General features: G+C 44.9%; 3 protein-coding genes and 1 non-coding gene across 4 annotated transcripts; 2 read left to right on the top strand and 2 right to left on the bottom strand.

Moving 5' to 3' along the window:
- Positions 1-3,858: 3,858 nt before the first annotated feature.
- Positions 3,859-48,745, bottom strand: LOC139580854 (neurotrypsin-like). The gene is made up of 14 exons (XM_071409920.1): positions 48,414-48,745; positions 24,215-24,257; positions 15,283-15,525; positions 12,338-12,476; positions 11,928-12,106; positions 11,677-11,824; positions 11,368-11,546; positions 11,149-11,290; positions 10,697-10,920; positions 10,440-10,581; positions 8,365-8,652; positions 8,155-8,277; positions 7,664-7,935; positions 3,859-7,482 (listed from the first exon to the last, which is right to left on the bottom strand). The coding sequence occupies exons 1-14, from the start codon at positions 48,549-48,551 to the stop codon at positions 6,845-6,847; spliced, it is 2,898 nt and encodes a 965-aa protein (XP_071266021.1). The 5' UTR covers positions 48,552-48,745; the 3' UTR covers positions 3,859-6,844.
- On the bottom strand, positions 17,020-17,071 carry LOC139581977 (U7 small nuclear RNA). Its single transcript, XR_011676304.1, has one exon. It is a non-coding gene; the product is annotated as a U7 small nuclear RNA (small nuclear RNA).
- On the top strand, positions 17,778-20,005 carry LOC139580855 (E3 ubiquitin-protein ligase TRIM21-like). The gene is made up of 2 exons (XM_071409922.1): positions 17,778-17,933; positions 18,129-20,005. Exon 2 carries the CDS (start codon positions 18,131-18,133, stop codon positions 19,769-19,771), a length of 1,641 nt encoding a protein of 546 aa, XP_071266023.1. The 5' UTR covers positions 17,778-17,933; positions 18,129-18,130; the 3' UTR covers positions 19,772-20,005.
- LOC139580856 (E3 ubiquitin-protein ligase TRIM21-like) lies at positions 20,206-23,279 on the top strand. Its single transcript, XM_071409923.1, has 2 exons — positions 20,206-20,562; positions 21,194-23,279. Exon 2 carries the CDS (start codon positions 21,196-21,198, stop codon positions 22,855-22,857), a length of 1,662 nt encoding a protein of 553 aa, XP_071266024.1. The 5' UTR covers positions 20,206-20,562; positions 21,194-21,195; the 3' UTR covers positions 22,858-23,279.
- Positions 48,746-60,963: the final 12,218 nt, after the last annotated feature.

The raw sequence follows: 60,963 nt of genomic DNA, 5'->3' as shown, positions 1-60,963 counted from the left end.
AGTTATAGTGGCCCAAGAAATTGGCCGATGGATCTATACAGCTAACAGTCCAATATGCTCTAGACAGCTAGTAGCTAGCGGGCCACGGCTAGCGGGTAATCAGGGGTGGTCGCGATGTAGAGGCCAGTTGAGTACCCCCTCGAGCAGATTATGTCGTAGTCCATTCGTGAAGGATCGGCTGGGTTCCGTGCCCCATACCGGCAGTAGAAGGGGTCCGGGTATTGTAGCCCAGGGGTGGCTGAAGGGCCTCTTTAGCTAACCGGGAGAAAGAGCCTAGCATGGGCTAGCTTCAGGCTAATTGATGCTTGCTCCGGGACTGACGTTAGCCAATACTCGGATAGCAGCTAGCTAGCTGCGAAGATCCAGGTGAAAATGTCTAGAGCTTGCGTTAGGAATTCGGGGATATGGAGAGAAAATAGGTCTGGTATGCTCTGGTTTGAGTCGTGTTGTACAGACTGGCGAGAGCTTTCTGAGCTAAAAGTTAGCTGCTGACTACTAGCTAGTAGCTAGTGAGCTGGCTAGCTTCTGTTGGGGGATTTCGGATTCGAGGTGAATAATACTTTAGAAAAAAACAGATCCGCACCACATTGGGTGAGGCAGGTTTCAGAGAGTGTTTTGAAGTTGAGTTTTAGAAAGAATTTTTAAAAGATATGCGAAGAAAAAGATATATACACGGGACACGACAAGACGAGGACAAAAGACGTCTGACTGCTACGCCATCTTGGATAATTTTTTGTCTGTCATGCTTCTTACACATCCTGTCTTCCAGGTTCTCCACAGGGTCAATTAGCTTGTGTCTCTTCATGCTTGCGATTCTCTTATGAGGCTGCACGTGCATTTCACAGAAAGAGGTCAGACACTCCAGGTAGGACTTTAGGGCTTTGCACCTTGTTGCAAACGTCACAGGACACTTCTCCAGGCTTGGCAAGGCTTTGGTCCGGGCTATAGGGAGCTTTCAATTACACTTATACTGACTTCCTGAACTGAGCAGCAATCTCAGCAAAGCAAGTATTTCCACTGAGATCAGGACCCGGTTTCCCAAAAGCATATTAAGTCTATGTTCATCTTAGAACCAAAGGATGGTTTTAACGACAAACTTAGTTTTAAGATGCTTTTGGGAAACAGGGCCCATGGTCTCTTGTTTGAAGGCCACTTACACAGTGGAGACTGGCACAAGTCAGTATCCACTAAAACAGGCCTTGCAGAAGTTGTGTCCACATGTGGTGACTGGTGACAAGTGGTGACTGGCTCAGCGAACACATCCAGACAAATAGAGCACTGGAACTGATATTCAGACAGGAGACTGCTGGAGGACGTCATTTCTGCTGTGCAGGTTATGACCGTTGCAATAAATGTTACATAGTCCACCTTTTTAACATCCAATATATCAGGATCCCTTGGTTGCTGAGAAACAGTCACTGGTGTAGGCTCTACTACCATCGCGTCTTCAGCTCTACTCGCTCCTTCCACTCTTCTCACCGCCTCCAGATAGGCGACACGCTGGACAGCCCTTACTTGTGCCACCTCTGTCTTTTTTACCCTAACAGTGCAATCTGGAAATGTGTGTGCATGTTCGCAGCCACAATTGCAATATCTAACCTCCACTGGCATTCGATTCTCTTCCTGTCTGTATACACTTGACATGTCCAAATCTTTTGCATATATGGCACTGAAGGGGTTTGTGCACGGAGGCTCTTACAGGCTATCTCATTTAGCCCAACATGAGAAGGGAGAGACTCTGCATACAGTTGAAGTGGGAAGTTTACATACACAGGTTGGAGTCATTAAAACTCATTTTTCAACCACTCCACAAATTTCTTGTTAACAAACTATAGTTTTGGCAAGTCGGTTTGGACATCTACTTTGTGCATGACACAAGTCATTTTTCTAACAATTCGTTACAGATGTATTATTTCACTTATAATTTACTGTATCATAATTCCAGTGGGTTAGAAGTTTACATACACTAAGTTGACTGTGCCTTTAAACAGCTTGGAAAATTCCAGAAAATTATGTCATGGCTTTAGAAGCTTCTGATAGGCTAATTGACATAATTTGAGTTAATTGTACCTGTGGATGTATTTCAAGGCATACCTTCAAAGAAAAAAAGTTGTAGACCTCCACAACTCCAAACGCCTGAAGGTACCACGTTCATCTGTACAAACAATAGTACGCAAGTATAAACACCATGGGACCACGCAGCCGTCATACCGCACAGGAAGGAGAAGCGTTCTGTCTCCTAGAGATGAACATACTTTGGTGTGAAAAGTGCAAATCAATCACAGAACAACAGCAAAGGACCTTGTGAAGATGCTGGAGGAAACAGGTACAAAAGTATCTATATCCACAGTAAAACGAGTCCTATATCCTATATCAACAAGGAAGAAGCCACTGCTCCAAATCCACAATAAAAAAGCCAGACTACGGTTTGTAACTGCACATGAAGACACAGATTGTACTTTTTGGAGAAATGTCCTCTGGTCTGATGAAACAAAAATATAACTGTTTGGCCATAATGACTATCGTTATGTTTGTAGGAAAAAGGGGGCCGCTTGCAAGCCGAAGAACACCATCCCAAACATGAAGCACAGGGGTGGCAGCATCATGTTGTGGGGGTGCTTTGCTGCATGAGGGACTGGGGCACTTCACAAAATAGATGGCATCATGAGGTAGGAAAATTATGTGGATATATTGAAGCAACATCTCAAGAGATCAGTCAGGAAGTTAAAGCTTGGTCGCAAATGAGTCTTCCAAATGGACAATGACCCCAAGCATACTTCCAAAGTTGTGGCAAAATGGCTTAAGACAACAAATTCAAGGTATTGGAGTGTCTATCACAAAGCCCTGACCTCAATCCTATAGAAATGTTGTGGGCAGAACTGAAAAAGTGTGTGCGAGCAAGGAGGCCTACAAACCTGACTCAGTTACACCAGCTCTGTCAGGAGGAATGGGCCACAATTCACCCAACTTATTGTGGGAAGCTTGTGGAATGCTACCCGAAACGTTTGACCCAAGTTAAACATTTTAATGGCAATGCTACCAAATACTAATTGAGTGTATGCAATCTTCTGATCCACTGGGAATGTGATAAAATAAATACTGAAATAAATCATTCTCTCTACTATTATTCTGACATTTCACATTCTTAAAATAAAGTGGTGATCCTAACTGACCTAAGACAGGGAATTTTTACTCTGATTAAATGTCAGGAATTGTGAAAAAACTGAGTTTAAATGTATTTGGCTAAGGTGTATGTAAACTTCCGATTTCAACTGTACATGGATAACATTAATTTATTCACTCTATCTACCATACGGGTCAGTCAGCTTAGGTGTTACATCTTCACATTTTATAGGCCGGCCCAGAGAGAACCCCCTTTATACGCGCTCTGCTTTGAAGAGCCATACACAAAACATTCCACTCATATATCTTCTTGACGCCCAATGTATGATTCTTCTGCTCCGCAGACACACATAAAATCAAAATAAGCCCACTTCTTGTGACCCTCACTGACGCCACGTCACCCAATGCATCAATGACATTTAACTAGACTTCATAAGGATCTCCCAGTTTACATTGGTCCAAAACCATCACTCTAAAAAACGACTAAAAACGAGTCTAGGGGTTTCCTATTTTCCACCACAACTTTACTTCTCGTTTCCTTTCTTTTTCGCCACTGTAACCCACTCATTCACACTTTTAGCTAATTGGTGTCACTCAACTCCTGCTCTTAAAGGGACAGTTTCCCCCCCAGGTGTTACTATGAGGTAAGGAACAGTACAGCCACATACAGCTCAACACAGGACCTAGCCATCAAGCAGCTGTTTTATTAAAGAAAAGTCCACATCGAGACCAACACAGGACCTGCTCTCTTTTAATAGTCCACCATGTTTCAGTACAGAGACAGACCCGTCAGAGGAACACACAGATGCTGTAAGACAGTTTTACATTTCTACTGGGTCAGACTCTTCACAGCGTTAAACAGAGACATAAATCCTCTGGCCGGGATTCAATCAAACCCACAAAAGCATTGTTTACGCAGTGTCTGCGTTTACAAACTACTGCTGCCTATGTGCGCACACACACTGTGTACAGTATGCAATGCGGGTTTGGTGGAATATGTCCAGCTATGGAAATATTTACATTGACTTAATATGATTCTCTGGACAGTGTTTTATTCAAACATCAGGGAGGAGTTTCATGAAACGATTCTATAGTATACACCACATCATGTTACTGGATAGGTAGGCGTCTGTAGAGGATTCACAAAAGAGGATAGGAGCATTTCCTGTTTGAGAGAAACAATTAGTTATAGAATACAATATGCTACACAACACCAGAGCACAGCACACGATTGAGGAGGTCCATCCAGTAAAAAAACAAAAACAGAAAACAATCATGGTCATATACTGTCTGGGGTTGGGAGCTATTGTCCCTAACCACTGCTTCTGGGTCATATCTTTTTGTATCCTCCCTAATGGCTAAGCTTTGGAGTTGGCTAATCTGATCCTAGATCTGTGGTTAGGGACAACCTCTCCCTCAAGCGTACGATAAATTATGGCTCTGAATATACGACAATATAGCCGTCTACTGGTTAGATCACACACATTCGCTCAGAGAACAGAGACAGGAACATTCAACTACAGGAAGTCTAACTGTTTGGCCATCGGAATAAGACAATAATTAATGCAACACACAAACAATCAGAACTATTTACAGGCAATGTTAACAACTAGAACAGTTCAGGGAGATCAGTAGAAAATAATGAATATGATCCATCTATCCCTTGGCTCTATGGCTTTGACAGGAGAGAGAAGAACATAGTACATTTAGGAACAGAACAGAGTAGAGTACAGTAGCATAGAATTGTATTGTCCTTTTTTTGTGATGTTGCAGTGCGGTTGAGAGGCACAGCGTATGCCACAGTGCAGAATCCCTGGAGCAATGTGATCTAACAGTAAAGTGTCTTGCTCAAGGGCACAGCGGCAGATGCAATCTGGGAACAGGAACCATTAAGCTCAGGTTACTGGCCCACACTTCAAGGCTAACTGCTGTCCCCCAAAGAGTCCGGCTTTAAGCCCCCAAGAATGTCCAGTTTATTTGAAAGGAGAGAGAAGAGTTGTCCAGTTCACATTCGAAAGAAGAGAAAGTCCAGTCCATTTCCAAGGTAAATGAAATAGCATCTTCAGAAATACAACCGTGGTATTAGATAGTCCAGAACAGCATTTTTTTTTACCACTGGTTAAGGAATAACCGATCAGTCTGGATGGACTTTACATTTAAGTAGGGCATCACAAGACCAATCATAAAAAAGCCAACCCCACTGTCAGAGAAAAGACATGTTGTCTAGCTACACATGATCAATACAGCATCCCACCTCCCCTCCACACACACACATATGGCACCCATACCCGCACACACACACCCCACACCTAGCGTAACACACACACACCACAGCTAGCGTAACACACACACTCTACAGCTAGCGTAACACACACACCCCACAGCTAGCGTAACACACACACCCCACAGCTAGCGTAACACACACACCCCACAGCTAGCGTAACACACCCCCCACAGCTAGCGTAACACACACCCCACAGCTAGCGTAACACACACACCCCACAGCTAGCGTAACACACACACCCCACAGCTAGCGTAACACACACCCCACAGCTAGCGTAACACACACACCCCACAGCTAGTGTAACACACACACCCCACAGCTAGCGTAACACACACACCCACAGCTAGCGTAACACACACACCCCACAACTAACTTAACACACACACACCCCACAGCTAGCGTAACACACACCCCACAGCTAGCGTAACACACACACCCCACAGCTAGTGTAACACACACACCCCACAGCTAGCGTAACACACACACCACAGCTAGTGTAACACACACACCACACAACAAACATAACACACACACCACAGCTAGCGTAACACACACACCCCACAACTAACTTAACACACACACCCCCACAGCTAGCGTAACACACACACCACAGCTAGCGTAACACACACACCCCACAACAAACATAACACACACACCACAGCTAGCTTAACACACACACAGCTAGTGTAACACACACACCCCACAGCTAATGTAACACACACCCCACAACTAACTTAACACACACACACCACAGCTAGCGTAACACACACTCTCACACACACACACACACACACACACACACACACACACACACACACACACACACACACACACACACACACACACACACACACACACACACACACACACACACACACACACACACACACCACAACTAACATAACACACACACACCACAGCTAACGTAACACACACACCCCCACAGCTAGCGTAACACACACCACAGCTAGCGTACCACACACACCCCACAGCTAGCGTAACACACACACCCCACAGCTAGCATAACACACACACCCCACAGCTAGCATAACACCCACCACAGCTAGCATAACACACACACCACAGCTAGCGTAACACACCCCACAGCTAGCGTAACACACACACACACACACACACACACACACACACACACACACACACACACACACACACACACACACACACACACACACACACACACCACAGCTATGATAATTATCAGACAGAGTTGACATGAATATTAGAGGTTTACATCGTCTGGGTCAGGAGGGAGAGGGAGAGGAGGATCTCTCCTCTTCTCTTGTTGTCTTTTTCCTCTTTCTCCTCCTCCTTCTTTTCCAACATGTCCTCCTCCTCTTCCTCCATTATCATCCATTCTTCCTCCTCTTCCTCGGAAAGTCACATGGCACAGCCGGTGAGCCAATGGCGTGTCCTCGATCAGACCAGGGCGTTTGTGTGGGTGACAGCTTCGCGGGTCTGGGAGTGTTTATCGTGAGTGTGTGTATGTGCATGCTGATTGTGTGTGTGTTTGAGCTCATTGTGAGTGTTGCTTTGCAGATCGTGAGTGTGACTGTGTTTATGCTCATTGTGATCGTGTGTATGGATATTGTTGTGCTGTGTGTGTATGAATTGATCATCAGTGTGTGTGCTCTGCTCTTGGGAATGTGTGTGTTGCAGCTCGTCATAAACGTATGTGAGTATGCTCCGCTCCTCCGTGTGTGTGAGCTCCTCGTGCTCCTGACTGTGTGTGTTCTGCTCCCGCTGTTGCGTGTGTGTGTGTGTGACCTCCTCGATCCAGCGCCGGAACCGGCCGACCCGTGTGTAGAGTGCCGGGGTTGAGGGGTCGCTGCAACCGTAACCCCCGGAGACAATCCCGGTCAACACCCATCGTCCCCCGTCTCCCTGGCACACCAGCCCGCCACCCCAGTTGCCTTGGCAACCGTTGTTCTTGTGGAGACGGCGTGTGTCAGGGGGGCTGCCGGCACATAGCGTGCCGTGGGAAGAGTAACCATCCCCATAACGCTTCTTACACTGCCATGATGACAGGAGGGGTACCCAGGACTGTAGCACAGCATCTGTGAAGGGACAAGGGGAGTGGTTGGAGGAAGAGTAAGAGATTGTGAGCGAATGGAGAGACTGGATGTACAGTAGGAAGGAAGGAGAGAGAAAAAAGTTGGCAATGCTAAACCACAAATCAATGTCCTCAGAGGTTGTAGTTGAGAGATCAGAGTTGAGGGAGTGGAAGGTGAGGCATACCTGGGCCGTCCCAGCCTGCGGTAACCGCAGCGATGCAGGAGGAGGGGGTCTTGCCACCCGCAGTGTCCGGGGTGGGGAGGCAGGCAGCATTGGTGTGGGGGTCAAAAGTCAAACAGTGACCCTTGGGGCTGGGCACCCTCAGCATGGCCAGGTCATGACCCCCAGGGCCCTGATCTGACCTGAACTTCCTGTGGACCACCACTTTCTCCAGGGTCAGAGTTCGGTCAGAACCCCCGACACGCACAACGTACTGGGACGGGTCAATACCAAACCTAGAGGATGAAGGGATGGGGATGGAGCGAGAGAGAGAGCGAGAGAGCGAGAGAGAGAGAGACGAAGGAGAGATAGGGGAGTGAGTTTTTTAAAAAGGTGTACAGATAATTGGATGGGGAGAAATGTAGGCAGAGAAAGAAGACGTGAGCAACAAAAACTAGTGAGCAAACAAATGTCAGGAAAAGAGCGGAGAAAAGACAAAGGAGAAGTGCTCTCACCTGGTGAAGCAGTGAGCGGAGGCGAGGGCCCAGCAGGGAGAGATCAGAGTACCGCTGCAAATAGGGTGGCCATCTTTCCCCTCAGAACCCAACCACACTGACACCTGCCACGGCCATGACGTGCTAGAGGAGAGGGGTAGATGTGTGTATGTGTTCTCATGTATGATATACTGTACTGCACATCTGAACCGTAGGTAAAGCTTCTCTTACCCGAGTATATTCTCTCCTCCTCCTCCCACTCCACTCTTCCTCTCGTTCCCTTCCTCCACAACCTTCCTCACTCCACAGGCGCGCTCACTTGGCCTGACTTGGCCCTCTGTTGCCTGGGGGGCGGGGTCACAGCTCACCGCTGCATCCTCTCTCTGTCTGCAGCCCTCAGGGCTCCGGCCCAGAGATGGACACTCCCCCAGGAAGTCCTCCTTCCCCCTACACCTCACCTGGTCTAGGTGGACGGGACCCTTTCCCCGACCGAACCCACCCACCACTACCGCATGACCACTGAGGGAGATGGGGAGGAGAAAGGGTGGGAATGTGAGGATGAAAGACAGAGATAATTGATAAGAAACATTGAAAATGCTGGATAGACTGAATATACACAATTACTTCAACACACATACAGTTGAAGTCAGAAGTTTACATACACTTAGGTTGGAGTCATTCAAACTTGTTTTTCAACCACTCCACAAATGTCTTGTTAACAAACTATAGTTTCGGCAAGTCGGTTTGGACATCTACTTGTGCATGACACAAGTAATTTTTCCAACAATTGTTTACAGACAGATTATTTCACTTATAATTCACTGTATCACAATTCCAGTGGGTTAGAAGTTTACATACACTAAGTTGACTGTGCCTTTCAACAGCATGGAAAATTCCAGAAAATTATGTCATGGCTTTAGAAGCTTCTGATAGGCTAATTGACATCATTTGAGTCAATTGTACCTGTAGATGTATTTCAAGGACTACCTTCAAACTCAGTGCCTCCTTGCTTGACATCATGGAAAAATCAAAAGAAATCAGCCAAGACCTCAGAAAATAAATTGTAGACCTCCAAAAGTCTGGTTCATCCTTGGGAGCAATTTCCAAACGCCTGAAGGTACCACGTTCATCTGTACAAACAATAGTACGCAAGTATAAACACCATGGGACCACGCAGCCGTCATACCGCTCAGGAAGGAGACACGTTCTGTCTCCTAGAAAGGAACGTACTTTGGTGGAAAAGTGCAAATCAATCCCAGAACATCAGCAAAGGACCTTGTAAAGATGCTGGAGGAAACAGGTAAAAAAGTATCTATATCTACAGTAAAACGAGTCCTATACCGACATAACCTGAAAGGCCGCTCAGCAAGGAAGAAGCCACTGCTCCAAAACCACCATAAACTACGGTTTGCAACTGCACATGGGGACAAAGATCATACTTTTTGAAGAAATGTCCTCTGGTCTGATGAAACAAAAATAGAACTGTTTGGCCATAATGACCATCATTATGTTTGGAGGAAAAAGGGGGAGGCTTGCAGCCGAAGAACACCATCCTAACCGTGAAGCACGAGGGTGGCAGCATCATGTTGTGGTGGTGCTTTGCTGCAGGAGGGACTGGGGCACTTCACAAAATAGATGGCATCACGAGGCAGGAAAATTCTGTGGATATATCGATACAGCATCTCAAGACATCAGTCAGGAAGTTAAAGCTTGGTCGCAAATGGGTCTTCCAAATGGACAATGACCCCAAGCATACTTCCAAAGTTGTGGCAAAAGGGCTTAAGGACAACAAAGTCAAGGTATTGGAGTGTCTATCACAAAGCCCTGACCTCAATCCTATAGAAAATGTGTGGGTAGAACTGAAAAAAGCGTGTGCGAGCAAGGAGGCCTACTAACCTGATTCAGTTACACCAGCTCTGTCAGGAGGAATGGGCCAGAATTCACCCAACTTATTGTGGGAAGCTTGTGGAAGGCTACCCGAAACATTTGACTCAAGTTAAACAATTTAAAGGCAATGCTACCAAATACAAAATTGAGTGTACGTAAACTTCTGACCCACTGGGAATGCAATGAAAGAAATAAAAGCTGAAATAAATCACTCTCTCTACTATTATTCTGACATTTCACGTTCTTAAAATAAAGTGGTGATCCTAACTGACCTAAGACAGGGAATTTCTACTAGGATTAAATGTCAGGAATAGTGAAAAACTGAATTTAAATGTATTTGGCTGAAGTGTATGTAAACTTCCCACTCCAACTGTAGGTCTGGTCTGTGCACACCAAAGCACACAGACACACACACTCACCTGTGGCCCAGCTGTCTGCAGACCACAGCAGCGTTCAGGTTACTCCAGCCTGAGTCACAGATACTTCCCCAGTCTCCATGGAGATACACCTCCACACGACCTTCCTTATGGCTACCACCCCCTACCAGACGCACCAGGGGACCTGCAACACACAGACATGATAAAAATCACATATTTCTTTGAAAGCATACTTGTTCAAAGTAATAGCCCCCGAAAAAAAGGGCTGGATGGAAGTTTGTACATATTGTCAGGCTCACCTGTGGCAGGTGCAACAGCCGGGACCTCATTGGTCTCTTCTTCTTTCGCTCCGGCTCTGCAACGGATGCCCACGTCCTCTCCATGGGAACAGTCGCTACGGCCCCATATGCCATGGCGACAGTCCAGCAGGGACGACTCCGTTCCCTCACAACGAACATCGTCCAATAGGATGAGCCCAGAACCCTCGCCAAACGTTCTGTCAGCCATCACGTCAGCATGTCCCCTAGAGGTGGACCACGAAATTACTTCAACTTAAAGGTGCAACTTGGTAGTTGTTGATTACCATAAAGCTCCGACATTTATGATGATGTCATATCACTGAGTCTACCTTTAAAACATGAACAGAGACTTCCTAGTTACAGGAATCAACAACAATGAAATTCAACACTGGCACTATTGTCTCTTCCAAGTGTGGTCATGTCTGCAAAGGAAAGTACACACACCCACACACCTGTATCCGAGCTGTCGACAGACCACCTGTGCGTGTTGTTGAGTCCAGTGGTCGTCGCACACCGTACCCCAGTCCCCAGAGTGAAACACCTCCACACGGCCCTCCCATGGACTGTCTCCTCCTACCAACCGGACCACACCGTCTGGAACATACACACACAGTCATTTGTGTGCATGTTATATCTGTTTTCAGAATGTGTGTGTGTGTGTGTTTGTGTACCTGTGTAGGGGCTGCAGGACACCCCAGCATCTTCCATATGGTCACAGTTGTGTTGTTCCCAGTCTCCATGAAGACACTGGTCCAAGAAGAGTTCATTTCCTGTACATCTTACAGCGTCCAATTGAATGGGACCTGAGCCCTGTCCAAAGTGGGCCCATGACCAGGCCTTCGCCACACCCCTAAACACATGGGTACATCAATGTGTCAAAACCACAATAATGACTCTTCCTCGAGCTGAGTATAAATGCTACTACAGATTCCCTCTGTCTCCTCATTCTCTCTTGTATGCGCGTAAACACACACACTCACCCGAAGCCCAGCTGTCGACAGACCACCTCTGCATCTCTGTCGTCCCATTGGTCATCGCAGACAGAGCCCCACCTACCGCCATGGAACACCTCAACACGCCCCTCAAAGTCTTCCTCTCCTCCAACCAATCGTAGAGGAGGACCACTGCCTAGGGGAGGACACAATGACCCAATATGGATGCTAAATAGGGTCAAGACGTAACAATATGCACTTTCTTTCCTTCTCTCTAGCTCCTGATGCTTTCTACTGACCTTTTGGTGGAGCACACACCACCCCTGCCTCGTTTCCATGGCTACAATCCCCGGTAACAAATGTCCTGCTCCGGCATTGGCTGATGGAGCTCTCATCACCACGGCAACCCAGCCGCTCATAGTGGAAGAGACCGGAGCCCGAGCCGAACCGGGAGTGCTGCAACGCTGTGCCGATCTCACTAAGGACACACACACACACACACACACACACACACACACACACACACACACACACACACACACACACACACACACACACACACACACACACACACACACACACACACACACACACACACACACACACACAATCTTACAGATGAAATGGAAATGCTGCAATACTACAATGCCGATCTTGATGAGGAGGCGCGCTCAAACATATACACTCCTACCACACACATCCCTCTTACCCCAGTCCCAGCTGTCTGCAGATCACACTGGCATCTCTGTCTGTCCAATGAGAGTCACACACTGCCCCCCACTGGCCATTCAGGTACACCTCCACACGTCCACTTCCTGACGATGTCCCGCCCATCAGCCGAGCTGCACCTAGGAGCGGAAGAGATGGACAGGTACATCAGCCAATCAACAATCTGGAAGAAAGACACATGACAGGTATCTCATCAAATCCAAATATTATGTACAAATGATTTGCTATTTGTCATATATGGTGCATTCGGAAAGTTTAAAAACCCCTTCAACTTTTTCACATTTTGTTACATTACAGCCTTATTCTAAATTTGATTAAATCGTTTTTTCCCCTCATCAATTTACACACAATAACCCATAATGACAAAGCAAAAATATGTTTTTATAAACATTTACTAATTTATTAAATATAATAAACTGAAATATCACATGTACATAATTCAGACCCTTTACTCAGTACTTTGTTGAAGCACCTTTGGCATCAATTACAACCGTGAGTCTTCTTGAGGGCGTTTCTCCCATTCTTCTCTGCAGATCCTCTCAAGCTCTGTCAGGTTGGATGGGGAGCATCGCTGCACAACTATTTTCAGGTCTCTCCAGAGATCGGGTTTGAACTCAGGCTGGGCCACTAAAAGACATTCAGACACTTGTCCCGAAGCCACTCCAGCGTTGTCTTGGCTGTTTGCTTAGGGTCGTTGTCCTGTTGGAAGATGAACCTTCGCCCCAGTCTGAAGTCCTGAGCGCTCTGGAGCAGAATTTCATCAAGGATCTCTCTGTACTTTGCTCCATTCATCTTTCCCTCGATCCTGAATAGTCTCCCAGTCCCTGCCGCTGAAAAACATGATGCTGCCACCACCATGCTTCACCGTAGGGATGGTATAGGCCAGGTGATGAGCGGTGCCTGGTTTACTCCAGACATGACGCTTGGCATTCAGGCCAAAGAGTTCAATCTTGGTTTCATCAGACCAGAGAATCTTGTTTATCATGGTGTGAGAGTCCTTTAGGTGACCTTTGGTTTCATCAGACCAGAGAATCTTGTTTCTCATAGTGTGGTAGTCCTTTAGGTGACTTTTGGCAAACTCCAAGCGGGCTGTCATGTGCCTTTTACTGAGGAGTGGCTTCCATCTGGCCACTCTACCATAAAGGCCTGATAGGTGGCGTGCTGCAGAGATGGTTGTCCTTCTGGATGGTTCTCCCATCTCCACAGAGGAACTCTGGAGCTCTGTTAGAGTGACCATCGGGTTCAAATCAAATCAAATTGTATTGGTCCCATACACGCGATTAGCAGATGTTATTCTGGGTGTAGCGAAATGCTTGTGCTTCTAGCTCCAACAGTGCAGTAATATCTAACAAGTAATATCTAACAAATTACACAACATATACCCAATACACACACATCTAAGTAGGAATTAATTAAGACTTTATACTTATGGACGAGCGATCTCAGAGTGGACTAAGATACAGTAGAATAGTATAGAACACAGTATATACATATGAGATGAGTAATGCAAGATATGTAAACATTATTAAGTGACTGAGATACCGTTGAATAGTATAGAAAACAGTATATACACATGAGATGAGTAATGCCAGATATGTAAACATTATTAAGTGACTAAGATATCGTAGAATAGTATAGAATACAGTATATACATATGAGATAAGTAATGCAAGATATGTAAACATTAAGTGACTAAGATACCGTAAAATAGTATAGAATACAGTGTATACATTTGAGATGAGTAATGCCAGATATGTAAACATCTCCCTGACCAATACCCTCTCCCCCGATTGCTCAGTTTGACCGGGCGGTCAGCTCTAAGAAGAGTCTTGGTGGTTCCAAACTTCTTCCATTTAAGAATGATGGAGGCCACTGTGTTTTTGGGGACCTTCATTGCTGCAGAAATGTTTTGGTACTCTACCCCAGATCTGTGCCTTAACATAATCCTGTTTTGTTTTGTCATTATGTGGTATTGTGTGTAAATTGATGAGGAAAAATTTCATTTATTCAATTTTAGAACAAGGCTGTAACGTAACAAAATGTGAAACAAGTGAAGGGGTCTGAATACTTTCCGAATGCACAATATATTTACACTTAGTGTACAAAACATTAAAAACACCTGCTCTTTCCATGACATAGACTGCCCAGGTGAATCCAGGTGAAAGCTATCATCCCTTATTGATGTCACATTAAATCCACTTCAATCCATGTAGATGAAGGGGAGGAGACAGGTTAAACAATTTAGGTTAGACAATTGAGACATGGATTGTGTATGTGTGCCATTCAGAGGGTGAATGGGTAAGACAAAAGGTTTAAATCCCTTTGAACAGGGTAAGGTAGTAGGTGCCAGGCACACTGGTTTGAGTGTGTCAAGAACTGCAACGCTGCTGGGTTTTTCATGCTCAACAGTTTCCCGTGTGTATTAAGAATGGACCACCACCCAAAGGACACCTTGCAGAGTGTGTTCTGACGAATTGAGGCTGTTCTGAGGGCAAAAAGGGGGGGTGCAACTCAATATTAGGAAGGTGTTCTTAATGTTTTGTATATATATACACAGTACCAGGAATACGTTTGGACACACCTACTCAATCCAGGGTTTTTCTTTATTTTTATTATTTTCTACATTGTAGAACAATAATGAAGATATATAAACTATGCAAAGCTGTCATCAAGGCAAAGGGTGGATACTTTGAAGAATCTCCAAATATAAAATATATTTTGATTTGTTTAACACTTTTTTGGTTACATGATTCCATATGTGTAATTTCATAGTTTTGACAATGTAGAGAATAGTAAAATAGTTTAAAAAAAAAGAAAAACCCTGGAATGAGTAGGTGTGTCCAAACTTTTGACTGGTACTGTATATACACACAAACTACTGCATTTATTTAATATGCCTATTTCACATATGTGCTGTCGACCTACCCTGGTGGCAGTCGCAGTAGGACCAGCCGATGGCCCCAGAAGTCTGTCTGAAGAAGCACCAGGGGTTGGACTCTCTGTCAGGGTTACGACAGTAGCTGTGCTCCCCAAGGCCTCGGCCAGGGTACTGCAGCACGTAGTCTGGAAACTCTGTCCACCGCAGGCAGGGGGCGCCAGAGTCCGTCTGAGACACAGAGCCGTTATAGTAACCCAGCTCTGTAAAACCCTCCGAACAGGAGAGAGGGGCTGAAGAGAGAGAGAGAGAGAGAGAGAGAGAGAGAGAGAGAGAGAGAGAGAGCGAGAAAGAGAGAGAATGGAAGAGAGAGAGAGGATAATGTTAGTAACCCAGCTTTGAAAAACCCTTGGAACAGGAGCAAGGAGCTTGGAGGAGAGATAGAGAAAGACAGTTATGGATGGTGAGAAAAGGGACAATGTTACAGTAGAGCTGTAAACCCTTCATAGCAGGGCAGTGGACCCGGAGAGAGAGGGAGAGAGAGGGAGAGAGGAGGAGATGGAGAGTCCTTATTCAAAATGGGAAACCGCCTTGCTTCTCCGATATTCATGTACAGACAGTTACACGACGTATTAATATGCACTTTCCGATGACACAGCAGGGGACCTCTGTAATACAGTTACTCAACTGATCCATGTTAAAATCCCTCCCACTCCCATTCGTACTCCAAATGAAGGAGGACACACAGCAGAGGGTCCCTAAGGAGGGTACCCTCTGTAGTCTGAGGGTCCCTAAGGAGGGTACCCTCTGTAGTCTGAGGGTCCCTAAGAGGGGGAATTAGTGGAAGAGGCATAAACAACAAAGGCTAAATAGAACTGCTGCTGACACAAAAATGATGCTGCCCCAACCCCCCAACAATATCCCAGGCAGTAATTAGTAGAGAGAGAGAGAGAGAGAGAGAGAGAGAGAGAGAGAGAGAGAGAGAGAGAGAGAGAGAGAGAGAGAGAGAGAGAGAGAGTATCAGACGTTCCATTGAGTAGCAGGATCAGACTCTATAGTAACTGAACAACACACACTCTGCCAGACACAAACACACATACATGCACGCACCCACACACGCGCGCACACTTACACACTCCCTGTGATTAATAGCTAGGACAGAGAGAGGAGCTGCAATAGCCAGGACCAGTGTTATCTCTCACACACAGCTTGGCCATCCTTGAACATCATCTAATCATGCCATGCACGCGCACACACACACACACACACACACACACACACACACACACACACACACACACACACACACACACACACACACACACACACACACACACACACACACACACACACACACACACACACACACACACACACACACACACACACACACACACACACACACACACACACACACACACACACTCTCTTTCCAGAGGCTGTAGCCCTTACCCATCATACCTCATTCCAATCTGGAAGAGGAAGAGAGAAAAAAGGAGAGGGACCCACATGAAAAAATATTGTAGTGTATACTACAGTCGGAATACTATAGTATTCACTGTAGTGTTTTCTCTACAGTTTACTATTGCATAAATACTGTAGTAAAAAAGAGAAGTATATACTATAGTAATTACTGTATTGTTTTTGCGGCCTGTAGTATGGTATACTGTAGTATTTACTGTAGTGTTTTTGCAAACTGTAGTATACTGTAATATTTACTATAGTGTTTTTGAGGACATTACTGTAGTAATTACTAAAGTGATTTATTATCTTTGACATGGAAGTTTGAGGGTTTCTCCTTGAAAAAACCTACTGGAGAAAAACTATAAGAGCACATTTTCCATAACCTGTAGGTAGAACTAAACAGAGAGTTCACACTTCTGTTCTTTTCCATAACCTGTAGGTAGAACTAAACAGAGAGTTCACACTTCTGTTCTTTCCCATAACCTGTAGGTAGAACTAAACAGAGAGTTCACACTTCTGTTATTTTCCATAACCTGTAGGTAGAACTAAACAGAGAGTTCACACTTCTGTTCTTTTTTATAACCTGTAGGTAGAACTAAACAGAGAGTTCACACTTCTGTTCTTTTCTATAACCTTAAGGTTATGTAGGTCTTTCACTTATGGGTGGCACACATTGGGATTATTGGGGAGGGGAATGGGCAGGGTATATGCAAATTAGGTAGCGATTTTGACACATTCCTCGGCGTTCCGGTATGAAATAGTGATGGGGAAATGAAGCTTCCTGAAGCATTGAGGCTTTCCAGATAATTGTGTCGTAAATAGGTTCATTACCCAAGGCTTCAATCAAGAATTTATAGCAGCTAAATTATTATATTAGATGACGTCCCATACACGGTAGAGCATGGTTTCCCAAACACGGTCCTCGGGGCCACAAGGGGAGCACATTTTGGTTTTTGCCCTAGAACTACACAGCTGATTCGAATAATCAACTAATTACATTACAAAATGATGTGAGGAAAAACATCAGAAGAGACTTTAGACAGGCTGGTAAAATATCAACTCTGTCCCTTTAAGGGCAAATATTTGCAAAGAGCGGAGCAGGGTGGAGTTAAATGATGTCACTTTGCTGAAGTGAAAGTTAAATATGGAGCTGGTATCTGCACACAGAAACAAACTTTCTCCTGCAACTCACAAAAATAACACTGCAGCGAAATAAAAGGGAACAACAAACACTCTGGTGAGTAGCGAGAGAGATGGAGAAGATGCTTAATAGGGAGATAGCAAAACCTTATGAGTGAGAGTGGGAACTCAACTGAAGACACCAAGGTCACTATGAGAGTGAGAAAAAAGGCACAAGTACAAAGTTTACTGTCTAAATGCTGACACATTCTAGCACCTCTTTTGATGTGTTTGTTCTGTTGTTGTGTTCCAGAAATGGCGTCCCCTAGAAGTTTCCTGTCTGAAGATCAGTTCCAGTGCTCTATTTGTCTGGATGTGTTCACTGAGCCAGTTTCCACTCCATGTGGACACAACTTCTGCAAGGTCTGTATCAGCAGATACTGGGATGCCACTGACCTGTGCCAGTGTCCAATGTGTAAGCATAAGTTCTTCACGAGACCTGAGCTTCTCGTCAATACCTTCATTTCTGAGATGGCTGCTCAGTTCAGGAGGTCAGTTCAAGTGGAAGCTCCCGGCAGCCCAAACCAAAGTCTTACAGAGTCTGGAGAAGTGGCCTGTGACGTCTGCACTGGGACGAAGCTCAAGGCCCTGAAGTCCTGCCTGGAGTGTCTGACCTCTTTCTGTGAAATTCACCTGCAGCCTCATCAGAGAGTTACAGGCATGAAGAGACACAAGCTGATCGACCCTGTGGAGAACCTGGAAGACAGGTTGTGTAAGAAGCACGACAGACTCCTGGAGCTGTTCTGTAGGACTGACCAGACATGCGTGTGTCAGTTCTGTACTGAGACAGACCACAAGACTCACCACATCGTCCCTCTAGAGGAAGAGTGTGGCGAGAGGAAGGTTCAGCTTGGGAAGACGGATGCACAAGTGCAGCAGATGATCCAGGAGCGACTGCAGAAGGTTCAGAAGATCAAACACTTAGTACAGTTTAGGAAGAGAGACACAGAGAGAGAGATAGCGGACAGCATGCAGAGCTTCTCTAATCTGTTGTGCTCCATTGAGAGAAGACAGGCTGAGGTCATTGAATTGGTTGAGGAGAAGCAGAAAGCAGCAGAGATGCGGGCTGACAGGCTCATTAAAGAGCTGGAGCAGGAAGTCACTGAGCTAAAGAGGAGACGCACTGAGCTGAAGCAGCTCTCACACACTGAGGATCACCTCCACCTCCTCCAAAGCTCCCTATCCCTGAGCCCCCCCACCAACACCAAGGACTGGTCTGAGATCAGTGTTCACAGTGCGCTGTGTCCAGGGATCATGAGGAGAACTTTGTCTCAGCTGGAGGAGACAGTTATCAAAGAGATGGAGAAGTCGTGTGATGCTGAGCTGATGAGGATGCAGAGGTGTGCAGTGGATGTGACTCTAGACCCTGATACAGCACATCGCTGTCTCATCCTGTCTGAGGACGGGAAACAAGTGAGATTTGAAGAAGGACCACAGCTTCTCACTGACAACCCAAAGAGGTTTGATTGTTTATACTCTGTCCTGGGAAAGGAGGGTTTCTCCTCAGGGGGATTCTACTATGAGGTGCAGGTAAAGGGGAAGATTGAGTGGATTTTTGGAGTGGCCAAAGAGTCCATCATGAGAAAAGAACCTGCAACTAAGAGCCCTGAGGGTGGACTGTGGACTGTGTATATGAGAGGTAAAAATAAGTATCAGGCCTGCAACTATACTCGTGTCCCCATTTCCCTGAGAGAGAAGCTCCAGAAGGTGGGGGTGTTTGTGGATTATGAGGAGGGTCAGATCTCCTTCTACAATGTGGAGGCCAGGTCTCATATCTACTCTTTCACTGGCAACACCTTCACTGAGAAACTCTATCCGTATTTCAACCCTTGTAATAATTCTGAGGGTCCAAACTCAGCCCCATTGGTCATCTGTCCTGTCAATCACACAGACTGAATAAAATGTCGTAATTTAGCACATTTTATGTGCAATTAGTTTGTAGATTTAATTTTATCATGCAATGATGAGTAAATAATCTGATGTATTATAGTGTTGGTTATATATGTGCTGTGTAAGATAATGGGGGTGTACTGTGTTGGAATATTGGGTGTACTGAATCGTTTTTTTTATTTTTATTGTCTTACTGCCAGACAACCTTAAAAGACTCAATAAATCCACTAAATGCCAAAACGGACCTATCATCTCTGGGGAATATCACAGCCGATAGTAGAGGCCTGTATAAAACTGACCGATCATCTCTGGGGAATATCACAGCCGATAGTAGAGGCCTGTATAAAACTGACCTATCATCTCTGGGGAATATCACAGCCGATAGTAGAGGCCTGTATAAAACAAACTACTGGGCTATACTTCCTCCTACTGTACACACCATCTCTTCCTTCTGCTCATCTCATTACACTTCCCCTCTCCTTCTTTCTCTTCATCCCCCCATTCCATTGTACTCCACGAGTTAATGAGCATTTTCTGAACCCATTTTTGTTTTTCAGTATACTTTCAAGCAAATAACTATGGACGATTAAAGCTAATGACACGCCTTCCCTACTATAGGGAAGTAGGAGCAGGGAGGAGTTACGAGATGACACTTTGCTGAAGTCAGAGTTAAATTGAGAGCAGGAAACTGCACACGGTAATGAACACGTTCCTGCTCTTCGCGAAGATTGCAACACAGCTGCAGCCTGCACAGAGTCCACCTTTCATAGAGAAATAGAAGGCACAAGCAAACTCAAGTAAGTACTGATCGAGTTGGAGGGAGGGTTTACCTGAACAGGTATGGCTTATTTCTACCAGAATCGCTGTGCTTCCTGTTTTTCTCAGCTGTATTCACCTGCTACGCCCTTGGCTAAAAGCCATGATCTCTGTCGAAAATATTAAAGGAATTTTATGAAGATTATTTGTTATATCCGTTTATTACATTTTTCTAGAATTATATTTCATTGACCACAGAAGTCACTTTTTTTGTACATGTCTCAGGAAAAGACACGCAAAAACAGATAGTCACAACAGTAACATTACACATCAATCAGCAACAGAGTATGACAACCATTTCGTTCACAACCACAAAACACAGTCTACAAACAGGAGAACAGAACAGTTCTGACAAACATCCACTACAGTATATAGTTTATAAATCACTACTGGGTCACTTCTTTAAACCGGAATATCTGATGGAAATGTGTAAATCTGACTGATTCATTTATCTGTATTATATTATATACTGTTGGTTAGTGTAAAGTATATTCTTTCTGAATCCATCATATTTTTATAACCTCTTCCTTGTCTGGATAAAAGGAGACTGAATTGTGGTTGTACTCCTTCCAGAACATAATTATATGGTTGCTCTTGCTCTTTGTGTTGCAGAAATGGCGTCCTCCAGCAGTTTCCTGTCTGAAGATCAGTTCCAGTGCTCTATTTGTCTGGATGTGTTCACTGAGCCAGTCTCCATTCCATGTGGACACAACTTCTGCAAGGCCTGTATCAGCAGATATTGGAACACCACTGCCCGGTGCCGGTGTCCACTGTGTAAGCATATTTTCTACAAAAGACCAGAGTTAAAGACCAACACAACACTGAGAAATGTTGCAGATCATTTCAAAAGAATGAGTGACAGAGACAGAGATTTGTCCCCTGCCGAGCCTGGAGAAGTGGCCTGTGATCTCTGCACTGGGAGAAAGCTCAAAGCCCTGAAGTCCTGCCTGGAGTGTCTGACCTCTTACTGTGAGATTCACTTGCAGCCTCATCAGAGAGTTGCAGGCCTGAAAAGACACAAGCTGATCGACCCTGTGGAGAACCTGGAAGCCATGATGTGTAAGAAGCACGACAGACTCCTGGAGCTGTTCTGTAGGACTGACCAAACGTGTGTGTGTCAGTTCTGCACTGAGACAGACCACAAGACTCACCACACCGTCCCTCTAGAGGAAGAGTTTGGAAAGAAGAAGGCACAACTGCGGAACTCCATAGCACAAATGCGGCAGATGATCTATGACCGCCGGCAGAAGGTTAGGCAGATCAAAGACTCAGTAGAGCTCAGCAAGAGAGTTGCAGAGAGAGAGAGAGCAGACAGTGTGGAGGTCTTCAATGCTCTGGTGCGTTCCATTGAAAGAAGCCAGGCTGAGCTCATTGTGGAGATTGAGGAGAAGCAGAAAGCCGAAGACAGGCGGGCTAATGGGCTGATTAACGAGCTGGAGCTCGAAATTACCGAGCTTAAGAGAAGACGCACTGAGCTGGAGCAGCTCTCACACACCGAGGACCACCTCCACCTCCTCCAGAGCTCCCTATCCCTGTGCACCCCCACATTCACCAAGGACTGGTCTGAGGTCAGTGTTCACTACTACCTACATGTGAAGAATGTGAGGAGAGTCGTGTCTCAACTAGAGGAGACACTTCATAATGAGATGGAGAAGTTGCCTGACATCAAGCTGAAGAGGATGCAGCAGTATGCAGTGGATGTGACTCTGGACCCTGACACAGCATTTCCATACCTCAACGTGTCTGAGGACAGAAAACAAGTGACACTGGGAGACGTACTAAAGACACTTCCTAACAACCCAGAGAGGTTTGATTATAATCCCTCTATCCTGGGAAAGAATGAATTCTCCTCTGGGAGATTCTACTATGAGGTGCAGGTAGAGGGGAAGACTTGGTGGAGGTTAGGGGTGGCCAGAGAGTCTGCCAACAGGAAGGGCTGGCTTCCACTGACCCCTGAGAATGGATTCTGGACTCTGGGTCTGAAGAGTGGGTACCACCAGTACCACCGGCATTGGTATTGTGCAAACATGTACGATAACCTCTTCTTCCTGCCCTTCTTCTCCGGCGAGCCCCCGACACCCCAAAAAGTGGGGGTGTTTGTGGATTATGAGGAGGGTCTAGTCTCCTTTTATGATGTAAAGGCCAGATCTCACATCCACTCTTTCACTAGCTGCAACTTCACCGAGAAGCTCTATACATACTTCAACTCGGGTGGTAATGCTGGTGGTAAAAACACTGCCCCATTGGTCATCTCTACTGTCAATCACACAGAATAAATAGTGATCCAATAAGGTCACAGAGCTTATAGTGCCATATGTATTCATAACAGTATAACCTAATGAATGACAGTATAACCTAATGATGATTTGGTCATTTGTCAGACGGTGTTATTCAATTAGGCACCTGAAAGAAAACATACATACATGAATGGAATTGTAAAATGTGTTGATGGGAGTAATGTCTTTGATATAATATGATGTTGTTGCATGTAATGGTGTGTTAAATTGTAGTGGCGTGAGGTGTGTCTAAGTGTTTGTTACATACTGAAAGTACAGAGGAGTTGTAATTGACTTTCACCTTATCTTTTACATCAGATGTTTATGCTGTGTTTTAACTTGATCATTTTGGTTATTTGATCATTTTTCCTTTTTTCTATCAAGTGTGATGAGACCATGTGTGAAATACATTTTAGAACAAACATGCGTATGATTTGGGAATATGTGCTGTTTCGACAGAAATCGTGTTTTTTAGTTGCCTTCTTGTTTGATGGACCCTGACAGATCTCAAAAGATTTGACCTAAACCCAAATTAACTCAAAACATTCTGGTCACACACTGATTGCTAGGGCAACCAACACTCTGTGTTGCTACGACAACCAGTCTCCTCCATCGCTATGGGAACCATCACCACGGGAACACTCATTCTCTCAGCTCCCATAATCCATTTCCCCGCCACAATGAGTATTTGACACGGTTCACACGTACAGAGCTGAGCCATGCGGGGGTGGGTATGTGTCTGTGCTCACACACATGCCGGCAGTGCATACAAACACGAGACACACTCATACCTACAACATCAGCTACACAATAATAAAACACACTGATGTACTGTACGCTAACAAAGCCAAGGAGGGCCTTACAGATTATCATATTAATCTCAGACGAAACCTCAGACACATTTCACCCAGAACCTTCCCCTCCCCAGTCTGCTGTCTGATTGGTCAGACGTTGTGGCAGGGTTTCTTTTCCTTGATGTGGCAGCATTCAAAGGCCTCAATTAATCAGCAGCACTGTAGAGATTTGGGTGCGTGTGTGTGTGTGCTTCTGTGGATTTTGAGCACTTGGATTGAGGCCAGAAATGATGAATCGGCTGGTCTTTGCTAGTGAGAGAGAGAGAGAGCCCCACCCAGATCACAACCACCAGCCACACAGCGAGAGAGAGAGAGAGAGAGAGAGAGAGGGAATAGAGATGGGGGGATATAGGAGGAGGGGAAAATAGGTTATAAGAACATGAGGAGTGAGAGTAGGAATGGAGAGAATATGAGTGGGGGAAGAAGGGATGGTACATTTTATAGAACACAAAGAATTGGATCAGGGAACTGGAAGAAGAGGAGAGAGGTGACTGTTAGCCTACCTGTGTTTTGCACCTCGTTTAAATAACTGTCATCAGCTACCACCTGAGAGAAGAGGAACACATCAGACATAGTTTCAGATAACACAACCTACTGTCAATGTTTCACATCATCTCTGTTACAGAACAAATCAATTCTATATAGACCCCCATGACCTTGCCTAAGACCCCAAGCCTGTTACAGGCTTTAGCTCAGTGGGCTTGTCTTGTGGCGTGCCGACGATGCAGGTGAAATCCCTACCAGTCACATAGACAAACATTACAGACACACAAGCATACAGAACACAGAGACCTGGGTACTGAACAGTGGAGGCTGGTGTGAGGAGCTTTAGGAGTACCGCCTCATTGTAATTGCTGTAATGGAATAAATGGATGTTCCATGTTTGATGTTTTTTTTAATACCGTTCCATTAATTCCATTCCAGCTGATACAATGAGCCCATCCTCCTATAGCTCCTTCCACCAGCCTCCTCTGGTACTGAAGAACCGAGTTTTAGACAGTTTCAGATGATATCTGACAGAATGCTGTGTAGTGCAGTCTCTTAGAGTCACAGAAACCAGGTCAGAGTCGGGAGGAGAGAAGGAAATGGAGGAAATTCTCTGACTGTTTCTGCTGATACTATATATATATATATATATATATATATGGTTTATATAGCCATATTATATTTTTAAAATTCCATAGGTTTTATAATTGTGTTTATTAACAAGTTGCTCTGGAATGGCTGGGGGTCCCTAGTGATGTCATGTTTGATGCCGGAGCTCTGAGGCATGTGTCAAAATCAATAAGCAGTGTACTTCAAAGCAGTGTCCCGATGCTTGTATCACTTTATCAGAAGCACGTGATCAATGATGTCCGAAGTTTCGTTTTGTCAAACAACCACCTGATTGGTTTGGTATTGGTTTGGTAGAAGACAAAAAGGCTACGCTGCACACGTGCGCTACGGGGTGTGTGTTATGAGAACTTTGTTTTCAATGTTCTTAAACTGAACTTGAATTAATCTACTCAGTCTGCAACCCAGAGTTCTGGTTTAAATGAAGCAGACGGAGACCAAGCTTTCAAGAGTCAGATTCTTAATTCACGAGAGCTCTGAATATCATACAATGCCTTTTATACCTCACACATTTGGTTATGACATACACTTTATAAATGCCCCTCCTCTCATCTAACACTGTCACAATGTTCAACTTCGATAGCTCCTTCTGTCTACCTGGGTTCCTCTATCTACATGTCTGCAACTGACAAGTCGAGGTCAAAACAGGAAACCTCTGTGGTTTCCCAGTGCCTGACTTACTTCTCTTCTTGGAGCACAGTCTAGTCTATAATGTCAGAGTAATAGACCAAATTGTTTTCTGCAAATCCACACAGACATGTTCCATCCTATAATTGTCTATATTTCTCTAACCTACTTTGAAACACACACACACACACACATGTTAAATGACCGCTTCTATTATTTGGCATTAACTCAATAAATGAATGCTATGTATAAGTCTTCTCCAAATGGTCATTGCTTATCATATCCTGCAACATGTTACATAATCTACTGCAAGCCTAACGGTTTCTCCCCTCCCTGGGTGGGGAGACCTCCTTCCTGTTATCAGTTTCACAGGTGTCACAATACATTGAGTGGTTGTTTTAACTTTTAGCCCTTAACTTATATAATTTCTATATCAGTGTGGGACATCATCCATAACACCAGCAGGTGCCACTAGTGTACACTGTGTCGCTCAAAGCCTCGCGTAATTAACCTATTTTCGACAAAATTGGCTGGAAAACCTCAATGCTTCAGGAAGCTTAAATTCCCCATCACTAGGGGTCCCCAAGGAGACAATTAAGAAATACTGACTTAATCAACTGTTCTCAATTGTCACGAGGCCATACATGAGTCTGTCACAAGGCACCATCACCAGCCATTGTCATATATAACATGTAATAGCTTAACACAGCAGATTAGATCAACTGGGATGGTACTCACTCACAGTCGCACAAAAAGGGCAGACTACAAACCATGCCCCCAAAAATTCTAATTAGCCACCGCCCCTACCATTTAATAAAATCAAACCCAATTTTATTGCTTGCGATACACTTACTTAGCAGCTGTTATTACGGGTGTAGCTAAATGCTTGTGTTCCTAGCTCCAACAGTGCAGTAGTATCTAACAATTCACAACAATTCATAGAATCTAAAAGTAAAAGAATGGAATTAAGAAATATATAAATATTAGGATGAGCGATGTCGGAGTGGCATTGACTGGAATACAGTAGAATACATTATATACATATGAAATTAGTAAAACAGTATGTAAACATTTTTCAAGTGACCAGTGATTCCATGTCTATGTACATAGGGCAGCAGCGTTTATTAAGGTGCAGGGTTGAGTGACCGGGTGGTAGCCGGCTAGTGACAGTGACTAAGTTCATGGCAGGGTACTGGGTGGAGGCCAGCTAGTGATTGCTATTTAACAGTCTGATGGCCTTGAGATAGAAGCTGTTTTTCAGTCTCTCAGCCCCAGCTTTGATGCACCTTGATGCACCTGACCTTGCCTTCTGGATGATAGTAGGGGGAACATGCCGTGGCACGGGTGGTTGATGCCCTTGATGATCTTTTTGGCCTTCCTGTGACATTGGGTGCTGTAGGTGTCCTGGAGGGCAGGCAGTGTGCCCCCGGTGATGTGTTGGGCAGACCGCACCACTCTCTGGAGAACCCTGCGGTTGCGGGCAGTGCAGTTGCCATACCAGGCGGTGATACATCCCAACAGGATGCTCTCAATGGTGCATCTGTAAGAGTTTGTGAGGGTCTTAGGGGCCTTTTTGCGCCTTCTTTACAACACTATCTGTGTGGGTGGACAATTTCAGATTGTCCGTGATGTGTATGCCAAGGAACTTTAAGCTTTTCACCTTCTCCACTGTGGTCCCGTTAATGTGGATGGGGGCGTGCTCCCTCTGCTGTCTCCTGAAGTCCACGATCAGCTCTTTCATTTTGCTGACGTTGAAATTATTTTCCTGGCACCACTCCGCCAGGGACCTCACCTCCTCCCTGTAGGCTATCTCGTCATTGTTGGTAATCAGGCCTACTACTGTTGTGTTGTCTGCAAACTTGATGATTGAGTTGGAAAAGTGCGTGGCCATGCAGTCATGGGTGAACAGGGAGTACAGGATGGGTCCGAGCACGCACCCTTGTGGGGCCCCTGTGTTGAGGATCAGCGTAGTAGAGGTGTTGTTTCCTACCTTCAGCACCTTGGGGCGGCCCGTCAGGAAGTCCAGAACCCAGTTGCACAGGGCGGGGTTCAGACCCAGGGCCCCAAACTTAATGATGAGATTGGAGGGTACTATGGTGTTGAAGGCTGAGCGAAGTCAATGAACAGCATTCGTACATAGGTATTCCTCTCGTCCAGATGGCATAGGGCAGTGTGCAGTGCGATCACGATTGCATCTTCTGTGGCTCTATTGGGGCGGTATGCAAATTGTAATGGGTCTAGGGTGTCAGGTAAAGTGGAGGTGATATGATCCTTAACTAGCCTCTCAAAGCACTTCATGATGACAGAAGTTACCTTTGCTTTCTTTGGTACAGGAACAATGGTGGACATTGTGAAGCAAGTAGGGATAGCAGACTGGGATAGGGAGAGATTGAATATGTCAGTAAACACTCCAGCTAGCTGGTCTGCGCATGCTCTGAGGACGCGGCTAGGGATGCCGTCTGGGCCAGTATCCTTGCGAGGGTTAATTAACAAGCTTAAATGTCTTACTCACATCGGCCACAGAGAACGAGAGCCAAAGTCCTCGGGAGCGGGCCACTGTGTTATCCTCAAAGTGGGCGAAGAAGGTGTTTAGCTTGTCCGGGTGCAAGGCGGCGGTGTCCGCGACGTGGCTAGTTTTCCCTTTGTAATCCTGAGATTGTCTGGAGTCCCTGGCACATACGTCTCGTGTCTGGGCCGTTGAATTGTGACTCCACTTTGTCTCTGTACTGATGTTCCTGTTCCTGTTTGATTGACTTACGGAGGGCATAACTGAAGTGTTTGTATTCAGGCATATTCCCAGACACCTTGCCATGGTTAAATGTGGTGGTTTGCGCTTTCAGTTTTGCGCGAATGCTGCCATCAATCCACAGTTTTGGGTTTGGGTAGGTTTTAATAGTCACAGTGGGAACAACATCCCCTTTACACTTCCTGATGAACTCAGTCACTGTGTCAGTGTATATATCAATGTTATTCTCAGAGGCAACCCGGAACATATCCCATTCCGTGTAATCAAAAAAAAAGCATGGATTCCGATTGGTCAGTCCAGCGTTAAATAGACCTTAGCACGGGTACTTCCTGTTTGAGTTTCTGCCTATAGGAAGGGAGGAGCAGAATGGAGTCCTGATCTGATTTGCCAAAGGGTGGGCGGGGGAGGGCCTTGTAGTAATCCCGGAAGGGAGAGTAACAATGTTCAAGAGTTTTTGAAGCGCGAGTACTACAGGCAATGTGTTGATAGAACTTTGGTAGCATATTCCTCACATTTGCTTCATTAAAGTCCCCAGCTAAAAGAAATGCGGCCTCAGGATATGTTGCTTCCAGTTTGTAGAAAGTCCAGTGTAGTTATCTATCACTATAAGAGGAAAGAACCCTTTTTTGAACAGCAAAGAACCATTGAAGGGCTCAAAGGGTTCTTATGATCAGTATGGTTCCACATAGAACCATCACCCTTCCCTTGAGGAACCCACATGTTGTAGTGTGTAGGCTTGGTTAAAGATGGAGATTATTTCATCATAGTCCAAAGAGTCACTGTGTTCCCTTTCAAAGTACAACAGTGCAAGATTGTTGAGATGTGCAGTCAGCATGCAAGATCTGATGGATGTTTTGATCTGGTTTGTAGTGGAGAAGAGTCTCTCAACACTACATGAAGTAATAAGAAGGGCAATGATGGCCCTCAGTAGTCTATTGATGTTAGGGAAAATGTCAGGCCTGCAGCTGTCCAAAACCTCAATAAGGGATGGGAATTCCTTTCCGGTGCAGTTTCTGAATGAACACGGTTAATTCAGCATCCATAACAGAGTTATGATAGTGATCACATGGGGCCTGAAGTGATTATTTCAGTGCAAAAGTCCTAGACCCTGGCAGACAGGCCGCTGCTGCCAGATATGGGAAGCATTTCTGTTACATGCATTTTAAATGTATATTTAAATTACTTCTGAGTATTTTGTAATTTGTATAACGCTGGGATGAACTACACTGTTTTGTAATAAGAAACTTTCGAGAACTGTAATTTGTATTTTCAAAATGGAAAAATAATTATTTTTTGGTAAAAAACAACAACAACAAAAACACTGAAATACCTTATTTATATACAGTTGAAGTCGGAAGTTTACATACAGTACACCTTAGCCAAATACATTTCAACTCAGTTTTACACAATTCCTGACATTTAATCTTAGTATAAATTCCCTGTCTTAGGTCAGTTAGGATCACCACTATTTGAAGAATGTAAATTCTTCAAAAAAATAATAGTAGGGAGAATGATTTATTTCAGCATTTCTTTCTTTCATCACATTCCCAGTGGGTCAGAAGTTTACATTCACTCAATTAGTATTTGGTAGCATTGCCTTTAAATTGTTTGACTTGGGTCAAACATTTCGGGTAGCCTTCCACAAACTTCCCACAATAAATTGGTTGAATTTTGGCCCATTCCTCCTAACAGAGCTGGTGTAACTGAATAAGGTTTGTAGGCCTCCTAGCTCGCACACACTTTTTCAGTTCTGCCCCCATATTTTCTATAGGATTGAGGTCAGGGCTTTGTGATGGCCTCTCCAAAATGGAAGACCCATTTGCCACCAAGCTTTAACTTCCTGACTGATCTCTTGAGATGTTGTTTCAATATATCCACATGATTTTCCTATCTCATGCTGCCATCTATTTTGTGAAGTGCCCCAGTCCCTCCTGCAGCAAAGCACCCCCACAACATGATGCTGCCACCCCCGTGCTTCACGGTTGGGATGGTGTTCTTCTGCTTACAAGCCTCCCCCTTTTTCCTCCATACATAACGATGGTCATTATGCCCAAACAGTTCTATTTTTGTTTCATCAGAACAGAGGACATTTCTCCAAAAAGTACGATCTTTGTCCCCATGTGCAACTGCAAACCGTAGTCTGGCTTTTTTTATGGCGGTTTTGGAGCAGTGGCTTCTTCCTTGCTGAGCGGCCTTTCAGGTTATGTCGATATAGGACTTGTTTTACTGTGGATATAGATACTTTTGTACCTGTTTCCTCCAGCATCTTCACAAGGTCCTATGCTGTTTTTCTGGGATTGATTAGCACTTTTCGCACCAAAGTACATTCATCTCTAGGAGACAGAACATGTCTCCTTCCTGAGCGGTATGATGACTGCGTGGTCCCATGGTGTTTATACTTGCGTACTATTGTTTGTACAGATGAACGTGGTACCTTCAGGTGTTTGGAAATTGCTCCCAAGGATGAACCAGACTTGTGGAGGTCTACAATTTTTTTCTGAGGTCTTGGCTGATTTCTTTTGATTTTCCCATGTCAAGCAAAGAGGCAATGAGTTTGAAGGAAGGCCTTGAAATACATCGAGGTACACCTCCAATTGACTCAAATGATGTCAATTCGCCTATCAGAAGCTTCTAAAGCCATGACATAATTTTCTGGAATTTTCCAAGCTGTTTAAAGGCACAGTCAACTTAGTGTATGTAAACTTCTGACCCACTGGAATTGTGATACAGTGAATTATAAGTGAAATAATATGTCTGTAAAGAATTGTTGGAAAAATTACTTGTGTCATGCACAAGTAGATGTCCAAACCGACTTGCCAAAACTATATTTTGTTAACAAGACATTTGTGGAGCGGTTGAAAAACGAGTTTTAATGACTCCAACCTAAGTGCATGTAAACTTCCGACTTCAACTGTAAGTATTCAGACCCTTTGCTATGAGACTTGAAATTGAGCTCTGGTACATCCTGTTTTCATTGATAATCCTTGAGCTGTTTCTACAACTTGATTGGAGTCCACCTGTGGTAAATTTAATTGATTGGACATGATTTAGAAAAGCACACATCTGTCTATTTAGGGTCCCACAGTTGACAGTGCATGTCAGAGCAAAAACCGAGCCATGAGGTTGAAGGAATTGTCCGTAGAGCTCTGAGACAGGATTGTGTCGAGGCACAGATTTGGGGAAGGATACCAAAAAAGGTCTGTAGCCTTGAACGTCCCCAAGAATACATTCGCCTCCATCATTTTTAAAGGAAGAAGTTTGGAACCACCAAGACTCTTCCTAGAGCTGGCCGTCTGGCCAAACTGAGCAATCGTGGGAGAAGGACCTTGGTCAGGGAGGTGACCAAGAACCTGATGGTCACTCTGACAGAGCTCCAGAGTTCCTCTGTGGAGATGGGAGAACCTTCCAGAAGGACAACCCATCTTTGCAGCACTCCACCAATCAGACCTTTATGTAAGCCACTCCTCAGTAAAAGGCACATGACAGACTACTTGGAGTTTGCCAAAAGGAACCTAAAGGACTCACAGACCATGAGAAACAAGATTCTCTGGTCTGATGAAACCAAGATTGAACTCTTTGGCCTGAATGCAAAGCGTCACGTCTGGAGAAAACTTGGCACCATCCCTACGGTGAAGCATGGTGGTAGCAGCATGGAGGTGGCAGGATCATGCTGTGGGGAGGTTTTTCAGCTGCAGGGACTTGGAGATTAGTCAGGATTGAGGGTAAGATGAACGGAGCAAAGTACAGAGAGATCCTTGATGAAATTCTGCTCCAGAAGGCTCAGGACCTCAGACTGGGGCGAATGTTCATCTTCCAACAGGACAATGACCCTAAGCAAACAGCCAAGACAATGCAGGAGTGGCTTTGGGACAAGTCTCTGAATTTCCTTGAGTAGCCCAGCCAAAGCCCGGACTTAAACCCGATCGAACATCTCTGGAGAGACCTGAAAATAGCGGTGCAGCAACGCTCCCCATCTAACCTGACAGAGAGAGGATCTGAGAGGATCTGCAGAGAAGAATGGGAGAAACTCCACAAATACAGGTGTGCCAAGCTTGTAGCATCATACCCAAGAAGCCTCGATGCTGTAATCGCTGCCAAAAGTACTTCAACAAAGTACTGAGTAAAGGGTCTGAATACTTGTGTAAATGTGATATTTCAGTTGGTTTTTTTTCATTACATTTGCAAAAATGTCTAAAAACCTGTTTTTGTTTTGTCATTATGGGGTATTGTGTGTAGATTGATGAGGGGGAAAAACACTTTTATAATTTTTTGAATATGGCTGTAAGGTAACAAAATGTGAAAAAGTCAAGGGGTCTGAATACTTTGAGCGCACCTAAATGTATATGTAAAAATGATACTCAGTATTATCCTAGTTAGCTCTGTCCCGAAATAAGGCCAATAATAATACCCAGTGTGCTTTGCAGTTCATTTTGGTATGTTAATTTGCACATATAGATTTGATCATTGTCACGATCGTGTGGAGAGACGGACCAAGGCGCAGCGTGATATTGATACATCTTCTCTTTATTAATGAAGAGGAATGAACACGACACACTTTAACAAACTAACAAAAAACAACAAACGACCGTGAAGCTAAATAACGTAAGTGCACAGACAAGCAACAAACGTTCTACATAGACAATTACCCACAAACACCTAAAGCCTATGGCTACCTTAAATATGGCTCCCAATCAGAGACAACAATAACCAGCTGTCTCTGATTGAGAACCAAATCAGGCAACCATAGACTTTCCTAAACAACTACACTCAACCATAGACAATTCTAAACACCTACACTGAACACAACCCCATCTACTCTATGAAACCCCCTCAACCATACAAACCACACTAGACAATACAAAAACACATACTAACCCATGTCACACCCTGACCTAACTAAAATACTAATGAAAACAAAGATAACTAAGGCCAGGGTGTGACATAACCCCCCCCTTAAGGTGCGAACTCCGGACGCACCAGCATAAAGTCTATGGGAGGGTCTGGGTGGGCGTCTGTCCATGGTGGCGGCTCTGGTACTGGTCGTGGTCCCCACCCCACCATAGTCACTACCCGCTTTCGTAGCCTCCTCCAAATGACCACCCTCCAACTTAACCCCACTGGATTCAGGGGCAGCACCGGACTAAGTGGCAGCACCGGACTAAGAGGCAGCACCGGACTAAGGGGCAGCACCAGGATAAGGGGCAGCACCGGGATAAGGGGCAGCACCGGGATAAGGGGCAGCACCAGGATAAGGGGCAGCACCGGGATAAGAGGCAGCACCGGGATAAGAGGCAGCACCGGGATAAGGGGCAGCACCGGACTAAGGGGCAGCACCGGACTAAGGGGCAGCACCGGACTAAGGGGCAGCCCCGGACTAAGGGGCAGCACCGGACTAAATGGCGGATCCTGGCTGGACAGCTCTGGCGGATCCTGGCTGGACGGCTCTGGCGGATCCTGGCTGGACGGCTCTGGCGGATCCTGGCTGGCTGACGGATCTGGCTGCTCATGGCTGGCTGACGGATCTGGCTGCTCATGGCTGGCTGACGGATCTGGCTGCTCATGGCTGGCTGACGGATCTGGCTGCTCATGGCTGGCTGACGGATCTGGCTGCTCATGGCTGGCTGACGGATCTGGCTGCTCATGGCTGGCTGACGGATCTGGCTGCTCATGGCTCTCTGGCGGCTCTGGCAGATCCTGTCTGGTTGGCGGCTCTGGCGGATCCTGTCTGGTTGGCGGCTCTGGCGGATCCTGTCTGGTTGGCGGCTCTGGCGGATCCTGTCTGGTTGGCGGCTCTGGCGGATCCTGTCTGGTTGGCGGCTCTGGCGGATCCTGTCTGGTTGGCGGCTCTGGCAGATCCTGTCTGGTTGGCGGCTCTGGCGGATCCTGTCTGGTTGGCGGCTCTGGCGGATCCTGTCTGGTTGGCGGCTCTGGCGGATCCTGTCTGGTTGGCGGCTCTGGCGGATCCTGTCTGGTTGGCGGCTCTAGCGGCTCCTGACTGACGAACGGCTCTGACGGCTCGGGACAGACGGGCGGCTCTAATGGCTCGGGACAGACGGATGGCTCAGATGGCGCTGGGGAGACGGATGGCTCAGATGGCGCTGGGGAGACGGATGGCTCAGATGGCGCTGGGGAGACGGATGGCTCAGATGGCGCTGGGGAGACGGATGGCTCAGATGGCGCTGGGGAGACGGATGGCTCAGATGGCGCTGGGGAGACGGATGGCTCAGATGGCGCTGGGGAGACGGATGGCTCTGGCCGTATGAGGCGCACTGTAGGCCTGGTGCGTGGTGCCGGAACTGGTGGTACCGGGCTGGGGACACGCATATCAAGGCTAGTGCGGGGAGAAGGAACAGGGCATACTGGACCCTGGAGACGCACATTAGGCCTAGTGCGTGGTGCCGGAACTGGTGGTACCGGGCTGGGAACAAGCACTTCAAGGCTAGTGCGGGGAGCAGCAACAGGATGCACAGGACTCTGGAGACGCACAGGAGGCTTGGTGCGTGGCGTAGGCACTGGTGGTAATGGGCTGGAGACACGCACCATTGGACGAGTGCGTGGAGGAGGAACAGGGCTCTGGAGACACACTGGAAGCCTGGTGCGTGGTGTAGGCACTGGTGGAACTGGACTGGGGCGGGGAGGTGGCGCCGGAAATACCGGACCGTGCAGGCGTACTGGCTCCCTTGAGCATTGAGCCTGCCCAACCTTACCTGGTTGAATGCTCCCCGTCGCCCGACCAGTGCGGGGAGGTGGAATAACCCGCACCGGGCTATGTAGGCGAACCGGGGACACCATGCGTAAGGCTGGTGCCATGTAAGCCGGCCCGAGGAGACGCACTGGTGGCCAGATAGGTAGAGCCGGCTTCATGGCACTTGGCTCAATGCTCAATCTAGCCCTACCAGTGCGGGGAGGTGGAATAACCCGCACTGGGCTATGCACACGTACAGGAGACACCGTACGCTCTACTGCGTAACACGGTGTCTGCCCGTACTCCCGCTCTCCACGGTTAGCCTGGGAAGTGGGCGCAGGTCTCCTACCTGCCCTCGGCCCACCACCTCCTATCCCCCCCCAAGAAATGTTTGGGTAGTACTCACGGGCTTCCAGCCTTGCCTCCGTGCTGCCTCCTCATATCGCCGCCTCTCTGCTTTCGCTGCCTCCAGCTCAGCTTTGGGACGGTGATATTCTCCAGGTTGAGCCCAAGGTCCCTTTCCATCCAATATCTCCTCCCATGTCCAAGAATCCTTGATGCCTTGCTCCTGTTGCCCCTTGTCACGCTGCTTGATCCTGTGGTGGGTAATTCTGTCACGTTCGTGTGGAGAGACGGACCAAGGCGCAGCGTGATATTGATACATCTTCTCTTTATTAATGAAGATGAATGAACACGACACACTTTAACAAACTAACAAAAAACAACAAACGACCGTGAAGCTAAATAACGTAAGTGCACAGACAAGCAACAAACGTTCTACATAGACAATTACCCACAAACACCTAAAGCCTATGGCTACCTTAAATATGGCTCCCAATCAGAGACAACAATAACCAGCTGTCTCTGATTGAGAACCAAATCAGGCAACCATAGACTTTCCTAAACAACTACACTCAACCATAGACAATTCTAAACACCTACACTGAACACAACCCCATCTACTCTATGAAACCCCCTCAACCATACAAACCACACTAGACAATACAAAAACACATACTAACCCATGTCACACCCTGACCTAACTAAAATACTAATGAAAACAAAGATAACTAAGGCCAGGGTGTGACAATCATTTAGCAGACACACTTATCCAGCGTAACTTCAGTTCATTCAATAAGGTAGATAAACAACATGTCACAGTCATAGCAAGTAGAATATGTTGGGAAAGGGGTCAAAACGACAGTTGTTTGGGAAAGTTTAAAAAACACATGGTAGTGCATTTAGTAAAACTGCTGTAACGTACGTTCCATACTGAATAAACCTTCTCCGCATTTGACATGCGGTTTCTGGAATTTTCTGGAACTGTTTCTGTGAATGTTTTGGAAGGCTACTTGCAAATGTATTTCTGCATTTTAAAATACATTTCAAAATATAAGTATTTTGTAGTTTATTTTGATACATTGATCTTTATGGTATTTGCTCCTCTCATTATTCCATATGTATCCTCTTGGAACCAGGTGTGCAGCTCAGTCAACTGTCTGTCCAGAATGTCAACCCACATGGTGTCTAGTTCCAGTGGTTCAATCACTTGTAAAAATCCTCTCAGAAATGGCGTTTGCGTTTGAATCTTGTGTCTAAAAACCCAATTGCCATTTTTGTTACCACCCCCCTGTGGACATCTGATACAAACTGTGACAAGTTCAGGTTTCGATTCATCCTTGTTCTCGTCTACCATAATAGCATATTAGGTGCTTGGCCATTCACAGAGCTCTGCTTTGATTTTGCACATTAGTAGGGAGGCTGCTTACTCAAGCAGCCTGTCTTGAATGTCTGGACTCAGGAGTCTAGCGTTTTTGGGCAGTTGCTCTAGACGATTTTGCATTTTTGGATCATATTTGGAAATTAATTAAATAAATAAAAACATTGCCCTTATTAAGAGCCTCTTCACTTTCCCTATATCCACGTAGTGCTGTATCCTGTTTAGCACATAGCATTATAATGTCCAGAACCAGATGGTTCCTCTCTACAAATAAATATCCCATGGCCTCGCAGTTAAATTGATTTAAAACATTACCCTGGCTTTGATTGCGATGGCTTGTGCTGTAGCCTTGAAGTTTATCCAGTGCAAATGTAGGATTTGCTAGCCTGGTGCTTAACACGTGCCTCGCGAAGGCACTGCCAATCCTTATATAAGTCCTGTAACAAATTAGCCTTCAATAGTGGCCTCTGGGAAATGTCTACACATTTTACAGAAAACAGCGTCCCTTGTCGTATGCTATTCCAGCCAAGAAAACTGCTGGACCCCAGGAAGAGTAGCTGCTGCCTTAGCTAATGTGGATCCATAATAAATACAAAATACAAATACCACTTCCATGAGATTGTAACGACCGTCGTCGGGAGAAGGAGAAGAGGACCAAGGTGCAGCGTGGTAAGTGTTCATATTACCTTTAATAAAATACGAAACACTTGATGAAACAACAAAAACGACAAACGAACAGTCCTGTAAGGTGAACACACAAAACAGAAAACAGCCACCCACAAACACAGGTGGGAACAGGCTACTTAAGTATGATTCTCAATCAGAGACAACGATAGACAGCTGCCTATGATTGGGAACCATACCAGGCCAAACACATAGAAATACAACACAAGGACAACATAGAACACCAGACATAGAATGCCCAAACTGCAGTACCCCACCCCAAACTGCAGTACCCCACCCCAAATGTGCGGACTTCGGCCGCAAAACCTGAACCTATAGGGAAGGGTCTGGGTGGGCATTTCACCGCGGTGGCGGCTCTGGTGCGGGACGTGGACCCCGCTCCACCTTAGTCTTGGCCCACTTAGGTGGCGCCTCTGGAGCGGGGACCCTTACCGCCGACCCCGGACCGGGGACCCTCGCAGCGGGCCCCGAACAGGAGGGAGACTCTGGCTGCTCCGGACAGGAGGGAGACTCTGACTGCTCCGGACAGGAGGGAGACTCTGGCTGCTCCAGACAGGAGGGAGACTCTGGTTGCTCCTGACTGAAGCCCGTCCCTGGAGGCTCCGGACTAGAGGGCGTCGCTGGAGGCTCCGGACTAGAGGGCGTCGCTGGAGGCTCCGGACTAGAGGGCGCCGCTGGAGGCTCCGGACTATAGGGCGACGCTGGAGGCTCCGGACTAGAGGGCGACGCTGGAGGCGCCGGACTAGAGGGCGACGCTGGAGGCTCCGGACTAGATGGCGTCGCTGGAGGCTCCGGACTAGAGGGCGTCGCTGGAGCCTCCGGACTAGAGGGCGTCGCTGGAGGCTCCGGACTAGAGGGCGTCGCTGGAGGCTCAGGACTGACATCCTTCGTTGGGGGCCTCGTGCCATAACTCCTCACTGGAGGTTTCGTGCCATGGATCCTCACTGGAGGCTTCGTGCCATGGATCCTCACTGGAGGCTTCGTACCATGGATCATCACTGGAGGCTTCGTGCGATGGATCCTCACTGGAGGCTTCGTGCCATGGATCATCACAGGAGGCTTCGTGCCATGGATCATCACTGGAGGCTTCGTGCCATGGATCATCACAGGAGGCGTCGTGCCATGTATCATCACAGGAGGCTTCGTGTCATGGATCATCACTGGAGGCTTCGTGCCATGGATCATCACTGGAGGCTTCGTGCCATGGATCATCACTGGAGGCTTCGTGCCATGGATCATCACTGGAGGCTTCGTGCCATGGATCATCACTGGAGGCTTCGTGCCATGGATCGTCACTGGAGGCTTCGTGCCATGGATCGTCACTGGAGGCTTCGTGCCATGGATCATCGCTGGAGGCTTCGTGCCATGGATCATTGCTGGAGGCTTCTTGCCATGGATCACCACTGGAGGCTTCGTGCCCTGGATCCTCACTGGAATGGAGAGACACACAAGAGGCCTGGCTCTGGGAGAAGGCACAGGACTCCCCAGGCTGGGGTGACATGCAGGAGGGTTAGGGCTTAGCACAGGCACAGAACTCACCAGGCTGGGGAGACATGCAGGAGGCCTTGTCCTTGGCCGAGGCACCGGATGCACTGGACCGTGGATACGCACTGGCGGTCTCGAGCGCAGAGCTAGCACAACTTGTCCTGGCTGGATCCCCCCTGTAGCCCGGGGAGTTGGAACAGGCTGTACTGGGCTGTGCAGGGGACACCGTGCGTAGGGCTGGTGCAGTATACCCCGGGCCGAGGAGACGCACTGGAGACCAGATGCGCTGAGCCGGCATCATCCCTCCTGGCTCGATGCCCACTCTAGCCCGGCCGATTCGAGGAGCTGCGATGTAGCGCACCGGGCTATGCGTGCGCACTGGGGACACCGTGCGCTTCACCGCATAACACGGTGCCTGTCCAGTCACTCTCTCGCCACGGTAAGCACGGGGAGTTGGCTCAGGTCTCCTACCTGAGTCTGCCAATCTCCCCGTGTGCCTCCCCCCCAAAAAAATTCTGGGGCTGCCTCTCGTGCCCGTTACCTCGCGCCAATTCCTCGTAGTGTCGCCGCTCCGCTCTAGCTGCCTCCAGCTCCTCTTTCGGACGGCGATACTCCCCCAGCTGTGCCCAGGGTCCCCTGCCGTCCAGAATTTCCTCCCATGTCCAGGAGTCCATTTTCCCACGCTGCTTGGTCCTATCCACATCCCGTCGATGTGGATAGGGGGGTGCTCCCTCTGCTGTTTCCTGAAGTCCATGATCATCTCCTTTGTTTTTTTGACGTTGAGTGAGAGGTTGTTTTGCTGACACCACACTCCGAGTGCCCGCACATCCTCCCCTATAGGCTGTCTCGTCGTTGTTGGTAATCAAGCCTACTATTGTTGTGTCGTCTGCAAACTTGATGATTGAGTTGGAGGCATGCATGGCCACGCAGTCATGGTGAACAGGGAGTACAGAAGGGGGCTGAGCACACACCCTTGTGGGGCCCCAGTGTTGAGGATCAGCGAATTGGAGATGTTGTTTCCTACCTTCACAACCTGGGGCGGCCCGTCAGGAAGTCCAGGACCCAGTTGCACAGGGTGGGGTTGAGACCCAGGGCCTCTAGCTTAATGATGAGCTTGGAGGGTACTATGCTGTTGAATGGTGAGCTATAGTCAATGAACAGCATTCTTACATAGGTATTCCTCTTGTCCAGATGAGATAGGGCAGTGTGCAGTGTAATGGCGATTGCATCGTCTGTGGATCTATTGGGGCAGTAAGCAAATTGAAATGGGTCTAGGGTGACAGGTAAGGTGGAAGCGATATAATCCTTCACTAGCCTCTCAAAGCACTTCATGATGACAGTAGTGAGTGCTACGGGGCTATAGTCATTTAGTTCAGTTACCTTTGCCTTCTTGGGTACAGGAACAATGGTGGTCATCTTGAAGCATGTGGGGACAGCAGACTGGGATAGAGATTTGTTGAATATGTCTGTAAACACACCAGCCAGCTGGTCTGCGCATGCTCTGAGGACGCGGCTACGGATGCCGTCTGGGCCGGCAGCCTTGCAAGGGTTAACATGCTTAAATGTCTTCCTCACGTCGGCCATGGAGAAGGAGAGCCCACAGTCCTTGGTAGTGGACCGCGTCGGTGGCACTGTATTATCCTCAAAGCAGGCAAAGAAGGTGTTTAGTTTTTCTGGAAGCAAGACATCGGTGTCCGTGACGTGGCTGGTTCTCTTTTTGTAGTCCATGATTGTGTGCAGACTTTTCCACATACGTCTCGTGTCTGAGCCGTTGAATTGTGACTCCACTTTGTCTCAATACTGACATTTCGCTTGTTTGATTGCCCTGTGGAGGGAATAACTACACTGTTTGTATTCGGCCATAATCACAGTCACCTTTCCATGGTTAAATCAAATCAAATCAAATCAAATTTTATTAGTCACATACACATGGTTAGCAGATGTTAATGCGAGTGTAGCGAAATGCTTGTGCTTCTAGTTCCGACAATGCAGTAATAACCAACAAGTAATCTAACCTAACAATTCCACAACTACTACCTTACACACACACACAAGTGTAAAGGGATAAAGAATATGTACATAAAGATATATGAATGAGTGGTGGTACAGAACGGCATGGCAGATGCAGTAGATGGTATAGAGTACGGTATATACATATGAGATGAGTACTGTAGGGTATGTAAACATAAAGTGGCATAGTTTAAAGTGGCTAGTGGTACATGTATTACATAAAGATGGCAAGATGCAGTAGATGATATAGAGTACAGTATATACATATGAGATGGGTAATGTAGGGTATGTAAACATTATATTAAGTGGCATTGTTTAAAGTGGCTAGTGGTACATTTTTACATAATTTCCATCAATTCCCCTTTTTAAAGTGGCTGGAGTTGAGTCGGTATGTTGGCAGCGGCCGCTAAATGTTAGTGGTGGCTGTTTAACAGTCTGATGGCCTTGAGATAGAAGCTGTTTTTCAGTCTCTCGGTCCCTGCTTTGATGCACCTGTACTGACCTCGCCTTCTGGATGATAGCGGGGTGAACAGGCAGTGGCTTGGGTGGTTGTTGTCCTTGATGATCTTTATGGCCTTCCTGTGACATCGGGTGGTGTAGGTGTCCTGGAGGGCAGGTAGTTTGCCCCCGGTGATGCGTTCTGCAGACCTCACTACCCTCTGGAGAGCCTTACGGTTGTGGGCGGAGCAGTTGCCGTACCAGGCGGTGATACAGCCCGACAGGATGCTCTCGATTGTGCATCTGTAGAAGTTTGTGAGTGCTTTTGGTGACAAGCCGAATTTCTTCAGCCTCCTGAGGTTGAAGAGGCGCTGCTGCGCCTTCTTCACAACGCTGTCTGTGTGGGTGGACCAATTCAGTTTGTCCGTGATGTGTACACCGAGGAACTTAAAACTTTCCACCTTCTCCACTACTGACCCGTCGATGTGGATAGGGGGGTGCTCCCTCTGCTGTTTCCTGAAGTCCACAATCATCTCCTTTGTTTTGTTGACGTTGAGTGTGAGGTTATTTTCCTGACACCACACTCCGAGGGCCCTCACCTCCTCCCTGTAGGCCGTCTCGTCATTGTTGGTAATCAAGCCTACCACTGTAGTGTCATCCGCAAACTTGATGATTGAGTTGGAGGCGTGCATGGCCACGCAGTCGTGGGTGAACAGGGAGTACAGGAGAGGGCTCAGAACGCACCCTTGTGGGGCCCCAGTGTTGAGGATCAGCGGGGTGGAGATGTTGTTACCTACCCTCACCACCTGGGGGCGGCCCGTCAGGAAGTCCAGGACCCAGTTGCACAGGGCGGGGTCGAGACCCAGGGTCTCGAGCTTGATGACGAGTTTGGAGGGTACTATGGTGTTAAATGCTGAGCTGTAATCGATGAACAGCATTCTCACATGGGTATTCCTCTTGTCCAGATGGGTTAGGGCAGTGTGCAGTGTGGTTGCGATTGCGTCGTCTGTGGACCTATTGGGTCGGTAAGCAAATTGGAGTGGGTCTAGGGTGTCCGGTAGGGTGGAGGTGATATGGTCCTTGACTAGTCTCTCAAAGCACTTCATGATGACGGAAGTGAGTGCTACGGGGCGGTAGTCGTTTAGCTCAGTTACCTTAGCTTTCTTGGGAACAGGAACAATGGTGGCCCTCTTGAAGCATGTGGGAACAGCAGACTGGGATAAGGATTGATTGAATATGTCCGTAAACACACCAGCCAGCTGGTCTGCGCATGCTCTGAGGACGCGGCTGGGAATGCCGTCTGGGCCTGCAGCCTTGCGAGGGTTAACACGTTTAAATGTTTTACTCACCTCGGCTGCAGTGAAGGAGAGCCCGCAGGTTTTGGTAGGGGGCCGTGTCAGTGGCACTGTATTGTCCTCAAAGCGGGCAAAAAAGTTGTTTAGCCTGTCTGGGAGCAAGACATCCTGGTCCGCGACGGGGCTGGTTTTCTTTTTGTAATCCGTGATTGACTGTAGACCCTGCCACATACCTCTTGTGTCTGAGCTGTTGAATTGCGACTCGATTTTGTCTCTGTACTGGGACTTAGCCTGTTTGATTGCCTTGCGGAGAGAATAGCTACACTGTTTGTATTCGGTCATGCTTCCGGTCACCTTGCCCTGGTTAAAAGCAGTGGTTCGCGCTTTCAGTTTCACGCGAATGCTGCCGTCAATCCACGGTTTCTGGTTTGGGAATGTTTTAATCGTTGCTGTGGGTACGACATCGTCAATGCACTTCCTAATGAACTCGCTCACCGAATCAGCATATTCGTCAATATTGTTGTTGGACGCGATGCGGAACATATTCCAATCCGCGTGATCGAAGCAGTCTTGAAGCGTGGATTCAGATTGGTCGGACCAGCGTTGAACAGACCTGAGCGCGGGAGCCTGTTGTTTGAGTTTCTGTTTGTAGGCTGGAATCAACAAAATGGAGTCGTGGTCAGCTTTTCCGAAAGGGGGGCGGGGGAGGGCCTTATATGCGTCGCGGAAATTAGTATAACAATGGTCTAGGGTTTTTCCAGCCCTGGTAGCACAATCGATATGCTGATAGAATTTAGGGAGTTTTGTTTTTAGATTAGCCTTGTTAAAATCCCCAGCTACGATGAATGCAGCCTCAGGGTGTGTGGTTTCCAGTTTACAAAGAGTCAGATAAAGTTCGTTCAGGGCCATCGATGTGTCTGCTTGGGGGGGAATATATACGGCTGTGATTATGATTGAAGAGAATTCCCTTGGTAGATAATGCGGTCGACATTTGATTGTGAGGAGTTCTAGATCAGGTGAACAGAATGACTTGAGTTCCTGTGTGTTGTTATGATGATCACACCACTTCTCGTTAATCATAAGGCATACCCCCCCGCCCCTCTTCTTACCGGAAAGATGTTTGTTTCTGTCGGCGCGATGCATGAAGAAACCAGCTGGCTGCACCGACTCCGTTAGTGTCCCTTGAGTTAGCCATGTTTCCGTGAAGCAGAGCACGTTGCAATCCCTGATGTCTCTCTGGAATGCTACCCGTGCTCGGATTTCATCAACCTTGTTGTCAAGAGACTGGACATTGGCGAGTAGTATGCTAGGGAGTGGAGCGCGATGTGCCCGTCTCCGAAGCCTGACCACGAGACCGCCTCGTTTGCCCCTTTTTCGGCGTCGCACAGGGTCGCCGGCTGGGATCAGATCCATTGTATTGGGTGGAAGGCAAAACACTGGATCCGTTTCGGGAAAGTCATATTCCTGGTAGGAACGATGATGAGTTGACGTTAATCGTATATTCAGTAGTTCCTCCCGACTGTATGTAATGAAACCTAAGATTACCTGGGGTACCGATGTAAGAAATAACACGTAAAAAAACAAAATACTGCATATTTTCCAAGGAACGCGAAGCGAGGCGGCCATCTCTTTTCGGCGCCGGAAGCTAAATGCGGTGGTGCGCGCTTTCAGCTTTGCGCGAATGCTGCCATCTATCCACGGTTTCTGGTTTGTGTAGATTTTAATAGTCACAGTGGGAACAACATCTCCTATGCACTTCCTTATAAACTCACTCACTGAATCACCGTATACGTCGATATTATTCTCTGAGGCTAACCGGAACATGTCCCAGTCCACGTGATCAAAACAATCTTAAAGTGTGGATTCCGATTGGTCAGACCAGCATTGAAATGTTCTTAACACGGATACATCCTGTTTGAGTTTCTGCCTATAAGACGGGAGGAGCAAAATGGAGTCGTGATCAGATTTGCCAAAAGGGGGGTGGGGGAGGGCCTTGTATGCAGTTAGAGTAGCAGTGATACAGAGTTTTTCCAGCATGAGTACTACAGTACTACAGCTGATGGAATTTAGGTAGCCTTGTTCTCAAATTTGCTTTGTTAAAATCCCCAGCTACAATAAACGCAGGATCAGGATATATGGTTTGAATATGAAGAATTATCATTCATGATGGACAGTGATGATGCCATGGCCTATTTTGAAATTAGGTATGCCTAACTTGGTGTTTGAGGGTATTAAAAATATAGTTCTATGTGGGCATAGGCAGACGTTTCAATTGGAGGATGCATTTTATGCATATTCTATAATGAATTTCAATAGGCTACATCTGTCGGTACAAACAAACATAATTTAAATGTGTATTGCACTCCAGCACCTTAGAAATTAGCACTACACCAATTAGACTCATGTAGGCTACATTGTCCCGTAAATGTCCCGCAAAATCATCCTGTTGTCCCGCATTTGGGTATTTTAAATGTGGTTACCCTAGGGCTACCATATGGTTGCTATATAACCAATTAGATCCCAGGAACCTTCTACCTCATTTTTCAACATTTTTAATTAGTCAGGAGATAATATTTTTTATAGATTTTAAGCCAGCCTGATTGGGCTGGCCAGTATTCAATCTGGCAGGGCCTGGGCAAGGCTTTGCCTCTGACACACACAGATTTACATTAAGCTTTTAGTCATTTCGCACAGAGTTTCCCCAAAGTCAGTCCTGGGTCCTTTGGCATTGCTCTGGTTAATCATATTACACAGTGAACAGGAGTCTCTGATGAAAATCTAACATGCTGATATCTCCACTCATATCAATGTCACGGTTATCATACTGATATAGAAGCATTCAGATGTTACCGCACCACAGCTCGATCTGTTCCAATATCCACACTAGCACACCACTTTGAATGAATCCGTATATTGAGCATGCATTCTAAACGGTAAAATTGTGTTGGTATTGGAACATACTGGTAGCCTTCAATCTGCATAGCACAGGTGACTGCACAGCCACACAGAGACGGGGTCACAGAACCGGTACAGACACACACACAGAGATATGCACCACAAGACTGTCAGCCAAGCCCACTGAGCTCAAGTAATAGCTCTGGGAATTAACCAGTCTTCAGGTCTCAGGGCAAGGTTTCTCTTCACATGGGTGTGTTCACATGATTCACGATTCACCAAACCAGCTCTGTTGCATTACCACGACACGCAACACTCACGTATCTACATGGTTTCATAAATAATACATTACAAACCTTCTGATTTATTCAGAGAAAAAAATTAAAAGTTAAAATAGATGAATTCACTGATTAATTGATGGACCATTTAATTGATATATGCCTCATAGGGTTTGAGGAACCAAAGGGGTTTATAATTCCTCAGCATTGATGATTAGAGAGAATTGCAATCTACAATATTGACAAATAATCAGTGTCTTGTAACATATGGTTTACACAGCTGATCTGGCCTCTGATGTGATCTACTTCTAATGTCCCTGGTCTGGATGAAACATGGCTTCACCCATGGCCTATACACACCACACAGGTTTTGACTATGGTATACAGCTACGGACTAAAGTTACTTTTCGTAGCAGGTTAGCAGAATTAACATCGCAGGTTAGGAGAATTAGTCTACCTGGGGTGGCAGGTATTCTAGTGGTTAGAGCGTTAGCCTAGTAACTGAAAGGTTGCTAGATTAAATCCCCGAGCTTACATGGTAAAAAATCTGTTGTTCTGCAGTCAACCAAGGCAGTTGGTCATAGGCCATCATTGTAAATAAGAATTTGTTCCTAACTGACTTGCCTAGTTAAATAAAGGGTTTGCTAAGCAGATCCCTTTTTGGTGCTTTATGTGTAACCTTTTTTTGAAGGTCTATAAAGGACCAAGCTCATTTGGTTCTAAGTGGAATATTTGTTTACCATTATTTATCCAGGTAAGTCAATTAAGAACAAATTCGTATACAATGACAGCTTGTGGACTATAGGATTTATGGTGCTATAAAGAACCCTTTCCTAAGATTATATAAATAACCATTTATAAAAGGTTATATATAGCACCCCAAAAAAAGTTTTGCTATGGTTACAACCCTTTTTGGGGATAAAGAGAACCCTTTCTGATGGTTCATTATATAATCTCTATGGATAATTATTCTATAAAGATTTTTTGTTAATCTCAAAGTTTATTTTTCAATCCTTTTGAAGAACCATAAATTCTTTTAATCTTGGTTAGCCATATTATACTATAAAAATTCCTAAAGGGTTATTATTGTTTTAATTGACAAATTGAGATAGATGTGCTAATTGTACAACAGCGGTGGGTCCCTGAGGAGAGACTTGAGAACCACTGATTCAGTCAACTGTTCTCAGTTGACACAAGGCAATACATGAAACTGTCACTGGCCATAGTCTTATTAAACGTAAATTCGCGTAACTCAACACATGATATCAACTGTAAAGACACGCACTCTCGGTTGCACAAAAAGAGCTGCGCGCAAACCACGCCCCAAAATATTCTAATGCACCCCATACATTTTAATTATCGCTAAAAGAGCAAAGAACACTTTACTTAACGGCAAAGAACCATTGAAGGGCTCAAATAGTCAGAACCATCACCCGCCCTTCCCAAATAACCCTTGTAGTATACATTCTAACAACAATCCACCTCACATCACCCCCCCCATTTCCATCCAATCTCCTTATTTAAAAGATGCACGTTGAGAGAGCCATTCCACAGTAATATAATACCCACTCTGAATGATCTGCATGAAAGGATAACCTCGCATATGGCCCAACAGTTAAGCCTATCCTATAGGCAATAGGGCTACATTGCGTCTCATTAAGGCTTTATGACTATAATATAAACAGGCCACAACCCAACATCATGCATATTGTAGATGCAAATGATGTAGATGCGCTGTTGGAAGGCTGAGGGAGGTTGATTGAATTGCTGCGACAAAGGGCAATAGCGCGTGGTGTTACCGTTCATCACCCGGGCGAAAAAGCAGGGGCTGGTTCCTGTGGTAGCCCGTTAGGAGGGAACCGTGTGTGTGTGTGTGTGTGTGTGTGTGTGTGTGTGTGTGTGTGCGTGCGCCAATAAGGAATGCGTGTACCTACATTCAAACTGCTTTGTCCAGCACAATTAGTCTCTACCCCTTAACGTAGCCGAGCTATAGGCTAAAATAAAGTATTGTTGAAATAAAAAAATCATTAAAAAACGCTAATAAACGTATACGATGTTCCATTATAGTGAGGTCTGTGATTCCAACCATGATAACATGTAGGCTACACATTGAAAAATCAGGGTTCCTCAAGGGTTCTTTGGGAACGGTGCTGGTTATATATGGAACCATACTGACCCAAACAACCCTTTAAGCCCTTCAATGGTTATTTGCAGTACAAAAAGGGTTATTTACCCTTTTGGTGATAATTAACATGTAGGGGTGGTGACTCATTAGAATATTTTGGACCGATTGAGAATGGTTGACTAAGTCAGAAGTTGTCAATTAGACACCCAGCTGTTCCAGAGCTTTATAGAACCTTCAAAAAAGGTTCCATATAGAACCAAAAGGGTTTTGTTATGGTTATAAGCAAAGGACCTTTACTTGGCCCTATATAAAACCATTTGTTTTTAGTGTGTAGCACCTAGCCTTATGTCGGTGGAGAAAAAATGGGGCGCACCTTGAAAAGAAAAAGGAGCATTGTTGCTTTATTTAACGTAAGCTATTTCTCCAGGTTCATTTCATTTAGATTAAATCAGTGTTGTAAGTTCGACCCGGCCCAAGATAACCGCAAGAGTAAACATAGACTGCATGCTGGCCATGAAATGGTGAGAAAATAGGGAGCACCTTGAAAATGAACGCAATTATAGCCACTAAACACATACAGCAAGTGATCATAGTAGCTTACCTTTGAAAGCACTTGGAGCCAGAGGCAGCTGAGACCGATCAGAAGCATCATTTTCCGGGTGGTTAGATCCATCCTGGCCGCTGTGTCAGTGTCATAGGCTGATAAAGAAACGATACACCTCTCCCATCTCTGTCCCATAAGACCGCTATTCTCTGCCGCGCACGGACTCGACAGAGGATGCCAAGAGAGCTCTGTCTCTGGCTCGTTCGCTCTCTCTCCCTCTTGCTAGCGCGTTCTCTATCTCTCTCGATGTGATGGAAGAACACACACATCTCTTCTACTGAACAGAAACAAACACATACACACCACCCCTGTGCCTTGAGGGAAGGAAAACCGCTTTAGGTTGGGATCTACACTATATATACAAAAGTATGTGGACACCTATTCAAATGAGTGGATTCAGCATTCAGCCACAACCGTTGCTGACAAGTGTATAAAATCGAGCCCACAGCCATGCAATATCCATAGACATACATTGGCAGTAGAAGAGCTCAGTCGCTTTCAACGTGGCACTCTCATAGGATGCCACCTTTTCAACAAGTCAGTTCAAATTTCTGCCCTGCTAGAGCTGCCCTGGTCAACTGTAAGTGTTGTTATTGTGAAGTGGAAACATCTAGGAGCAACAACGGCTCAGCTGTGAAGTGGTAGGCCACATAAGCTCACAGAACGGGATCGCCAAGTGCTGAAGCTCATAGCGAGTAAACATTGTCTGTCCTCGGTTGCAACACTCACTACCGAGTTCCAAACTGGCTCTGGAAGCAACTTCAGCAGAAGAACTGTTTGAATGAGGAGCTTCATGAAATGGGTTTCCACGGCCAAGCAGCCACACACAAGCCTAAGATCACCATGCGCAATGCCAAGCCGTTGGCTGGAGTGGTGTAAAGCTCACCGCCATTGGTTTCTGGAGCAGTGGAAACGCGTTCTCTGGAGTGTTGAAGCACGCTTCACCATCTGGCAGCCCGACGGACAAATATGGTTTTGGAGGATACTAGGAGAATGCTACTTGCCCCAATGCATAGTGTCAACTGTAGAATTTTGTGGAGGAGGAATAATGATCTGGGGCTGTTTTTCCAACCATGTCTCTGTAATTCCAAGAATTTAAAAACTGTAAATAATGCTAGATAATTCAAGGATAAGATTATTTAAAAATGGAGGCATTTATATGCAAAAGAGATGAGGCAGTCTGTCAAAATATATTTTTCTGGTTGATGTCAGCAATTACATTTTTCTCAAGATAATACTTACAGTTAGACAAAAGACTGCTTTATTCCAGAAAAACGATTTATGTCAGGATCACTTCCAGATCGAAAAGTATTTCTATGGGAGTCATTTTCTCTTATCAAATCAATCTTAAATTGGTCAATGGAATGTGTAGCATTTGGTGTAATTTATATTCCAGCTAGGCGTTTGTCACGTTCTGACCATAGTTCTTGTGTGTTGTGCTTGTTTTAGTGTTGGTCAGGACGTGAGCTGGGTGGGCATTCTATGTTGTGTGTCTAGTTTGTCTGTTTCTGTGTTCGGCCTAATATGGTTCTCAATCAGAGGCAGCTGTCAATCGTTGTCCCTGATTGAGAATCATATATAGGTGGCTTGTTTTGTGTTGGAGATTTGTGGGTGGTTGTTTCCTGTCTCTGTGTTTTCTCTGCACCAGATAGTGCTGTATCGGTAAGCCACATTTGTTATTTTGTATTTGTTTAGTGTTCAGTATTTTCGTAATTAAAAATCATGTTGAACACGAGCTACGCTGCGTCTTGGTCCGATCCCTGCTACACCTTCTCTTCTCATGAAGAGAGGGAAGGCTGCCGTTACAGCGTTTCAGACATTGCTATACCAAGCTCGTCCTCATTGAGAAGATGGAAAATGGTTCAATAAACATAGATTGTAGAAACATTAATTATAAATCACATCATTAATGGGAAGAAATCAGTAGCGATTTGTCAGACACGATCAAGAGTTAATGTTGTAGATATCAGTTATGATGAAATGAAGTGACTGATACAATCACTGACAATGAGATAGACCGTCAGAATACAGAGTCATGTTTCCATGAACACTGTTGAGATGGGGATCCATGATCTCGCCACTCTCTGTGATTCCTCATCATTCCCGGGCCTCACATCAAGGCGATCCGCGCTGATGACAGCTGGCCTCCCTCATAGCAGGGAGCAGCTCTACTCTCTTCTTATGAAGTCTGTCGGAGAAGTCCTTGTTGATGTGTACGGATGTGTTTTTCAGGAATGTTCTGGCCACGGAGAGGATTAGCTGCTTGTCCTTGAACCTCAGCAGTTTGACCGTCACCAGCAGTGGTCTTTCAGCCTTCCATCGGAATTTTCCATTCCTCTATGCATGTTCAATTTCAATGGTTTTTGAGTCCAGCTTCAGATTGCTTGTAAACATCTCCCGCACTTTGCGCTCGGTGTCAGCCCATGTTTCAGCCACGTGATCAGACACGATTCACTCCATTACAATATTGTTGCGCCTGCTTTGATTCTCCATGTAACGTCTCTCAAGGCAGTCAGACATGTCGTGGACACCTTTCAGGTGTCGAGACACGACTGAACTTGAGTTTCATTGTAATTTAGCTTTTTCACCGTTGTTTTTAGCTCATGAATGGCTTTTTGGGAGTTTGCAAACTGGTCTTTAGGTCTTGTAGTTTGCTGACTAGCACATCAATCTGGTTGTTTGCAGAATCTGCATAAAAGATTGGAAGTTGGCCTCCTGTCTGTTGAGCATTTCTTCATAGTATTTTGTTGGGCAAGGGTCTCTCATAAGGTTTCAGCAGTAACATAGTTCTCCTCAGAAAGATTTTTTCTACGAGTACTGGGCGGCGCCATATTGAGGTTAGGAATGGAATTCAAGTTCTTTCACTTATGTCGTGATCACACACACATTAATTTGCCAGTGATGATCTGGTGTAGTGTGGTAATCCTTGTTGTGGCAATCCTTACAGTTATCACTTCAGTACAAATTAGATTTGTATGTTTGTAAGAGTGATTGTAACCGCAAGACAACAAAGCACAACGTCGGTGCGAGGATGTCAAGTGTGTCTTACTTGATAAATCTCAAGTGTGTCTTGCTTGATTAAGGTTGCCATTGACCAGAGGGGTATCCTAAGAAGCAAGCTATATCTCCTCAGGGTTTTCTTAAACTAAACAGCTTCAGTTAGCTTCACATTACAGCTCAGGCTTAATCCGTATTGCGACTGTGGATATTGCTCGTCTGCCTGCCGCTAACTCTAGCAGGCTTGTAACCACGTGTGCATGTCACACATGGCTATTCGAACGCCAAACTCTTCATTGAGACAATGCTGAAACATCAATCCATTGGTGAGTCAGTGCCACATTTTCATTTGTGCCGAAATCAAAATGAAATACATTTTATATTGAAAATTGAGCAGGCTATGGTGTGAAATAGGCTTTTAGAAGTGCCATCTTTTTTTTATTACTTCTCGTTTATTTGTGTTTTTATTTAACTAGGAAGTCAGTTTAAGAACAAGTTCTTATTTACAATGACGGCCTACCAAGAGGCAAATGGCCTCTTTCGGGGACGGGGATTAAAAGACATGTTGACAAGAGAGACACCACAACACTACACAATGAGAGACGTAAGACAACAACACAGCTTGGTAGCAACACAACATGACAACAACATGGCAGCAGCACAACATGCTAGCAGCACAAACATTGTTTGGCCCAGGCAAAAAGGTAGAGATAACAACACATCACTCGAAGCAGCCACAAGTGTCAGTAAGTGTCCATGGTTGAGTCTTTGAATGTAGAGATGAAGATAAAACTGTCCAGTTTGAGTGTTTTTTGCAGCTTGTTCCAGTCAATAGCTGCAACCAACTGAAAAGAGGAGTGACCCAGGGATGTGTGTGCTTTGGGGGCCTTTAGCTGAATGTGACTGGCAGAACGGGTGTTGAATGTACCAAACCACCTGACCTTTGTTTTGGAGGTGTTCAGAACAAGATTAAGGGCAGAGAAAGCTTGGACACTAAGAAAGCTTTGTTGTAGAGCGTTTAACACACAATAGGCCAGCTGAGTACAAGACTGTATCATCTACATATCAATGTATGAGAGAGCGTCCTACTCCATGAGCTATGTTGTTGATGTAAATTGAGAAGAGCGTGGGGCCTAGGATTGTGCCTTGGGGTGCTCCCTTGGTGACAGGCAGTGGCTGAGACAGCAGATGTTCTGACTTGACACATTGTATTCTTTGAGAGAGGTAGTTATCAAACCAGGCCAAAGACCCCTCAGAGACACCAATACTCCTTAGCTGACCCAAAAGGATGGAATGGTCTACCGTATCAAAAGCGTTGGCCAAGTCAATAAAAATAGCAGCAAAACATTGCTTAGACTCAAGGGCAGTGGTGACATAATTTAGGACCATTAAACTCCTTAAGGCTAGGGTCTATTTTTCTCCACTTCCTGTCTGAATGACATGCCCAAAATAAACTGCCTGTTACTCAGGCCCAGAAGCCAGGATAGGCATATAATTGGTAATAACACAATAGATATGGTAGGAGAAAATCCAAAGAAAAAACAACCGGAATTCTTTTTTTTGGAAGCCCATGTTCTTACAATGGAAAGTATAGGGGCATATCCAAATCCAGCTCCCATATTGCAATTCCTATGGCTTCCACTAGATGTCAACAGTCTTTGTTCAAGGTTTCAGGGTTTTTTCTTCCAAAAGGAGGAAGAATTATGAGTTTTAGTTCTGGGACTCAGAGTTATACCCTGACTACATCGCTCGCGTCGCGTGTGCGAGCATTACAAAATACATTTTGAAATCTATATAATTAAATTATTGCACCCACACTGATCGCGCGCGTCAACGAGCATATGCGTTGCCAAGGGCTAAAATAGAAGTCAGTTCTATTTGTGACGCAGATCGCAGTGGAAGTCCTGCCTCTCCCATCTCCTCATTGCTTTATAGAAGCAGATACCCACGTGCCATCTCCTCATTGGTTATACCCACGTGGGTGATTGAAAGACGAACTGTGTTGTCGGTCGTTGTGGTAATACTATGAAAGTTTAGATGCCAATCACCATATAAGTTCAAAGAAGAAAAAGCCTGGAAGGAGGAGAGATGACTAGAAACGTTCTGTTGACCATTTTATGTGTGGATTAATTGTCGGAGTAGAGGACCTTGCGCATTTCAGGTAAAATAATAACTCAATGTTTATATCCCAGGACAAATTGCCATAAATGTTTAATGCTTTTTGACCTGTCCCAAAATTAATGTAATTGGTTCAGAGATTATTTGATATTTTAACCTGCGTGTCGTGATCGCGTTTGGTGTGGGGGGACAAAATAAAGTTATGCACGATGGTGCACATGCGCAGCCGGTTTGGGTTCCGTGTCAGAGTTGGAAATCATTCTGTGCTCACACGACAAAGTGGATGCGCACCTGCTAATATCATTTTCCTATTGAACATACTTCTTTCCGTATGAAATATTATAGTTTAATTACATTTTAGGGTACCTGAGGATTAAATAGAAAGTTATTTTGACTTGTTTTAACAAAGTTTAGCGGTAGCTTTTTGGATTCCTTTCTCTGCATGTTGAACGAGTGGATTACTGAAATTGATGGCGCAAACTAAACTGATATTTTGGGATATAAAGAAGGATTTTATCTAACAAAATGACACTACATATTGTAGCTGGGACCCTTTGGATTGCAAATCAGAGGAAGATTTTCAAAAAGTAAGTGAATATTTAATCGCTATTTGTGATTTTATGAAGCATGTACCGGTGGAAAAATATGTTGATGTGGGGCGCCGTCCTCAAACAATCGCATGGAATGCTTTAGCTGTAAAGCCTATTGTAAATCGGACAGTGCAGTTGGATTAACAATAATTTAAGCTTTTAACCGATATAAGACACTTGTATGTACCTAAATGTTTAATATCCATAATTGTTATGATTATTTATTTGAATTGCGCGCCCTCCAATTTCACCGGAAGTTCTTGACAGGTGTCCCGCCTAGCCCTAATTAAAGTTGCAGTGACACATCCATAACCTGAGCGGAAACCAGATTGACCCAGATGTCTTTTTGGGGTCAAGTTTAAGGAGCATCTCAAACTCGGTGACTACCTGCAGGCAGAAGCTGTGTAGTGGGGCAGGGTAAAAAGAGGGAGGAGCATCAGGGCTAGTCACGTTAGAAGGGCTGGAAGTGTTGGATGGGCAAGGAGGCATGGCGGAGTCAAATAGGAACCCTGACTTAATGAAGTGGTGATTAAAGAGCTCAGCCATACGCTCCTTGTCAGTAACAACCACATCATCATCAACATTAAGGGACATGGGCAGCTGTGAGGACGAGGGATTATTCTCCAGTACTTTCACCGTTTTCCAGAACTTCTTGGGGTTAGACTATCATTTGCCTGAACAACATCCAGTCAGCGTGAGTATTTGTGTGCCGAGCCTTTCACCAAATGGTGTTCTTGAGGTGGAATAACTCTGACAGATCACGGTCGAACCAAGGGCTGTTTTTAAATGTTCTTTTCTTTATGGGGGAGTGCTTATTAACAATACCACTGAAAATATTTTTAAAAGCCAAGCGTCTTCGACAGAGGGGATCAAGCTGAGTCTATACGAATTTACAGAGGCCAGGTCATGAAGGAAGGCTTGCTCATTCATTTTCTGCAAGTGTCTATGACAAATTAGGACAGGTCGTTTAATTGAGCAGCCATTACGAACACAGGCCGTAAAACAGTGATCACTAAGGTCATTACAGAAAACATCAGACTGATACCTGTCAGGATTATTTGTGAGGATAACATCAAAGAGAGTAGCCTTTTGGTAATAATCTGAGAGAGATTTAGGGAGTCCCAGTTTAGGTCACCTAGCAGGAAAAATTCAGACTTAGTGTAAGGGGCCAGGAGAGAACATAGGGCAGGTAGGGTACAGGCTAGTGCTGATGGTGGATGATGCATCAGTCAACAAAGAGCTATTTGAAAGCTTAATGCTTAAAACCAGCTAATCAAATTTTTGGGGGACAGAATTGGTGTAGACAACTGAACTAAAGGTGTTCCTTCGTAAAGATTGCCACTCCACCACCTTTGGAAGATCTGTCTTGCCGAAAAAGGTTATAACCAGAAAGGTTAACATCAGTGTTCAGAACACTCTTTCTTAACCATGTCTCAGTAATGACCAACACATCTGGATTGGAGCTGTGAACCCACACATTCAATTGATACATTTTAGGTAATAAGCTTCTAGTGTTAATGTGCAGAAAACCCAGGTTCTTACGAGAGCACAAGTCAGAATTGGGGCTAGCAATAGTAGACGGGCCAGGTTGTACATACACATTTCCAGATACTGTATCATCAGCAGTAATAGAATCAGGGCACGGCAGAGGACAGCGAGCGCTTTGCAGTGTTGATTTTTTATGACATTTGAATGTGCATCAGATGGCAACAAGAACATATTGTAACAGCAATTTCTTCAGACAACAAAAATACAAATGGTTAATGTTGACTTTGGTGTGCTTTTTCCCCACTCGCATCGAGTAAATAATTGTATTAACTCATCCAAAAGTGTTACTGTGTGTGAAGTTTAAGATGCATTTAGTCATTACTAAATGTGTAATGTGATATATTTTAACATTACTATTTTTGAACACACAAAACATTAGATTAATAAAACATTTAATCAATTGTCTTCCTCAAATGAAGGGGATGATTACTCAATCTTTGCAAGAGGGAGGGAATCGGATTTCATTGGTCCTCAACTAGTGGCTCAGCCATTACACTCAGGGTAAGTGGAGTTAGCCTGCCCCTGAGCAGATTAGTTCTGAAGGATTATTTGCCATAGAAATGTACCTGGCTATAAGGTGAGTCACTTTCATATGACCGGTTATACCGAGTTCAACTCAGAGTTCAACATACTTCCATGTCGTCTTAATTAACAAACTACATCATACCTAAACACTTTCATTCTAAACGTAAAAATGTTAGCATGAGAAGATAGACTGATTCCATGTACGTCAACTAGCTAACCCTGCTTATAAGATGCTGAAAAGCTGTTGAGTACCATTTTGTTTAAACAATAGTAGGAGAAAAGACCACCAAATTAAGTTTTATCAACTGCCCAAGGATCAGGTCAAGCTAACATAATTTCAGGCTATTACGCTGCGATGATGATGGAAAGCTTTGGGCTCTGGTTACGCGATACATTTATGTATGTTCAAAGCACTTCATCACTGGTAAGTCACAAACACTTGTTTGTATCTAACTAGCTATGTGTATTGCATCAAGCTAGCTAGTTAGCTTGTTTTAAGGACTAGTGAGCTACCATTTGGACTTCAAAACTTTTTGGTGAAAAAAGTATATATACAGTATATACAATACCAGTCAAAAGTTTGGACACACCTAATCATTCAAGGGTTTTTTCTACTATTTTCTACATTGTATAATAATAGTGAAGACGTCAAAACTATGAAATAACACATGGAATCATGTAGTAACCCAAAAAGTGTTCAAGTCAAAATATATTTTGTATTTTATATTCTTCAAAGTAGCCACCCTTTGCCTTGATGACAGCTTGGCACACTCTTGGCATTCTTTCAACCAGCTTCTTTCAACCAACATATTGGTAAATGTTTTGGGTGCATTTCCAATTTGTAAGGTGCATAATCCTAACAGGGTGGAATCTAACAAGGTGGACATTTTGAGCTTAAATTAGCCATAGCTCTTTGAGTGAGCAAGATTGGGCTAGCATAATGGTGAACACGATTTTAACTTCTCTAAGCACATTTTAACATTTTGATTACTTTTTTCTACATAATTTAATGTCACAGGGTGGAAATGTATGTGTGTTTAAAAAGTGTTTATAATGCATAAAATTCCCTTTCAGGATCCATATTTTGGTGTTTTTAAGGTAAAGGACACCTGACCTTTATATTTAAACCTTTTGGAATTCAAATTTGACACTAAATAAGAACTGATATTTCCTGGGGACAGAAAATGCACTGCATAGTAACAAAAATAATGTTTACAATGCCATGGCTGAATGCCTCATGATTCAACTTCCCACAATTATTTTAATCAGAACATTGCATTTAGCTACTGTTTTTGTTGTAGTTCTCAGGTCAAAATATTTAGGCAAATTATTCCAATTGTAGTAGTAATGGCTTGTGACTAGTTCATGTTGAACAACATGGATAAGTAGCATACTGTAGGTTAGATCTAATTGCTGTCATACATTTTGCATGAAATCAGACCTGGCTGATCTGTTTTGGCTTCTGTGGAATTCATAACATTGTTGGACAGGTTTAAAAGCTCTTTGTTCTTTGTATCCATAGAGACAGCTCTTTTTTTTCCAGAAACTGAGAGAACACTCATTTCGAATGCCTGAAGCTCTAACCGTACGTGTGTGTGTGTTAAACTTCAAAAACATTAATAAGAGGGAGTAGGCCTACTTAAACATTGGGAGCATTAATGTTACAGTGACTTTTGTGTTGTTTATGATAAATGCAATTAAAAACATTCTGATACAGATCATTTAGGGCTTTTTCCCCTTACAATCAAAACATAGTATGCTTATATCTCAATGCACTGCTTTTTAAATGGATTCGTTTTTATTTAGGGGCAAATTTGAACAAAGTCTAAAATCACGATTAACTAATGCCATTAACTCGATGAATTATTGTAATTGTTTGACGGCCCTAGTTATATTATAGCTACTAAATAACCACATCATTAATGGATCACTAGATTAAAGAATTGCAGGTCTCATCTGCCCCTGAAAACCGGTCGGCCTACGCCTCATCACACTCCCTCATCTGATTAGTCATTTCCCACTAATCCAGAAAATGGACTACTGGAATGTATGTTCGAGTAATTCTGTTGCATCCATGCTTGGTATCTATCTGAACCTTGTTATCTGAAGATAACTTTGATGCCATCTATACGGATGTATTATGTTTAATATATCTCTGTGGTGATTTGAATGTGTTCAAAGTGAGCTCTAACAACCATATGCAAGAGGTTTTATTGTCCTTAGGAGTTCTGCATTGGTCTCAACCCCCATACAAACGTTTGGATGCTGTGACCTGTGGAGATTGGGCTAGTTTGATGTTACTGTAACTAGGAATGGTCTGATTGGTCAGTTTTGGTTTGAAAAAGTCAGACCTTCAGATGAGTATAAATTGAAGGAAAAGTAATTGTCTCTTTATCTTGCGCACTTGTCCTGCTACCACTCTACGGAGTGGTTGTATGAGAATTCATATTTTCTAGTCTTTTTGGCCTCTGGACTATTAGGCCCACTTTAATTGTCCAGTGTTAAATTTTAAAAATACAACACAGAGTTTTAAAACAACACTGAAAGTGTGGAGTCTGTGGACTCATACTGTATACACCGGAACTGTGTTAAATGAACACACTGCTTAGTGTAAAGCCTTATTCAAATATTTCCCAGAGTGCTTTGCCTTTAGAGTTACTACCCATGACTGTATTTATTAGTTTTGTCATTGTTGCAGTCATCCATATTTGTCCTGTAGACTTTGTCCTGTAGACTTTGCCACATGTTATAAAAAATATTTTAACACAATACCACACATATTTCTGTAAGGCCTTATTTCCAGGGCCTAGTTTTACCCTATAATATAGGGCCTGAAACTCACAGGCATCACTTTGAAACAAAACCACACCCATTATTATCATATTTCCCAGCATGCTCTATGGTTGGTCGATTTTTTTTGAATAGTTTGATTCAACATCTATGTTTGTGCATATACAATGATTGATTGATTAATTAATCTTATGCTAATCAAGTACATCTAACAAACATTTTCTATACTAAGACAATATATTACTTGGACTTCTTGCACCCACTACTGAAATGGTTGGTCCAATTTACATGGTTTAAGTTATTCTTTCTATCCTGTCATTTTGAAAACAGGTTACAGGCAATAAAAATATCAGAACATTAGATATACCCACACTGCCTGGATTCTAATAGGAATCACACATCACATTACAAGCATAATGCAGTTGTGGAAAAAGTACACAGTTGTAATACTTGGGTAAAAGTAAAGATACCTTAGAAAGACATCTTAAAATGACAGTAAAATACTACTTCAGTCAAAGTATTTTGTTTTAAATATACTCAAGTATCAAAAGTAAATGTAATTGCTAAAATATACTTAAGTATGATAAGTAAAAGTATAAATCTTTTCAGATTCATTATATAAAGCAAACTAGACGGCACCATTTTCATTTTTTATTTATTTACGGATAGCCAGTGGCACGCTCCAACACTCAGACATAATTAACAAATATAGTAAGTGAACTGCTACTATGTTTTACATAAAATTAATAAAATATTTCATGGCTGTTTAAATTTCCCACAATGCGATGTAATTTACGGTAATCTACTGTATTCAGTTGATACAGTATTTTACTGTTGATTATACAGTGACAATTACAGGATATTTTTTTTTACAGTGTACCTATGTCCTTGTTCCTATAGCATGTACCCTGTCTAATATTGGTGCTACTCATCAAAAGAGGGACACCACACACGAACACACACACAACCTGTCCGTGTCTCTTTGTTCCAGTTGTTACATACAGTTGAAGTCGGAAGTTTACATACACTTAGGTTGGAGTCATTAAAACTTGTTTTTCAACCACTCCACACATTTCTTGTTAACAAACTGTCGGTTAGGTCATCTACTTTGTGCATGACACAAGTAATTTTTACAACAATTGTTTACAGACTGATTATCTCACTTATAATTCAATGTATCACAATTCCAGTGGGTCAGAAGTTTACATACACTTAGTTGAGTGTGCCTTTTAACAGCTTGGAAAATTCCAGAAAATGATGTCATGGCTTTAGAAGCTTATGATAGGCATGCCATCATTTGAGTCAATTGGAGATGTACCTGTGGATGTATTTCAAGGCATACCTTCAAACTCAGTGCCTCTTTGCTTGACATCATGGGAAAATCAAAAGAAATCAGCCAAGACCTCAGAAAATAATTGTAGACCTCTACAAGTCTGTTTCATCCTTGGGAGCAATTTCCAAACGCCTGAAGGTACCACGTTCATCTGTACAAACAATAGTACGCAAGTATAAACACCATGGGACCACGCAGCCTTCATACCGCTCAGGAAGGAGACGTGTTCTGTCTCCTAGAGATGAATGTACTTTGGTGCGAAAAGTGCAAATCAATCCCAGAACAACAGCAAAGGCGCTTGTGAAGATGCTGGAGGAAACAAGTACAAAATTATCTATATCCACAGTAAAACAAGTCCTATATCGACATAACCTGAAAGGCTGCTCAGCAAGGAAGAAGCCACTGCTCCAAAACCACCATAGAAAAGCCAGACTACGGTATGCAACTGCACATGGGGACAAAGATCGTACTTTCTGGAGAAATGTCCTCTGGTCTGATGAAACAAAAATGGAACTGTTTGACCATAATGACCATCGTTATGTTTGGAGGGAAAAGGGGGATGCTTGCAAGCCGAAGAACACCATCCCAACCGTGAAGCACGGGGTGGTAGCATCATGTTGCGGGAGTGCTTTGCTGCAGGAGGGGC

This window comes from Salvelinus alpinus, chromosome 7 (assembly GCF_045679555.1).
Source record: "Salvelinus alpinus chromosome 7, SLU_Salpinus.1, whole genome shotgun sequence".
Classification (NCBI taxonomy): Eukaryota; Metazoa; Chordata; class Actinopteri; order Salmoniformes; family Salmonidae; genus Salvelinus; species Salvelinus alpinus.
This window is presented reverse-complemented; position numbering and strand designations above follow the sequence as displayed.

Coding starts and splice junctions, on each gene's coding strand:
- LOC139580855 (XM_071409922.1), top strand. CDS start 18,131: ATGGCGTCCCCTAGAAGTTTCCTGTCTGAAGATCAGTTCCAGTGCTCT.
- LOC139580856 (XM_071409923.1), top strand. CDS start 21,196: ATGGCGTCCTCCAGCAGTTTCCTGTCTGAAGATCAGTTCCAGTGCTCT.
- LOC139580854 (XM_071409920.1), bottom strand. CDS start 48,551: ATGGGACAGAGATGGGAGAGGTGTATCGTTTCTTTATCAGCCTATGAC. Junction 15,526..24,214: donor AAACGAGGTGCAAAACACAG/GTAGGCTAACAG, acceptor CTCTCTCTTCAG/CCCCTCTCTCCTGTTCGGAG. Junction 11,825..11,927: donor GGTGTGTGCTCCACCAAAAG/GTCAGTAGAAAG, acceptor GTCCTCCCCTAG/GCAGTGGTCCTCCTCTACGA.